This window comes from Lactuca sativa, chromosome 6 (assembly GCF_002870075.4).
Source record: "Lactuca sativa cultivar Salinas chromosome 6, Lsat_Salinas_v11, whole genome shotgun sequence".
Taxonomy (NCBI): Eukaryota; Viridiplantae; Streptophyta; class Magnoliopsida; order Asterales; family Asteraceae; genus Lactuca; species Lactuca sativa.
The window spans coordinates 104,314,040-104,386,128 of record NC_056628.2 but is presented as its reverse complement, the minus strand read 5'-3'; the positions used below and the strand labels follow the sequence as shown (position 1 = coordinate 104,386,128).

General features: G+C 40.4%; 4 protein-coding genes and 1 non-coding gene across 10 annotated transcripts; 4 read left to right on the top strand and 1 right to left on the bottom strand.

Moving 5' to 3' along the window:
• Positions 1-28,078: 28,078 nt before the first annotated feature.
• LOC111875875 (small nucleolar RNA R71) lies at positions 28,079-28,185 on the top strand. The gene has a single exon (XR_002844824.1). It is a non-coding gene; the product is annotated as a small nucleolar RNA R71 (small nucleolar RNA).
• Positions 28,186-29,335: 1,150 nt separating this feature from the next.
• On the top strand, positions 29,336-29,712 carry LOC128126710 (50S ribosomal protein L16, chloroplastic). The gene has a single exon (XM_052764691.1). It carries the CDS (start codon positions 29,345-29,347, stop codon positions 29,702-29,704), a length of 360 nt encoding a protein of 119 aa, XP_052620651.1. The 5' UTR covers positions 29,336-29,344; the 3' UTR covers positions 29,705-29,712.
• A 108-nt stretch (positions 29,713-29,820) lies between these two features.
• LOC128126709 (50S ribosomal protein L14, chloroplastic-like) lies at positions 29,821-30,415 on the top strand. The gene has a single exon (XM_052764690.1). It carries the CDS (start codon positions 29,821-29,823, stop codon positions 30,187-30,189), a length of 369 nt encoding a protein of 122 aa, XP_052620650.1. The 3' UTR covers positions 30,190-30,415.
• Positions 30,416-30,567: 152 nt separating this feature from the next.
• Positions 30,568-31,928, top strand: LOC128126708 (30S ribosomal protein S11, chloroplastic). The gene has a single exon (XM_052764689.1). It carries the CDS (start codon positions 31,477-31,479, stop codon positions 31,885-31,887), a length of 411 nt encoding a protein of 136 aa, XP_052620649.1. The 5' UTR covers positions 30,568-31,476; the 3' UTR covers positions 31,888-31,928.
• A 5,948-nt stretch (positions 31,929-37,876) lies between these two features.
• Positions 37,877-45,928, bottom strand: LOC111875871 (uncharacterized). Of its 6 annotated transcripts, none has more exons than XM_042895852.2 (17): positions 45,590-45,928; positions 45,238-45,513; positions 45,052-45,149; positions 44,810-44,963; positions 44,613-44,723; positions 43,643-44,476; positions 43,367-43,528; positions 43,188-43,287; positions 43,002-43,096; positions 42,723-42,926; positions 42,559-42,615; positions 42,424-42,495; positions 42,127-42,225; positions 41,751-41,882; positions 41,277-41,450; positions 40,764-40,947; positions 37,877-38,159 (listed from the first exon to the last, which is right to left on the bottom strand). In XM_042895852.2, exons 1-16 carry the CDS (start codon positions 45,692-45,694, stop codon positions 40,792-40,794), a joined length of 2,829 nt encoding a protein of 942 aa, XP_042751786.1. In that variant the 5' UTR covers positions 45,695-45,928; the 3' UTR covers positions 37,877-38,159; positions 40,764-40,791. The 6 variants fall into 6 exon arrangements, with proteins under 6 accessions (XP_042751786.1, XP_042751787.1, XP_023728167.1 ...); XM_042895853.2 differs by lacking the exon at positions 37,877-38,159 and adding an exon at positions 39,995-40,466 and having other exon boundaries at positions 42,424-42,468; XM_023872399.3 differs by lacking the exon at positions 37,877-38,159 and adding an exon at positions 39,995-40,466 and having other exon boundaries at positions 45,590-45,927.
• Positions 45,929-72,089: the final 26,161 nt, after the last annotated feature.

Genomic DNA, 72,089 nt, shown 5'->3' with positions numbered 1-72,089 from the left:
AAAGTCTTTACCATTAAAAAGAAAGATGAAACAACTCTAATAAAACGAACATATCTAGTTGACATCTCTCTTACTATTCCCGTTCCCATGAAAAGCTCACATGGACCCAAGAAACTTTGGGTTCCTAAATCTGCTTAACTTTTGCAGGTTATCAGTGACGAGCAGTTTGACGAAGAATGGTACATCGACAGTGGCTGCTCGCGTCACATGACAGGGAGGAAAGAGGAGCTCAGGGAATACAGATCTCTTACAAATGGTGGCAACGTTAAGTTTGGAAATAACTCTTTCGGCACCATAAAGGGATATGGGATGATAACGAATGGTGATTTTACCATAAGGAAGGTGGCCTATGTGGAAGGACTTCAACACAACCTCATCAGTGTATCTCAGCTTGTTGGAGGTACAGGTCTCAAGGTTTCATTCGATGATGAAGGTTCTGAAATCATAGAGAAAAAGACAAAGAAAGTGATTCTGAAGTCAGAGCGAAAGGGTGAAATGTTTCCTCTGAACATGAAACCCATCAAAGGAAACCCAGCCATATGTCTGCTATCAAAAGCTCAATCCGACGAAAGCTGATTGTGGCATAGAAGACTCTCTCATCTCAATTTCAAAGATATCAACCGACTTGTCACTGGAGGTCATGTTAGGGGTCTTCCATTACTCAAATTTGACAGAGAGCATTTATGTTCTGCATGCGAAATGGGAAAGCAGAGTCGTCAAAGTCACCCATCCGTAATTAATACAAAAGTTGTTGAACCACTCGAATTGCTTCACATCGATTTGTGTGGTCCTTCATCTATCGAAAGCATCGGTGGTAGCAAGTACATTCTTGTTATCATTGATGACTTCTCACGATTTACCTGGGTGTTCTTTCTAAAGCTCAAATCTGAAGCAACTCAAAAGCTGAAAGTGTTTATCAAGCAAATTGAAGTCCAGCTCAAGAAGGTCGTTCGAAACATCAGGAGCGACAATGGTCTCGAATTCAAGAACAGGGAGTTTGAAGAGTTTCTTGCAGAAAAGGGAATTAGTCACAATTTCTCAGCTCCTTACACACCACAACAGAACGGAATAGTCGAAAGACGAAACCGATCCTTGTGTGAAGCTGCCCGAACTATGCTAAGTTTCGCTTCCTTACCTCTTTATTTTTGGGCTGACGCTATTTCTACTGCTTGTTATACACAGAACAGGTCCTATCTCAACAAGCGATTCACACTCACACCTTATGAGATAATAAATAACAGAAAACCCAATGTGAAATTTTTCCACGTGTTTGGCTCAAGGTGTTTCATCTTTAACTCTAAAGAACACCGCAACAAGTTTGATGTCAAAGCCGACGAGGGAATCTTTCTGGGTTACTCACTCACATCCAAGGCGTACAGGGTCCTAAACAAACGTTCAAGAAGGATTGAAGAGACATACTATGTGACCTTCGACGATGGCTATGTCAAGAAGCTACAGGCCATAGATGACACTGCCAGGGAAATCTTTCCTCAAACTGGCCAAGTCACAGTCTCAATCGCCAATTTGTACGAGAATTTTCTGGAACTCTTTGACGAACCGGAAAAAGCTTCTCTCTCAGAAGCAGGTGCAGCTGACAACAAAATAGATCATATGAAGCAGATTGTCGAAGATGCTGCAAGAAGAATGCATGAAGGAGAATCGCCCACTGATGAATCTCCAACCAACAATGCTTCAGTCGAGGGGGAGCCAAGTACTCAAGTCGAGGGGGAGCCAAGCTCTACTTCTTCAACCGAAGGTGCCTCTCCAACCGAAGATGTCCCTCCAAACGAAGGTGCTTCAACGCCTGAAAATCCAGCACCACAAGAAACCCCTGAACCTCATGTTTCTCAAGACTCATTAATCGAGGGGGAGCATGATGATATGACGCTTAATTACGATAGCCAATCTGAGCCAGAAGAGATGATCAACGCTGAACTAGATCCAACGTTCGATCCGAATTACCCTCCTCTTACAAAATGGACCAGAGATCATCCTATCTCTCAAGTAGTTGGTGATGTATCTGAAAAGGTTCTGACCCGATCTCAACTGAAGGCAAAACAGACATCCTTATTTTCAAAGGTTGAGTTTTGTATGTTTAACTCATTCGTATCAAAAGTTGAACCGAAGACAGTGAACACTGCCCTCGATCACTCTGATTGGGTTCAAACAATGCAAGACGAACTGAACGAGTTTGAAAGGAACAAAGTCTGGCGCCTCATTCCAACTCCTCCGGATGCTTCGGTTGTTGGTCTCAAATGGGTCTTTAGGAACAAAATGGATAAGGAAGGTAATGTTATAAGGAACAAGGCTCGCCTGGTGGTCAAAGGATACCGTCAGGAGGAAGGGATAGATTATGAAGAGACGTTCGCTCCAGTAGCTAGGCTAGAACCTGTTCGAATATTTCTGGCCTATGCTGCTCACAAAAACTTTGAGGTTTTTCAAATGGACGTTAAATGTGCATTTCTCAATGGAGAACTCGAAGAAACTGTGTATGTGGAACAACCTCCTGGGTTCGTGAACGAAAAGTATCCAAATCATTGCTATATTCTGGATAAAGCTGTGTACGGCCTCAAACAAGCTCCGAGAGCCTGGTATGAAACGCTTACAAAATTTTTAAAGATGTCTAAATTCAAACAAGGTTCGGTTGACCCAACCTTCTTTCGCAAAAAGGAAGGTAACCACCTTATGATAGTTCAAATTTATGTCGATGACATCATCTTTGGCTCTACAAATCCCAGCTTAACAGCTGAATTCAGAAAGTTGATGGAGACTAAGTTTGAAATGAGCTCAATGGGTCCTATTATTTTTTCCTTGGTTTAAATATAAGACAGGGACCCGAAGGCATCTTTATCAATCAGGAAGCTTACACGAAGACTCTCCTAGCGAAGTTTGGAATGATGGGAGACTCAAAAGTCAAAGTCCCAATGGCATTCGGCACCAAACTTACCCCTTCACTAGATAAACCGGCTGTCGATATCACCCTCTATCGTCAAATGATAGGCTCATTGATGTATCTAACTGCTAGCCGGCCTGATATCATGTTTTCTGTGTGTTATTGTGCTCGATTTCAGGCTAACCCACGCGAACCTCACATGCTGGCAGTGAAGAACATCCTACGCTATCTCAAGCGAACCGCCTCCTTAGGTCTATGGTATCCATCCAATTCAGGCTTCTTCGTTCAAGCCTATTCTGATGCTGACCTTGGAGGATGTGGACTCGACCGTAAAAGCACAACTGGTGGCTGTCAATTTCTCGATGGGAAATTGGTCAGCTGGCAATCCAAGAAACAAACATGTGTGTCTCTGTCTACTGCCGAAGCGGAATACATTGTCGCTGCATCCTGCACATCCCAAGTGATTTGGATCCAGAGTCAACTTCGAGACTATGGACTCAATATGAAGAAGATCCCTCTATATTGTGACTCTGAAAGTGCAATTAGGATCTGTCATAACCCAGTGCAACACTCTAAAACCAAACACATAGCACTAAGATATCACTTCATCAAAGATCATGTGGAAGATGGAAATGTCGAAGTTCACTTCGTAAGAACCACTGATCAACTGGCTGACGTCTTTACCAAAGCTCTTCTAGAAGCGTCGTTCAATAAAATATTGCAAGGGCTAGGAATGATGGAATCAGAGTCAGTACCTCACACTACCTCTCAACCTCAAACGTAAGAAGCGAAACCAACCGAACGTTCGGGTTCGGTTCAACCATCTCACTCGCTCATTACTTCAAAGGTAGTTTTTCTGTGCTGTATATTTCTTGTGCAAAATTTGTTTTTCTTTGTGTAAAAAGTTTTTTCCAAATTGCATATCTAAACTCCTTGGTTTCTTAAAAATTTTCCAAAACCGAAACCTCCAGAAGGTTCGGGTTCGGTTTTTCAAAATTTTCCTGAACCGAAACCAACCGAAGGTTCGGGTTCAGTTTTTCAAAATTTTCCTGAACCGAAACCAACCGAACGCTCGGGTTCGGTTTTTCAACTTTTTCCCAACCGAAACCAACCGAACGTTCGGGTTCGGTTTTTCAATTTTTCCAAAGTTTTTTTTATTTATCGTATTTTTTTTCTTTTCACTCTTTTATATTTTTTTTTAAGTCTTATTTTTTTATCTTTTTAAATATCAAAACTCCAAAAATATTTTTTTCTTTTCGTGTGCTCATTTGTTTATGGGAATATATTTGATGGCTTACTTAAGTGTCCCTAGAAGCATGCTGCTGTATGTGTCCCAAGCCTCATAAGATTTTGAATAATAGCCTTCATGACCTGGTAAACACAAACCTTGTCTTCCCAATAAGGCTAACTCATTTATTCTAATCGTGAGCTACCTCACTCTCTTCTCACATGAGTTCAGAGTCTCCTGCTTGGTCCTTATTTTCGCAGCAGAGGTACTATGTTTTCTTTCACCATCCCCACTACACTTCTCCATTACATTCGTCTCATCACTGTAACCCTTGAGACTCTCAGAAACTACCACTGAGGTTTATGGTTACACAACATCTGTGTTTATGATCTTAGTTTCGTGCCACTACGAGCTAAGTGAAACCCAAAATTCAACACCAACAAATTGACGGTGACCAATTAACTTGATCAAGTTTTCACCAATGAATTCACGAATGCACCTTCATGGAATCTCAATTTTTTTTCCTTTTGCATGATCCCAATGAAATTGTTACACACCATAACATTTCTTCCCAAGGGATCCAGTTTTAAAATTTTATCTGAGATTTCATTTTAATCAAAGCCAGTACAAAATCAACTCCAACCTACTTGTTCAACAGACTACACTGGTCTCACAAGTACTTTGTTCACATTCGTTCTTATATCAAGAATTGAATTGTTGAATCAAAGCGAAACCACCCTTAATTAGCCTAATTAAAAGAAGCCTTTCAACATTTCTTAATAAATGTTTGATCGACATTCAACGGGATTCCACACTAACACTTTGAGGTCTCTCTTGACCTTGAAGGAAGAGATTCGTGCCCGGGATCATCAGTTTCGTGTCATTATTGACATCACAGAATATCCTACAAATAGTTGCTTTATTTCCTTTTCTTTTACACTCTTTGCACGAAAATCCAAAATTTTCAAAAATTCCGTTACTAATTATTTTACAGGCTGGATTATTATTGGATGGTTAATAATGGAGCTGTGGTCAAAAACAATCCACGTGGCAATTTAATTCAAAAAATGGCGTTTAAAAAGGGATAAGACGAAAGGTTGCTAACTCAGCGGGAGATTAAAAGGATTGAATTTCAAACGACAGTAAAAAGTGGGCGCGTGTGAAGGTAAAACAGCCGCGCTTTTACTGACATTTATGGACGCGTGTGCGATTATCAAGCGTCATCTCTCTGGCATTAAACGCGCGTGTGGAAATGGAAACGGTTTCTCTCTCTGAAACGGCGCTTGTTGGGTAGCGTGATCCTAGGAATCTGACACTCTCTCTCCTGCATGATCATCGCATAAAAGATATCAAACGATTTTTCTCTCTCCAATTCCTCACTATAAAAGGGCGTCTACAACAATATTTACCTTTTTACTGCTTCCGGATTTTCTAAAGAGAAAAAAACCTCCAAAGTACTTCACTGTTCATCTTCTTCTCCAAACCTGCAACAATGGCTGAATCTTCTTCCGTCCATGCTACTTCTCAGATTCTTCCAATCCGTCCTCAGCAATGCCTGGTGATTGATCTCAATCCACTGGCGTATGATTCCTATATGTCGCCGATCATCGAATGTCTTAAGTACTCCCAGCTTGCTCCTGCACTGTCACGAATTGAAACGGTGCCAATGGTGGCCTTATCTCAGGTCTACGCGACGGCTTACTACGACAAGGCCGTCGACAGGGTATTCTTCGAAGTGGCAGAACACAAGACATCGATTTCTCGCCCCCGTTTCTGCACTATGTTAGGGTTTGCTGCTGACCCGTCGCGAGTTCATCCGGAGACGATTCCGGTTGGGATGTTGTACAACATGTTTTACAACATGGGCTACACGGAAGTTCTCACCTCCGTCGCCAAGTTCAAGAAGGCCTGCCTACCGCCCCAGTGGAATGGGTTATTTACAGTTCTCTTCAAGGGGCTGTCAGAGAGGAGCTCAGGATCTGACGGTGCAAGTCGTCTTTTCCTCTCGATAATGTATGGGGTATTCAATGGGATAAACTTGGACTATGGGTTTGTCCTTTGGCAACAACTGATTCAGAGCCTCTCTTCCTCTTCCCGACACTCTGAGGTGTCGTTGGCCCGGTTCTGGATTCTGATCACAAGATGGGCCATGGACAAGTTTAACGTTCCAACAGCCGACGGTGCACCGATGTCGTCTATTGGTACGTTTCATACCAAGAAGATCATCATATCCGATGCATCAAAATTCTCATTCATTGGCTCTATCCCGGAGTCGATGTATGCCGATGTGCCCGCTGATAGCAGACTGATCAGAACGATCAAAGAGTTTCGCCCAACTGGTCCGAGGGAACTGACACCGGACATGCTGCGATCAATTCATGATGCCGAAAAACCGGTGGCCAGGGGCAAAAAGGGTGCCAAAGGGAAGCAAGTGTCCAAAGCTCCAAAGGGACCTTCTCCCAAGAAGCGCAAACAACCGACGACTGCTTCATCCCCACAGCCGAAACGGAGGAAGACCCAACCGAAGCGAAAGCTCGTTATTCCCTCCTCATCAAGCGAATCCGAAGGTGGGAGTTCGGACTCTGAGGGGTCACAAGGAGACGAATCTCCTCAACGAGGCAACACACCCCCTCGGTCCCCAACCCCGGAGATGGAACTTCATCAATCCCCGGTTCCTTCACCTCCACCCACAATACCTATTTCCATTCCCACCATAAACCCCACTATTCCCCCAACCTCTATCCCCATACCTCCACCCATATTCACCACATCAACCGAAACACCACCTGTCACCGAAACCCCTCCTGTAACCGAACCTCCACAAACCGAAACCCATACACCACCACCACCCGAAACTACCCCCCACCCACTCAACCTGAACCAACCAAACCCATAACACCCCCAGCTTCACCACCACCTCAATCTCCAGAAGACGCCTCCGATGGCGACGATCAATACCTTGGTGGTGATCACATGAATTTTGACTCGGTCTACTATAGTCCGTTTCAAGTTCAGAGTGATGAGGAGGATGATGCTCCAATGACACGGAAGCATCTTCGTGAGCTTAACGAGAAGGTTGATCAACTTCTCGCATCCTCTTCCAATCAGCAGTCATCTTTATCTGAAGTTGCCCTTCAGAAGATAGTTGATGCCTTCTCCAGGGCTCAACATGATTCAGTGGCCTCAGCAACTGCTGCAATAGACGCCTCCACCCGAGCCTGTGAGGCTGCGACCGAAAAAGTCGATAAACTATTCTCCGACGCTACTGTCCTGTTAACATCTTTGCAGGAAAGCGCCGACGCCACAAAAACAACTCTGGAACCGATTGTTCAGCAATTGGCCAAGTTCGTCTCGACGGAGTTGACTTCGTTCGCTACCCTCAGACAAAATATCAGCGACGACAACTCAGCACTCCGTGCCTCCATTGATGCCCGCCTGGCAAAGCTACAAGAGGATCTTGCAGCTGAGAACTCTCTAATGGACGTTTTGGCGAGTATAACAACCGCCCTAAAGGTCAAGAGCACACAACTTTCCAACTCTCAAGAACAATTGGAAGCTCTTCGATCCGAGAGGGAAGTCATAAAGACGTGTGTTTCGGATGCCCACGCAGCTCTATCCAACATCCTGGAAGCACACGACCCCATCCTTAATCATTCGGTGAGGCGCACCCTCGCTGAAAAACTCTCTCCGGCCATGGACTTATTAAGCAAAATTGAAGGCCTACCGAGTTTCGTGTCCATTCCGAAACAAGGGGGAGATGAGAAGAAAGGATCGAAACCACCTCCTTCCTTCAAAGCTACTCACACCACCGAACCACCCCCAACTGGTCATGCCTCGGGTTCGGGTGTGAAGAACAAGGGCAAAAACATAGCAGAGGGAGGAGATGAAGATGAAGATGAAGACAAGGAGACCATTGCTGACTTGTTAAAAAGAAAGAACAGTCGCAATGCTGAAGATGATGCCAGTCGTGTGGCGCGTGAGGCTGAAGAAGCCGAACGAAAGCAAAAAGAAGCCCACGATCTCCTTGAGAGCCGAAAGTTGCTCTTCCCTGCCTGGACCAGGGATCGTTTGATAAAAGAGGCCATAGAGACTCCAAGCATACTATGGCTCGAGCCGGTGATATCGTTCGACTGCAACAACTCGGTCGATTCGCAGTTTGATATACCGCTGACTCGAAAGGCGTTCATCTTCCACGCCTTCTCTAACATTTTTGAAGTCCCGCATCCGAACAATGAGCTTGACAGGGAGCTCATTGACTTCTATCTGGAGGCCGCTCGCCCTCAATACCTCACATGGAGCGCCCAGAAGATTGTTAATGTTCGAGTGCTGAAGCCTTATGCCGTGGGGAGATTTACAAATGTCAAGTTCAAGCTTATCCGAGGATCTGCAAGAACTGCTCACATCATCACCCTGGCGGATCTGCCGAATCTAAATCCTCATGACTGGATAGTCTTGTACAATATCCTGCTGACAAATGAAGCCGAATATGGTCCCATCTTAGACCATGTCAAAAGGATGTTGGCTTGCTACATCATGGAGGTTGCCCAAATGGATCAGGAGGTCGCCACTGTTTTCAAAAAGAAACCGAAAGTAGCACCAGTGGGATCGGCCAGTGATCTAAACACAATGCAAATGGGTAAGATAGATCCGAGGCGAAACTCAGTGATGTTCACCAGAGCCGAAGGACAGAAATGTCTCTTCGCTTTAGCTGACAAACACCTTTACACCACAACTTGCTTGGAGCACGTCTTATCAATCGTCAAGCGGTGTAAAGACAATTCGGCTGATGACATCAAGTACTTCAATGATATGATCAATTGGTACATCCGGTTTAGACAGACCATCCTCTCCATAACCAAGTGTCTGTTTAGCACCGTGAAGAAGAAGGTACCAGCTTCAGCTGCCGGCCCAAGTAAGAAGTGAAGGTCTCGCTCCAAATTGACGCAAAGGGGGAGATTGTTGGGCTGAAGATAGTTTTGATATTGCGTCTTTTGGGCTCGTTAGTTTAGCCTTGTATTCTCCGGTTTGGGCTTGTCCAACCGTGAGCCTTTTATGTATAGTATTTAAGTTAATGCTTGCATGCATATTAGGTTAAGATTGCAGAGTTTTTACGATATAGCGATTGATCAAGAGTATTTTCCTGTAATCGTTCTTGTAATCTTCTAATCCTTTACAGTTGATGTTCTTAATCGAGCTCTTCTAAGGATTTTATTTAATCATTCGACACGTTTGATTCAAGCTGTTTTGTTCTCATTATTGCGTTTTTACTGTTTCTTATTCATATACTTGTTCAAGATCTAATCGATCTTCATAGATTAAAAGTTGTTTTAATCCCATCACTATCTCACGCAGAAATAGTAGAACCACCTCCCGAGATAGTCCAACACTCATCTAGTGAAACCCTATCTCCCTGACCCTGAGGGTTTCCATTGGGAATATCTCAAGATTCATTGTGCAGGTTCATTTTGCACGAGCTTGAGATAGACACTCTACAGCAGACAGATAACCGTAGACACACAACCCATTCGATGACCTAGAAAGCCTCTAAAAGCCAATTGACAGGAAAACGCGAAACCAAGGACAACTTGAGCTTCCTAAGAACCAACCTGAAGGACTACACTACCAGTATGGGAGAGAACGTTAGGAACTTCGGAATGGTGATCACGCCAGTGGTGATCTTGCCATAGAAGTACACTATGTTCCAAGTACTGAAAAGCTCTACCCTTCCGAGAGCTTAGGACCATCTGAGAATCCTTGCAGAGATTTGGTCCAACCTTCGTCAGACCACTACTACTTCCGGATATTCCACAAGTTTCACACCCGATCGATCCACTTCTTAGACTTGATATGTGTTTACCCGACTTCGCTCTTCGTATCCCACTCATCTTGATAGAAACCATTGAGAACCTTAACCTCGTAGATACACCAGTCGGAACCCACTAACTACACGAGACAGAAATCCGCATCCCGTAGGTGAAGGTTTGTTGGAATGACAAGCACAGACCAGAGTTCACTTGGGAATGCGAGGACAAACCGAATAGGAAGTACCCTCCTTCCTCTACCATTCATACCTACTTCCTTGCCTAGACCTGAATTTCGGGACAAAATTCCCTCTAACGGGCGGATGATGTGACAACCCAAAGTTTATTCCGTTACATTACCCCGTTTCCGTTAACGGAATATTCCAGGTTATAAAAGATCTGTTAATTTGAGGTCGTAAAATAAATAAGTGTTTTATTTATTTATATTCTATTTTGTTATTCGTCGTAATAAAATAAAGTAAAAGCATGTAAATTACATTTCCATATTAATTTGGAAAAAGTTAAATTTTATTGCGACCACTAAATCGGGTGCGACCAAAAGCCCCGTTTAACGGCAGTATTGGGTAGATTTCCACTGAGCTTCAACTCCAACCTCTATATAAGGGAGAGTAAACTCCATTTCCATCTTTTTACTCTCTCTCTAAACTCTCTCTCTTCAACTTTTTTTCCCAAGCCAAAAATCGTCCATTTCGAGCCCCAAACGAGTAGGTAACTATCCTAACCTGTTGTATAGCCTATCTAGCATGCAAATTCGTGTTTAAATCATAAAATAGGGACAAAATGATGTGTTTACGGCCCAAGAACACTCTTGGACCGTAAACACCATTTATTGGGGTTTTTAAGCCCCAAAACCCCTCCAAATTGTCCCTAAGGCTTAGATATGACTTGTAGGCTTATGGAATCGGACTTAGAACACCTTGAACTAGCATTTTGGGGAGTAAACATGAGTTTACTGCCCAAGATTGTGCTTGGTCCGTAAACTCCCCTTCATGGGGAGTAAACTCAAGATTATGTGCTAGAAATGCCCCAAACACCCCTATGGCCTTGGAAAAATAGCTGGAATGCAATACCATTGTTGTAAGGGCCTTAAACTTAAATAAAACTAAGGGAGTAGGATTTCACGGCCGTGAACTCCCATAGAGGTGGTTCATGGGTCGTAAACTCCCATTTAGTTCCCAAACTCCTTCATTTGACTTGGAAAAATGCATGGGATTTTATCCTCTACCATTTAAGCCCTTAAAACACCGGAAGATATGTACATAGGAGCTTACGGCTGTAAACTCCCTAGTTTGCGGCCGTAAACTCCCATTTGGTCCATATAAGTGCCTTAAATCCAATCAAACACATTAGATTTGAACCTAGCAAAATTCCACAATTGCTATAAGGCCTTTAAGCATCCTAGAACACCCTCACCATGAGTTTATGGCCGTAAACTTATGGGGAGTTGTCCCAGGTCCGTAAACACTATGTATAGAGTTTACTCTTGGAGAGTAAACTCCATTCCTAAGTCATTCAAGCCCTTAAATGTTACCCGGGACACCCCAAACACTTAACCAAAGTGTTTTCCGCTCTTTAGGGTGCGTATACTTGTTAAATTAGTATTAAATGTACTAATTGTATGTGAACATATGTTATCATATGTTAAATAGTTCACTAAGTGTGTTCAAGTCCTTACTTGACACCGAGCACCCAACCGGCACCTTCGTCGGATCCACTTACACCAGGTGAGTTCATACCCCTGAATGAACCTTTTAAATGTTTTTACATGTTTTATAGGGGGGAATACAAGTTAAACATGCCATTTATCATATCAATCACATGTGATTGATAACCCGCATGCACAAGGATTTACCACACTGTAAACTATTTTACCAAGTAGGATACTATAAATGGTTTTCCAAAAGGTTTTCACTCGTTCAAAACTCTTACTTATACTGTTTTATCAAAGTTCATTTTAAACTGGTTTATGAAAGGTTTCCAAAGAATCTCTAAAGGTTTTCAAACTTTTTTTACCAAAGAATACCAAGTTGTGATTTTCTTAAGTATAAAGCTTTTTCCAAGGTTTTCATCAAAGTTCTCTTTCATGTTGTATACTCTTACTTGTTAGATACCGCTGCTTCAATTTTACTTAGTTTAAACTTCTACTTGATAACGCTTTCACTTCGTGATGCGTTTATACTTGTTATCGCCTCTATTTCGCTTATACTTATAGTCGTTTATACCTATTAGACGCTCTTACTTCACTTGTTGTCTCTTCTACTTCGTGATACACTTATATTCGGTTATTCCACACTATACGCTTATATTCCACACTGTATGCTTATACTTCACAATTCGGTTATTCCACACGATTTGGTTATACTTCACAATATTTTTCCACTTGTTACACACTCAAACGTAGTTAGATGTATGTATGTGCTTGTATAGATGCATATAAATAATGATTGAAGGACTTAAGAAGGCTTGTCCGCCCTATTTCCTTTTCTTCATTGAGATGTGGTCTGGTGGGATCGGATGTCCATCCGAAGGTAGTTTGATTCATTAGTTATATATTATGTATATGAGCATAGCCATATAGGTTTACTCTAGTCAGTTCAGTTATGAGTCTCTACCTCTAGTTCAGCACATATATTGGAAATCCACTACCCACTATTTGGGATGCATCTTCGGGACACGGCCTTCTCTGTCGTCTAGTTGGTAACCAGAGTCTCCTGTAGGGAGAGCGGACATTGTGTGTATAGATCTATACGGGATTGACACCCCTGCACTCTGACTGCTAGCTATAGTCCACGGCCTACCAAGCTAAGGGTTGACAAATGTCACATTTTATAGACGCTTGTAGGGCGTCAGGTACTCTAGTGTCGGTTAGTATGGTTACGAGTATCCCTGGTTACCTTATAATTCATGGCCTTAAGGTAACTGTATTTCACTAGCAATTTACACTGTACGCTGGAAACCCACTCTCAGAGTCACACTGTTTTTAGACCTTGCTAGCTGTATCCTTCATTTGATACTATCTGCAGTCTGTATTCTCTGTTTTAGACCTTACTAGTTGTATCTTTTATTTGATATTGTCTTGGGTCTGTATCCTCTGTTTTTAGACCTTGCTAGACATACCTTTCATTTGGTACCGTCTGGGGTCTGTGTCTCTCTTTGTTAGACTGATCCAGGCGTGTCGTTTGTTCGATACTCTCCTGGAGTCTATGATTCCTTTTGCCTTAGTCAGCAGTCCTCACTGCTGAGGCATATGTGATTTTCCCTGATTCCTCTTGCTTTCTTCAATAATCAAATTCTGTATTTTGATAATGATAGCGATTAAGGGAAAACTACTTTTTACCACATAACTCCGTCCAGTCTTGGTAGAAGACTACTTTTATTAAAGAAAATATAGGATTTTCTGGAAAAGACACTAATGTAATGGATACTCTGAAACTACCACTTTTATTAAGTTATTTGGATAAAATGCCACTAAATACTTATGAACTCACCAGCATTTGTAAAAAATGTTGATGCTCGCTTTTCAAATAACTTGTATTCTCAGGTCAGCATTAGACAGGTACATCCCTGGAGCTGTTGATGAAGATAGCTTAGTATCATGTTGTACTTACTATATTTACTTGTATTACTTTGATGTATGGTAATGTAAACCATGTAAAACTATTACTATTAATGCAATGTTTTGTTGTACTTTGATTACTATAATGCATGTGTTGTGATACTTGACATGACGTCATCCACCCCAGAACGTTTCTGCCGTTCCGGTTTTGGGGTGTGACACAACTCAACTAGTTCCGATGCTACTCTAGGAGGAGACAATGATGAGTATGACTTTACATACTTTAGTCCCTATCGGCTTCAATCTGATGAAGACAATGATGCTCCTGTCAACCGCCAACAGTTGCAGGGCATTCATGAAAAGTTGGATCAGTTACTTGAAGACAACAAAGCTTGTGTTGGGGTAGTTCTTAAAGGGTTTGTGGAAACTGCCATAGAACAATATGCAACGGCTAGGGACAAATCAACTGATGCAATCAACGAATCAGCTTCTACTTGCAGAAAAGCCTCTACCGATGTTACTGAATTTGTTCAAACTACGCAGCTCTTTTTGGATTCTCTTAAAGAGCACGCTGATACGAATGCTGCCAAACTCCGTGAATCCGTTGAAACTCTTTCAAACTCTCTACAAGAAGAACAACAGAAGTGTGCTGATGTTCGTTCCTCCATCCAAGCCGAAAATACTTCCCTTGTAAGTTCAGTTTCCTCTCGGCTGGACTCACTTCATGCTGATATTGCCAAAGAGACTGCTTTAAAAGAAGAAATTGCTCGTCAAGCCTCTTCCATTGAAGTTAAAAAATTTCAACTGGCTCAAGCCGAGAAGGAGATTACCTTATTAAAAACCAAGAAAGTTGTCTTACGAAGCTGTGCAAGTGATGTCGCGGACATGTTGACCAATCTCCTTGGTGCTCATGATCCAATTCTAACTATCACCATCCGGAATCATCTTGCTGGCAAATTGCTTCCTGCCCTTGCCAGGCTTCATGAGATGAAAGTTGTTTTGGAGCCTTTCATTACTCCAAAACAAGGGGGAGAAGGTGACCAACAGAAACTGATGAAAACAACTGAAACTCTTAAACTGAATATTCCAGTCTCTAAAGAACTAAAGGTTAATGTAGCTTCAGGTTCTGGTCCAACAGATAAGCAGAAAAAGGTTGTCAATGACAGTGATAGTGATGCAGAAGAGACTATTGTTGAAGCCCTCAAACGCAAGAAAAGAGATAAAGAATTGGATGACAATCTGAAAATAACAAAAGATGCAGAGGAAACAGATAGGCGTAACAAAGAAGAAGAAGATGTCCTGAAGTGTAAGAAGGCTCTGTTTCCTGAGTGGACTAGAGAGGTGCTAATCAGTCAAGCAATAGAATCACCAAGTGTTTATTGGTTAGAACCGATTGCTTCTTTCGACTGTGATAATTCAAAGGACTCACAGTTCGATATGCCAATTACAAGGAAAGCATTTACATTCCATTGTTTTGAGTCAACTGTTGAGGTTCCTTTTCCTAGTCCTAAGGTTAACTGAGAGCTTATCGACTTTTACCTAAAGTATGGCCAACCTCAATACTTGACATGGAGTGCACAGAAAATTATAACAGTCAAGGTATTGAAACCGACACCAACTGGAAGGTTTGTGACCGTGCACTTCAAGATTAATCGAGGGTCTGTAAATTCGGTTTCAATGATTTCTTTAGCAGATCTCCCCAATCTCAATCCTCATCATTGGATATTGCTATACAACATTTTGCTCTCTGATCCGAAGGAGTATGAGCCGATTCTAGAGCACTTAAAAAGAATGTTAGCCTCCTACATCTATGAAGTTGCAACGATGGATCAGGAGATAGCGAAACTGATGAACAAGAAGCCGACGGTCAAGCTCACTCAAAAGCTAGGGGATGTGAACACTATGAAGATAGGGCAAATTGATTCGACACATCTGACTGTGATGTTTACTAAAGGTGAAGCTCACAGGTTTTTTTTTGCTCTGGTAGATAAGCACCTATTTTCTACAGACTGCTTGGAGCACATTATCAACTTGATACATCGGTGCAAGCAGAACTCGAATGCTGACAAGAAAAATTTCACTGATATGCTTCGTTGGTACATTACCTTTCGGTACCATCTTTTGGCTATCATCCCGAGGATATTCAAGACAGTGAAGAAGTCTTCGGTTGTTAAACAAAGTTAAAGTCTCGGTCCCAAAGACGCAAAGGGGGAGATTGTTAGGGCTTATTGTGTTGCATCTTGGGCTTTTTGCTTTATATCCGGATTGGGCCTGTCCATCCGTGATTCTCTTGTAGGGTTAGACTATATATATGCATGCATGTGTACATTATAGAACAACTTTTATTACGTTTGAGTATTGTAACCCTAAAACACCTCTACATTTGAAGTTCTTAGTCGAGCTCTTCTGAGGTGTTGAAGCATTAATCATTCAACATATTCAAACCTTATTCGTGTCTATATTTATGTACTTATTTTTTTGCATGCATAGAATCAATCGATCCTGAAAGAACTACGTTCTAACACATTTTATATTCAAAAAAATATATAATGCATCAGGATATCAAGTTTGATGGTAAACATAGCATTATATAACCCAACATATCCATCTCATCAACTTATTTAATGACTAGGTGTCCAGGTTAGCAATGAAATTGGTAAAATGTATGTTACAGAGAGAAAATCGCCAAATCATCACCAAATTTTAGTTTGGAACTTATTCGTAAATTAGGATAAAGTAATGAGACTTTAATGTAACCAGGTAAGTAATGAAACTGGAAAAAATGGGTTAAATCGTCATTTTTACCAGTAATTCATGTTGTTTCGTAAACAAATTTAGTTTGGGACTTTTTCATAAATTAGGGTAAAATTTTAGGACCTTTCGAATATTTCCCTATTGAGAATTACTGTTTCTAGGAAATAATAATAATGAGAATAAAACTAGTAAATTATCATATTGTATGATTAGTTAAGTTATGTACAAAGATTTGGTCACTTTGAGTAATCATATACTTGTAATGTAACTAACTAGTTAAAGATAAAGTAATGAGCAATTCAATTTTGTCCCTTTCACTCATCATGGAGAACATGCATGGGATTGCTTTTTAATTGTTTATTCTTTATTCTCATACTTGTAAGAAAGTGTCTTGCTTTTGCTTTTGCTTTTGCTTTTGCTTTATGCTTTATGCTTTATGGTCTTGCTTTTTTGTGCATACTTTGATAAGCAAGCATGATAAGCTATTTTTCAGAAGACCTTCATTCGTCCTTTCTCTCTCAAATAGCCTAAAGATTGAAGGCTATTTTGGTGGTTCAAAGATTTTTTGGTGCAAGGTCTTAGTCCATAAAGTTGTTTATCCTTAATCACTTATTTGGTATAAGTCTTAAAACTTGAGAACAACTTTATAACAAATGTTTGCGAGCATATTTTGATGGTTCAAAGCTTGTTTGGTGGATACATTATAGAGAACTTCTACTTGGAGTTTTAAAACCATCTTCATCAACTTCCTAATTGCCAAATGGAACCAAAGTCTGCAAATGTTGTTATACATTCTTCTTCTTTGGTTATGTTTAATCTTTCTATGTTCTTGACAAATGATCATTGGTAGGTATAAAATGGTTTAAGTTTATTCAAACAAAAATGGTTATGTTGTTAATTACGTCAATTTTGAGATTAAAATTGAACTATCTTTAATAAAATCCAACAATTGGTATCAGAGCCATTTTTGCAAGTTTGGTTAGATTTTTTATTAAGTTGATAAAATCTTTGTGTTTTGGAAAACATGGATGGTTTTCTCTTTGCAAGAAAATTTTATACATATTTTCTTTAACAACTTCACAATTGTTATTTTTTTGGTGACAAAAGTTTATATGCATTTTTGTCACAAAAGTTGTTTTAGAAAAACAAAGAGTTGTTTTATATAATTTGAATATATATATATATATATATATATATATATATATATATATATATATATATATATATATATATGATGTGCATAAACTAGAATTGGACCCTTGTGTTGTTGTTTGTGTTGATTTGTTTAATACGATTGTAATTATTTATTTATTAATATGGTATATAATGTAACATCCATAAAATTCATGAAAAATTTAAACTTCTAAACAACCCAAAAATCATCAATGTTTACAAGTAGTTTTCAAAAGAGGTTTAATATCAGAGTGTTCCCAAAAATCATAAAATAAAACTCGAGGAGGTGCACGATCACACCTTCACCTTCCTGCGATCCTCTGAGATTCTTGAAACATATTCCAAAACTATAAGCCCAAAGCTTAGTGAGTTCCTCCATAATACCAATACATATACAAATAGCACATATACAATAACAGCATGTAATGGGTCCACAACTAACAGACTAGATTGCCCATGAGCCTACAACATAAGTATGGATTGCCCTTGGCCCACAGCTTATGTATGGCTTGCTCCCTGAGCCCACAGTAGAAGTCTGGCTAGCTCCCTTAGGCCCATAGCTTATGTATGGCTTGCTCCCTGACCTGATCAGTCCTCAGACTGAATACCACTAAGCCCTCAGTACGAGTCTGGCATGCCCTTTCTGACCCTCATCTCGTATATGGAATGCCCATGAGCCCTCAGTATGAGTTTGGCATGCCCTACCCGACCTTCATCTCATATCTGCTTTGCTCCAAGGTTTGTTGGCTATAGCACAGAGCAATAAAACCTCAACCCATCCCACACAATATGTCGACATATAACATCTAATATTATATACAGATAAATAGACAATATCACATGTAGATCTACAGATCTACCTGACTAGCATATCAAGACTAGCATGCATATCTATTCCATACTCAACATATCAACAATATCAGTTTATCAAACCAATGGGTCGACATTGGTGCTTTCGACCCAAAAGTATAGTGAGGAAAACTCACCTCATAAGCTGAACAGAACTAATAAGGCCCGACTCCGAATCACAGCCCTCTACTTAAGGCCTACATCCATCAATTGACCAAATTCCATCAAAATTTCAAAATACCCAAAATACCCTCAATATTCAAACTTAGTCAAACATGGTCAAACTTAAAGTCAACTAGTAAAAATCAATAAACCCACTGAGTCAACCCAACCGAGTTAACTCAACATGGGCTGATCCATGCGGGTACGCGGGGCGTACTTTGGAGGTACGCTCAGCGTACACGAGGCTTCACATAGAACCACCATCGGGGTGGCTGAACGGGTATGCGAGGTGTACACCAAGGTACATGGGGCGTACCCTCGCAAACTCGAATTCTTCATTTCGTGCTTAATGGCTTCAGCACTTAGGATCCCATTTTAGATCCAAGGTCTAGAGGCATACTAGGGTTATAAAGTTTCCAACTTTATGACTCTACACGTCCATAAAGTCCTTAACACAAGGTCTTAATCCATTAAGACCTACTACGAGATGCACGGAGCCAAACTAGCTAAAGAGACCTCATTTTTATGGCTTAGGACCCTTCCTAGGGTCTGAAAGGACAGCTCAAAACGTCTTAAAACCAAACATGCATGAGATGGGACTTTTGACACAAGAAGGACAACATAAGGTTACCAAAATGAGATCCAAGCAAATAAGGCATCAAGGTGAATACTTTTTACCTTCTAGAGCTGCTCAAGAAGGTAATGATCCAAGATCCACAAGCTTGCTTCAACTTCAAAGCTCCTTGATGCAACTCCTCCTTCCTTAAGAACAACAAGAACACACGTTTTAGGTCAAACACACTCTTAAGGGACTAGGGTTTGCAAAAAACGACTCAAAGGATATGGAAGCTGAAAAGATAGGGAGAAATGAGCCATAATGATGCTTATATACCACCCAAGCCCTAAAAATTAGGTTTTTCTCCTGACAAGGGTACGCCTTGCGTACATAAGTGTATGCCTTACGTACTAGGGCACACCCTAGTACACTTAGCGTACCCTCATGTATGCTTACCATACTCGTCCTGCTCAAATTACCAAATTGCCGCAAGGCTTCAAGGCTCATTCTCATGGACTTAGGGACTACAATGGCATATGATAAAACCATAGGGATGAGTTTAGAAGTACTTGAACCTCGGGATGTTACAACTCTCCCCCACTTGAACTAGACTTCATCCTCAAAGTCTGTTGTAGTGAACAAATCTTGATAATGCTCCCCCATCTCAGCCTCCAGCTTCCAGGTCCACTCGGAGTCCCTCTGATGCTGCCATCATACCTTTACCAAAGGTACTTCCTTGTTACGCAAACCTTTACTTTCCTTTCCAGAATAGTTGCTGGCCTCTCAACATAGTTCAGGGGCTCATCAACCTGAATATCATCCAAGGAAACCATCGCATCCTCATCCAATACAGACTTTCGTAGCTGCAAAACATGGAAAGTGCTATGAAATTGACTGAGCTCCTCAGGAAGGTCCAATCTATAAGAAACCTTGCCAAACCTGGCGACTCGAAACGGCCCAATATACCGGGGTCCCAACTTCCCCCTCTTCCTAAAGCCGATCACACATTTCCAAGGTGAGACCTTCAGTAGCACCATGTCGTCGACCTGAAACTCCAACTCGAATCGGTGCTGGTCAGCATAGCTCTTCTGCTGACTCTGAGCAGTCTACAATCTTTACCTGATCTGCTGAATCATCTTCGTATTTTGAAGGACCACCTTGGTCAGCCCCATAACTCTGTGACCAACCTCACCCCAACCAACCGGGGTATGACATCTCCACTCATACAAGAGCTCAAAAGGCAGAGCACCAATGTTGGAGTGATAACTGTTGTTGTATGAGAACTCCACAAGAGGTAGGTAGGAGTCCCAGCTCCCACCAAAATCGATGACACAGGCCTGCAACATATCCTAGAGGGTCTATATCGTCTGCTCACTACGGCCATCGGTATGCAGATGATAAGTTGTGTTGAAGTGCAACCTCGTGCCCAGTTCCTCATGGAACTTCTACCAAAAACGGGAGGTGAACCGAACATCACGGTGTGAAACAATGGAGACCGAAACCCCATGGAGAGAAACGATCTCGTAGATATACACATTAGCCAACTTCTCGTCCGAAGAAATCTCCCGAATCACTAGGAAGTGGGCACTCTCGGTCAATCGATCCACGATGTCCCAAATAGCATCAAAACCCTTTGCCTTCTTCGGCAACTTGGTGTTGAAATCTATCGAAATCTGCTCCCATTTCCACATGGGAACCTCCAGTAGCTGTATCTTTCCATGTGGCCTCTGATGCTCAGCCTTGACCATCCTACAAGTCATGCACCTCTCCACGTACCAAGCGATCTCCCTTTTCATACACAGTCACCAATAACTCAATCTCAGCTTCTCATACATCTTTTGGCCCCCGTATGAATAGAAAAACGAGACTTATGAGCCTCCTCCAATACAATCTGTTTGACCCCACCACACATCGGAACCCAGACCTGACCACATTGAGTCAACAACCCACCACCATCCGGAACAAATCTGGCAATTTTACCCATGATCCTCTTTTTCTTCCTACTCTCTTCCCAAACACCCTCGGCATGAGCCTCCCAAATCAATCCGAAAAGTAGGGAATCCATTGATATCCTAATACACGATACCCCATGATGTGTGTAAACACAACTAGTTTTAAACCTACTTTTATATTATAAAATGAACACACGAAGGCAGTGGACCTATCAATTGTGGTAAAGCTAAATAAGTAGGGTATCGAACACAGGGAACGGTAAATTAAAACTAAAAACTAATTTTATCTAAATTAATTAATAAGTAGGGGTTTTCTCTAGTTTTACAAGACTGGAAAACCTACTAACTATCACTTAAACTAAAAGCTAGAAAAGCAAAGAATTAACTAGATTCAATAATGGAAAGGGATTATGTTTAGTTCAAATCAATTGATCCTATGGTTGATATTATGGTAATAGTGCAATGGATTAACTCTTTTGTTGGCCACCGACTCAAGTGATTAACTTCGCGTTCGCTACACTAACCCTTAGTGAACAAACTAACTTAAACAGTGATCAGTTGTCTATTTTAATTAAATTCACTAGATTAATTATTCGGGTTAATTTAGACTTGCAATAGTTAACTAATTTGGTCCTTTAGTTAACTTCTTGTTGATGGTCATCACACAAGCTCACACATGAATTTACCTAATTTTCTTATTAATTCTAGTTTCATATTCATTAATCCTAGACATATGATAAAGTGGTCACATAAACATATGAGGTTGATAATCAAAAGATGTTCATACTATTTAATTACTTTCCTATTAACAGAAAATTAATTATCATTCACACACAAGGTTCTTTAGCAAGCTAAAACTAACAAAAATCACCAACATTGAATTAATCCTACCAATAATCAAACCATAGTCTCAATTTTGTATCCCCAAACAGAAGTTTATGAGTTTTAGCTCATGATTGAGGTAATAAACAGCAAATGACCGAATTCTAATTGCCTAGCCATAATGGAAAACAAAAGATTAAGTAGAATGATGAGAATTTGCCTCAAATCTCCTTCGGAATTGCATTCTAGGTTGTATCTTCCTTCTCTAGAATTCTTCTGACTCTTCAATCGCAGCTAATCTCTCCAGAATGGTTCCAGAATTCCTAATGTCGATATGAGAAGTTATATTTATAGATGCGAAACGACTCATCGAGTCCACTGCCGACTCGCCAAGTCCATCTCTTAATCCCCGTATATGATAAGTCTCTGAGTCTTTATCTTCTCGAATCTTCGATCGAACTCGCCGAGTAGACGACCCTACTCGCCGAGTAGGTGTTGTTTTTGGTGGTTTTCTTCTTTGTTCAATTCCCGAGCTCCCAACCACTTCTCCTGCTTCCTTCTGCTTCCGAGCTTCACTTTTGTACTGAAAACACAATTCAAACATTATTAAGTACCTTTTGTCCATGATATGCGATAAATTAGCTAATAAACGATAAAAATCTATACTTATTATGAGGCTAAATATGCAAATATCAAAATACCCCACACTTGAATTTTGCTTGCCCCCAAGCAAAACTGAATTTTAACACATTAGAATCACATATGACAACTCCAATCTAACCCAGCCATTATGCCAAGACCGCAACGCATGCATTTGTGTCTAAAAATTTTCCTAATAACCCCCCATACTCCAAATACTCACAATCCTCATGAACATTCGCCCACTTATCCCGAACAACGCTCATTTAATGCATCCCTCCGAATCAATCCGCAGAAAACCTCCTATCCTCAAGGTATTTTTAGTTGAGCAACCCAAGCATACATAATCTAGAATTACAATTTATGATACCACTATGGAGCTCTTTTGAATTCTTCACTTCCTTGATAATTTGATCTTTGGTTTCTTTGAATTCACCACCTTTGTTGTTTGATTTTTGGTATCTTCAATTTTTGAATTCCTTGGAATTTTGATCTTTTGATCTTCACTTTAATTGCTCCAAAATTCTTCAAACTTTTCTTGCAATTCTCTCTTTTTTTTTTAAATCACCTCACTTTTTTTTAAACAGGGGCGCTCAACCTCAACCTTTATTGGCTAACGATAATAATTTTCCTGGATACATTTCTGGTACACGATGCTAAACATATTGCATCCTTCGCGCTAAGCAAGGTCGTGTTTTTGTCCCATGATTTCACTGGAATAAGGAAGCCACAAATGCACTAGAACGTATATAGGCTCAACTAAACATTTGGGTCTTCATGCAATCGTCAACATAACTCTAACATGGAATCCTAATTACTCAAAACCAAAATTTTCTAAATTAATCCCTAAGTCACATTTTTTTGTATGCAGCAATTTTAAAAATTAACCTAAATTACGACATTAGGATTCTATATTTACTAAGATGACATCAACCCCTACCCCACACTTAATTTATGCAATGTCCTCATTGCATATTATGCATCATAAAGAACAATAAAATAAAAAGGGAATTGGAACAAACTCCCCTGGGATAGCAGTCGCTAGGTCGATATCTCTATTCTTCAACTCCATCTTCAATTGACTTTAGACATGGAAATGGCTCATCCACGTCTTGGGCATCAAATCACATGTAGACAGCTCCAAATAGGCATGAAAAATAGTATAAGGTCTTCAGGAATTGATCGGGAAAAATAAATGATCAAGTGGTATATTCAACAGCATCGAATCAGCAGTCTTTTTGGTATAAAGTGAGTGACTCGTCGAGTCATATAAACGACTCGTCGAGTATAGTCGCGGAAAGCTTCGAAAGTGCGATAATACAAAGCGACTCGTCGAGTCATTTAAGTGCAATCGGCGAGTAGACCGCTGGGTGGAAAAATTCACATTCTGCATTTGGTCCAGCTTTTGATAAATCTTCAAAACTTTTCATAACCTCTAGACTCATTCACTCATGTCCCTCCGGACCGGACTCGACACCTTAACTCTAAACTCCACCCTTTCTTGACTCTTTTCCACTCTTTATATTTTTTTCTTTCTCTCTCAAACTCTAGACCCTTTATGCAAGCATTCCTAATCCAAAATCTGAATGTCATCAAGGCAAATTAAACATCAAGCATAAAAATAAAAGTCTTATGAAAAATCCCAAAACACACTGATGTGTGTAAAACGAACTAGTTTTAATCCTACTTTTAATTAATAAATTTAGCAAACAAAGGTAGTGAACCTGTCTTTTAGTGGTATATTTGGATAAGCAGGGTGTCGAACTCAGGGAACGGAAATTAATCTGATAACTAATTTTAACTAAACAAGTAATAAAAGTAAAGGGTTTTTTCTCTAGTTTTACAAGACTAGAAACTTAAACATTGCACTTAAAACAATTAACTAACTAAACAATTAAAGCAAATGACAAATTCACCAAATTTATTAAAGGGGTTTCTGTTTAGGTTCAACTAATTCACTCCTATGATTATTTAAATGATACATTAATTATTATTGGTTACCAACTATAGTGGTTAGGTTCATGTTCATTACTTCTAACCCTTATACAATTAATCAATTCAAGAAGTGGCCAATTGTTTAAACTAATTAATTCCCTAGTTCAATTGTTTGGATTAAATAAGATTTGTAATTGGTTAATCAAGTTGGTGTTTCAGTTAACCTCTTGTTTGTTGGTTTCTCAAACAAGCTCACACATTAATTTACCCATTCTCTAATTAATCTTAATTTCATATTCATTACTCTTAAGCATATGATCAAGTGTTCACATAACATATGAGGTTAATAATTAAGAGATGTTCATGGAGCTTAATTACCTTCCAATTAACAGAAAATAGTTGTCATTAATGCATAAGGTTCTTTAACAAACTTAATTTAATAAAATCACCAAATAACAATCAATCAAAAAGTATATTCTAAGCCATAGGAGCAAATTAGTCTTCCCCAACAGAAACAAAACGAATTTAGTTCATAGTCATGATAAAAACAAACTCAAAAACAAATTTAACTAAGCTAAACATACTTAATTCCTAAAGCTAAGTGGAATGATTAACCTAGTTGCCTTGATTCTTCCAAGGATTAAAGATTAGGGTTCCTTAGCTCCTCCAAGGGTTCTGCAATCACAGATGAAGCTCCAAAAACGTCAAAAGTCCCCCCCCCCCCAATCGGATAATAGTTTGGTATTTATAATTATCACAAAACAGGGTGTACTCAGCGAGTAGCAGACTCAACTCGCCGAGTAGGTGCTAGCTATCCGTCTCAAATCAGGAGTCTTGACTTATCTTCTGGAATATATAAGTGTACTCGTCGAGTAGGCTCGAGAACTCACCGAGTAAGAAAGCTTTTGTCCCTCATTCTTCATTCTTTGCTCTCTAATTGCTTCCCCTTGTTCCCTTTCCCAAGCATGTCTTTTGGACTGAAAACAAAATTTAAACATTATTAAGTACCTTTTTTCCATATTATACACATAATTAGTTAAAAATGAATAAAAATGTATGCTAAATAATTAACTAATTATGCACATATCACACACCAAACAAAAACAAAAACAAAATAAATTGGTCAACAAAGGATAAATAAAAGAAAACTAATCCTCCTCCTCATCATCATCTCCATGCACAGCTCCACTCCCACCAGCTCCACTCCTTCTCTCATTGATGTTCTCGTCCCAGGATGGTACATAAAGGAAGTTACCACCATCCATATGCGGAATATGGAAGTGGTCAAAAAGCCGAATGTTGGACTCGTTGCTAAAATTGAGACTCCTTGCCATTTGATCTTGCATTCTCCTCATCTCAACATTATACCAGTCCATTGGCACTTCATCATTGTCCACTGGAATCACCGGCGGTTCCTCCTCCACGTCCCGCTCTCGCCTCGATCTAACCTTCCTTCCCGGTGCCTCGGGACCAACCACCGGATCATCATGCGGGATAGCATAATGACCACCGCCATAATCCTCAATAATTCTTGCCCTCCGAAAAAGAATGGGATTAAAGGGAGGGGCAGGAATCATCGTCATCAAATTCCATGCACCACGGGTCATCAACCCATATGAGTTGGCTAGCCGGGTGACGAACATGCCACCATTAATTTTGGAGGTTTTGCGATCCTTGACTGCATCCTCCGATAAATAAGAAGCCAAACACCACGGAATGTTGCAAAATGTGTTGGGTGTGATGATGCTCCAAAGATAAAAGACATCAAGGTTGGACACCTTGTCGTCGTCCTTCCTTTGGTTAATGGTGGTGGGGATAAGGCGGTGAATGAGACGGTGTGTGTGTGTGACCTAATACTTCCTTCTTGGTCCGACTTCGGAATGTATAACTTGTTGGCGATTGTGTTCCACCAACCCGTACTCGTAACACCATCGGGGAACACCTTATGAGAGTGTTCCAAGAAAGCGCGAAAAATAGCAGTAGTAACCAATGGTCGATCGTAAATCCCCAATCGGCATGCCAAATCAATGACCGAACATTGATGGAATTCGCCCCCAAGTAAAAAACTAAAACTCGCGGGATGGTAGAAATCATCTCCTCCTCGGAAAGACACCGTGGAGAAAAATTCCCAGCAAAGTTCCCGATACACCGGTTCTTGAATTCTAAAAACCCGGCTCCATCCATCACAAATCATTGTCTCCCCCTCATACGTAAATTCCTTCAAAAGGTAGGGCGCCAACTCTTCTTCATATCGGACATTCTGCAACCAATCCCAATCAACCCTGTTAGGTACATACACCTCCTTCTTCCCCAAAATAATTGGAATTTCAGGGTCTTCTTCCATATCAAGTACCACAAAGTCCACGGGGAATATGAATTTATCCACCTTAATGAGGAGATCTTCGCAAACACCTCTTGGATGAATAGTCGTCTTGTCCGCCAAATGGATCTTCATATTCACAGGCCTTGGCTCCGGTAAATGCAGCTTCTTGAAGAAAGAGAAGGGCGTTAAATTGATACTTGCACCCGAATCGGTCAACGCTTGAGTGGCAAGTACATTTCCAAATTGGCAAGGAATTATTATGCTCCCCGGATCGCCCTTCTTTTCTGGTAGCTCACTCAATACTATCTCCGCGACTTCAGCTAAATCTTTTCTAGCAACAAAGAGACCCTTTAGCAAGTTAAAGTACTTGGGTGTTTGAAGCATTGTTTCCACAAATGGAATGTTGACTTGAAGGGCTTGAACATGCTCCATGAAAGCTTTATACGCTCTAACCTTTTCACCGGGCATGGCTCTGATTGGGAATGGCAAAGGGGGATTGTAGGGCTTTGAGGGAATAACAGTTTTGTCATCAGCGCAAGGACTCGTCGAGTCCATTAGAGGGACTCGGCGAGTCTGGTCGGGTTTAGCTAGAGCCGACTCTTCTGCCTTTTCTGTATTCACCTTGGAGATCTTCTGTGCAAGTGTGAAAATTTCTTCATAGCTGGAAGTCACAACGTTCACATTCTCCATTCTCGAATTATTCTCGGTGTTACTTGGAAGTTGACCTGGTCTTCTCTCGTTCACTTGATGTGCAAGTTGTCCTAGCTGTTTCTCAATATTGAGAATAGATGTCTACTAATTCCTTAGCATATTTCTGGTCTCTTGTATTGTAGCATCATGATCATTATGTCTTTTCTCGGACGCGGCTATAAATCTAGTGAACATCTCTTCTAAATCGGCTTTCTTTTCCATAACCGGTTCTTTCTTTTGATAAAATCCCCTCTCCTTCTGCTTGTATTTCTCCTGCTTAGCCTTCTTGTATTCTTCATACGGGAGCCATTCCTTCTTCGGTTTCCGCCAATTCTCGTCGTATCAATCGCCGCTTGAGTAGAACACTTGAGCATTCTTTTTTCTATTTTCATCCAAGTCACAATCCTTCGTGAGATGAGTCCCTCTACAGTTCTCGTATCCAACTCGAATAGCATGGATTGTTTGATCCATTTTTGTCATTCTTCTATCTAAACTATCGAGCTTAGCCATCATCGCCGCCATGCCATCATTGGCCGAGTTCACTACCCCCCGACTTACTTCATTTCTTGGATTGTGGTATTCTCTAGAATGCTTAGAGAATTCTTCAATTAATTCCTTGATTACCGGGGGTGCCTTCTTTGTGAGTGGGCCTTGCGAGTCGAGCAATTGTCGTGTGGTGACATTGACTCCATCATAGAAGATGGAGACCTCTTGTTGGCTATTGAGGTCATGGTGTGGGCAATTTCTAAGAAGACCTTTGTACCTTTCCCAAGCCTCATAAAGAGACTCTCCGGGTTGTTTCTCGAAGTTGGCAATAGCTTTCTTCAACTTAGCTATTTTGGAAGGCGGGCAAAAGTGGTCTATGAACTCTTCTTTCATCTTAGCCCATGTGGTGACCGACCCGGGAGGAAGTGACTCGAACCAATCCTTTGCAGCACCCTTGAATGTGACTGGAAGCATGCGAAGTAGCTGGGTCTCGCGTGGCACATTTGGTACATCGAAGTAGTCAGCCACATCATTTACTTCATCCAAGTGCTTGTAGGCGTCTTCGTGGTCTTTTCCATAGAAGGGAATCTCCTTGAGTTGCATGAGGATATGACCCTTTAGCTCGAAAGTAGCGGTAGCGGGAATTGCGGGCTGCACAAGTCTCGGACCAGTGTCATCGCGCATCCTCTTCTTCCATTCCCCCATGGGGACTTCGTCGATATTAGCCATGATAGCTAACTCGTCCTCAAAATCGGATTCGTGCTCGTACGTAGGTTCTTCTTCTTCCTCGGTCTCGTACTCGATGTCTTCTTTAATTGGGTCTTCGATTGTCAAAGAGGCGCTGGATGCTCCTGATTTGCTGCTCTTCTTCTTGCTGAAAACGGACTTGAGGTTCTTTAGTAGCGAATTCTTTGAAGAAGCAGATTCTCCAACGGCTTTTCCTTTGCTCCTCCTTAATGCGGATTCCGGGTCTTCGAGAGGAGGGACCAGAGGTGTATCAGATCCTCGGGTCATGAAACAACTGCAAACAAAAAAAAACGCGTAAAAGAATAAAAAAATAAATAAAAATTCAAACTATGAACAGCGATGAACTCGCCAAGTCGGCACGATTGCACTCGGCGAGTTGAAGGCAAAAACAGAAAAAATTTCTAATTACTTTTAAAAACAGATTTTTATTAAAACTTATACTAATTACTAAATTACCTAAGAATTAACTTTGTGTAACATAAATCCCACACAAAGGATCGATTAAACTAGAATTTAGTGCTAATTTATAACCGTTCCCCGGCAACGGCGCCAAAAAACTTGATATGTGTAAACTCAACTAGTTTTAAACCTACTTTTATATTATAAAATGAACACACGAAGGCAGTGGACCTATCAATTGTGGTAAAGCTAAATAAGTAGGGTATCGAACACAGGGAACGGTAAATTAAAACTAAACACTAATTTTATCTAAAATAATTAATAAGTAGGGGTTTTCTCTAGTCAACATAGAGGAAGAATGAAGGGAATATCTTATCGAGGTAATGCTATTTGTTTTGGTAAATACGCTCTTCAGGCACTTGAACCCGCTTGGATCACCTCTAGACAAATAGAAGCAGGTCGACGAGCAATGACACGAAATGCACGTCGCGGTGGAAAAATATGGGTCCGTATATTTCCAGATAAACCAGTTACAGTAAGACCCGCAGAAACACGTATGGGTTCAGGTAAAGGCTCTCCCGAATATTGGGTAGCTGTTGTTAAACCAGGTCGAATACTTTATGAAATGGGTGGAGTAACAGAAAATATAGCCAGAAGGGCTATTTCAATAGCAGCGTCCAAAATGCCTATACGAGCTCAATTCATCATTTCGGGATAAAAAAGAAATAGGCCTTGGGTAAAAAAAATAGCGGGTGCGGGTTTCTTTTTTTGGACAAACAATATTTCTTTTTTTCTTCGACCTTTGTATTGTAAAAAACAGATAAAAAAAATGATATGATTCAACCTCAGACCCATTTGAATGTAGCAGATAACAGCGGGGCTCGAGAATTGATGTGTATTCGAATCATAGGAGCTAGCAATCGCCGATATGCTCATACTGGTGACGTTATTGTTGCTGTGATCAAAGACGCAGTTCCAAACATGCCTCTAGAAAGATCAGAAGTGGTCAGAGCTGTAATTGTCCGTACTTGTAAAGAACTTAAACGTGACAACGGTATGATAATACGATATGATGACAATGCCGCAGTTGTGATTGATCAAGAAGGAAATCCAAAAGGAACGCGAGTTTTTGGTGCGATTGCCCGAGAATTGAGACAGTTCAATTTTACTAAAATAGTTTCATTAGCCCCTGAGGTATTATAGGTATTATAAAATCAGAGCACGATATGGTTATAGTAGGGTATTTAAAAAAAAAGAAATATATTAAGATTCATTTAGTAGATTTTGTCTCACGTATATACCTTTCAAAATTAATATTCATAAACAAATACGTAAAAAAAAAAAGAAAAACATGTTGATTATATCCAAATTTGGAGGCACCAATAATTTTAATTAATCATGGGTAGTGATACTATTGCTGACATAATAACCTCTATACGAAATGCCGATATGTATAGAAAAAGCGTGGTTCGAGTAGCATCTACTAATATCAGCCAAAGTATTGTTAAAATACTTTTACGAGAGGGTTTTATCGAAAACGTGAGAAAACATCGAGAAAACAACAAATCTTTTTTGGTTTTAACCCTACGACATAGACGGAATAGGAAAAGGACTTATAGAAATCTTTTAAATTTAAAACGGATCAGTCGGCCGGGTCTACGAATCTATTCTAACTATCAAAGAATTCCTAGAATTTTAGGTGGGATGGGGATTGTAATTCTTTCTACCTCTCAGGGTATAATGACAGACCGAGAGGCTCGACTAGAAAGAATAGGCGGAGAAATTTTGTGTTATATATGGTAATCCTTCTAATATCCGAATTCAATACGAAACTTCTTATTTGTGAAAAAGAAAAGAGAAGGGGTGGGTTGTCTAATAGGGTTCTTCCTCCACTAGTTGATACTTCAAGGGGGTTTTACCTGTAATGAAGAACAAAAATGGATTCATGAAGGTTTAATTACTGAATCGCTTCCCAACGGCATGTTCCGGGTTCGTTTAGATAATGAAGATATGATTCTAGGTTATGTTTCAGGAAAGATCCGACGTAGTTTTATACGGATACTGCCAGGAGATAGAGTCAAAATTGAAGTAAGTCGTTATGATTCAACCAGAGGTCGTATAATTTATCGACTCCGAAACAAAGATTCGAAAGATTAGGTGTTTTTTCAACTTCACTATTTATTTTGTAGGAATACGATTCAAAATAGAAAATTTCAAGAAACTTATTTTCTTCCAAAAAGTGGATTCAAAATTAAAGTAAGGAGTGGGAAATATGAAAATAAGAGCTTCTGTTCGTAAAATTTGTGAAAAATGTCGACTAATCCGTCGTCGGGGACGAATTAGAGTAATTTGTTCCAACCCAAGACATAAACAAAGACAAGGATAATCAGCCTTGTTAAAGACCCGATATAAAAATAAGAAGGGGATCTGTTTTGACATGAAATGGATATATCCATATATCTCTGACTCAAATTTATGAGATGATAAAATATGGCAAAAGCTATACCGAAAAAAGGTTCACGTGGACGTATTGGTTCACGTAAGAGTACACGTAAAATACCAAAGGGGGTTATTCATATTCAAGCAAGTTTCAATAATACCATTGTGACTGTTACAGATGTACGGGGGCGAGTGGTTTCTTGGTCCTCTGCCGGTACTTCTGGCTTCCGAGGTACAAAAAGAGGGACGCCATTTGCTGCTCAAACCGCAGCAGGACATGCTATTCGTGCAGTAGTAGATCAAGGTATGCAACGAGCAGAAGTCATGATTAAAGGTCCCGGTCTCGGAAGAGACGCAGCATTACGAGCTATTCGCAGAAGTGGTATACTATTAACTTTCGTACGGGATGTAACCCCTATGCCACATAATGGCTGTAGACCCCCGAAAAAAAGACGTGTGTAGAAATAAAAATTGAAGATATTTCAATAGCAAGAGAAACAAAGGAAGAGAAACAAGAGAAATAAATGATTCAATGGTCTGATCAAATAATATTATTATGGTTCGAGAGAAAATAACAGTATCTACTCGGACACTACAGTGGAAGTGTGTTGAATCAGCAGCAGACAGTAAGCGTCTTCTTTATGGGCGCTTTATTCTGTCTCCGCTTATGAAAGGTCATTTATCTTCACAAAGAAAACCAAAAGGGACTCATCCCATCGATGGATTATAAATATCATATTACTTAGAAGCAATACCGATCAATATGATCTTGGATCATGGAATAGTCATCTTGAGAATATTCATCTTGACAAAAAATTATCGACATAATAAAATATATATTACAAGCACTAAGGGCTATAGCTCAGTTGGTAGAGCACCTCGTTTACACGCGCGCCGATGTTTTTCAGGGGAGTCCATCATGGAATCAAAAAAATTGATCTTATTGACAAATCGATGTCTTACTCCATTCCATAACTTTGAGGGAAGAAGAGAACAATAGCCTGACAAGGGTTCGGTCCGTTTAGGTGCCCAGTTAGGTGCCAAACAGACCCCATCATTGATTTGATATATTGATAAGGTGAATACCCAGTCTATTCAATGCTAGGCTGAGCATAAGGGCCTCAAAAAAATCTCTTTTCGTCCTATGAACTTTAAGGTGTACGAAGTTTCATATTTGATTTTTAAATAGAGCGATAGAGACTTCATTTCACTTAGGTTAATCTAGGCCAGAGGCAGACCTACGTCAAGATAACCCCCCTTGAAAAACTTTGGTAGTGTTCTGTTTGGCACCTAACTGGGCACCTAAACGGACCGAACCCTTGTCAGGCTATTGTTCTCTTCTTCCCTCAAAGTTATGGAATGGAGTAAGACATCGATTTGTCAATAAGATCAATTTTTTTGATTCCATGATGGACTCCCCTGAAAAACATCGGCGCGCGTGTAAACGAGGTGCTCTACCAACTGAGCTATAGCCCTTTACAAGACTAGAAAACTTACTAACTATCACTTAAACTAAAAGCTAGAAAAGCAAAGAATTAACTAGATTCAATAATGAAAAGGGCTTCTGTTTAGTTCAACTCAATTGATCCTATGGTTGATATTATGGTAATAGTGCAATGGATTAACTCTTTTGTTGGCCACCGACTCAAGTGATTAGCTTCGCGTTCGCTACACTAACCCTTAGTGAACAAACTAACTCAAACAGTGATCAGTTGTCTAATTTAATTAAATTCACTAGATTAATTATTCGGGTTAATTTAGACTTGCAATAGTTAACTAATTTGGTCCTTTAGTTAACTTCTTGTTGATGGTCATCACACAAGCTCACACATGAATGTACCTAATTTTCTTATTAATTCTAGTTTCATATTCATTAATCCTAGACATATGATAAAGTGGTCACATAAACATATGAGGTTGATAATCAAAAGATGTTCATACTATTTAATTACTTTCCTATTAACAGAAAATTAATTATCATTCACACACAAGGTTCTTTAGCAAGCTAAAACTAACAAAAATCACCAACATTGAATTAATCCTACCAATAATCAAACCATAGTCTCAATTTTGTATCCCCAAACAGAAGTTTATGAGTTTTAGCTCATGATTGAGGTAATAAACAGCAAATGACCGAATTCTAATTGCCTAGCCATAATGGAAAACAAAAGATTAAGTAGAATGATGAGAATTTGCCTCAAATCTCCTTCGGAATTGCATTCTAGGTTGTATCTTCCTTCTCTAGAATTCTTCTGACTCTTCAATCGCAGCTAATCTCTCCAGAAGGGTTCCAGAATTCCTAATGTCGATATGAGAAGTTATATTTATAGATGTGAAACGACTCGTCGAGTCCATTGCCAACTCACCGAGTCCATCTCTTAATCCCCGTATACGATAAGTCTCTGAGTCTTTATCTTCTCGAATCTTCAATCGGACTCGCCGAGTAGACGGCCCTACTCGCCGAGTAGGTGTTGTTTTTGGTGGTTTTCTTCTTTGTTCAATTCCCGAGCTCCCAACCGCTTCTCCTACTTCCGAGCTTCACTTTTGTACTGAAAACACAATTCAAACATTATTAAGTACCTTTTGTCCATGATATGCGATAAATTAGCTAATAAATGATAAAAATCTATACTTATTATGAGGCTAAATATGCAAATATCACCCCATCTGAAGACCCAGCCGACTTGCAGATCAAGGCATTTGTCACCACTTTTGCTTTACCCAGATGGTAAAGGATCTCGCAGTCATAGTCGTTGACTATATCCAGCCACCTGTGCTGCCTCATGTTTAGGTTCGGTTGGTCCATAATATGCCTCAAACTCTAGTGATCCGTGTAGATAATACAACAGACCCCATACAAATAATGCCTCCAAATCTTGAGGACAAAGACCACTGCCCCCAACTCCAGATCATGTGTGGGATATCGTGTCTCGTGCGGCTTTAGCTGTCATGAAGCATAAGCTATCACCCATCCTATATGCATGAGGACGCCCCCAAACCAGTGAGGGATGCATCACAGAAGACCACAAGATCCTCAATTCCCTCTGGGAGGATCAAAACTGGGGCCTCACATAATCTCTGCCGAAGGGTCCCAAATGTTGACTGGTGCTTAGGGCCCCATCGGAAATCCACCCCCTTCCTCGTCAAACAAGTGAGGGGTACTTCAATCTTGGAGCAATCTTGAATGGATCTCCGATAGTACCCTGCAAACCCTAAGAAACTCCTGATATCTGAGGGAGATTTCAGAACCTCTCATTGCATCACAGCCTCGATCTTCACCGGATCGACCAATATCCGATCCTGGTTAACGAGGTGTCCAAGGAACTGAACCTCTCGTAACAAAAAATCGCACTTCGAGAACTTAGCATTAAGCCGTTCTCGCCTCAAAACCCCCAGAAGCCCACAAAGATGCTCCTCATGCTGCTCTCTGGTCATGGAATATACCAAGATATCATCAATTAACATAATAATTGAACGATCAAGCATTAGCCTGCGTAATCGATTCATCAAATCCATAAATACCGCAGGCGCATTGGTGAGCCCAAATGGCATCACCATGAACTCGTAATGCCCATAATGAGTCCGGATCGCGGTCTTTTCCACGTCCTCCTCTCTAACCCTGACCTGATGATACCCGGACCTCAGATCTACCTTGGAGAACCAAGATGCACCCTGAAACTGATCAAAGAGGTCATCAATCTGTGGAAGGGGATAACGGTTCTTCACCGTTAACTTATTCAACTCTCGGTAATCAATGCACATCCTGTGTGAACCATCCTTCTTCTTGACGAAAAAATCGGCACTCCCAACAGAGAACTGCTCGGTCTGATGAACTGCTTGCCAAGCAGATCCTGAAGCTAAAATGACAACCCATACATCTCAGGCGGTGCCAAGCAGTATGGCACCTTGGCAATCTGGGCCGCACCTGGCATAAGGTAAATCTTAAACTCTACATGCCTCTTAGGAGGCACACCGGGTAACTCCTCCTGAAACACATCGACAAACTCCCTAACAACCATGACCTCTGAAACTGAAACCTAATCCCCAACACGCATATCCACCACATAAACCAAATAACCCGCACACCTGTGCTAAATATACTGTCGAGCTCTGGCTGTAGAATAAAACCCTGAACCCATCCTTGTGTAATCTCCATAGATAACCAATTCTCCCCTACTTAAGGTTCGAACTACCACACGTTAACCCTCACAATCAATCATAGCACTGAACCGGCTCAGCTAGTCCATACCCACAATCACGCAGACATCCCCCATGGGGATAGGGATCAAATTGATCGGATAAGGAACCCCGGAGATCTCCAAAATACAACCATGATATACCGATGATGCAGAAACCCCGTGTTTTTTGGCGATAGAAACTCTCAACAGACACTCTAACTCCCCAATGGGCATATCAAACTCCCTACTGAACGATCGAGACACAAAAGACCTACTCGCACCCGAGTCAAATAACACTAGAGTAGGCAAAGAGTTCACTAGGAACGTACCTAATAGAGGTACATAGATAAGCATAACATAAAACATAATCAACAGAACAAGGGATAGAAACATATCAGTCACAACATCGAGAGCTGCTCTGGCCTCCTCGGCAGTGAGCTGTAAAGCACGACCTCGAGCCCTCAGGGGCTCCACCCTGCCCTGACTCCCATCAATGATCCTTAAAGTAGCCGGCATTGGAGCCTGCACCGGCCTAGCATCAAGCGAGGTATAATTGGCATTCACATGGCCAACCCGATCTCAATGATAACAAATCATGGAACTGAGTGTTGGGGCCTGTTGGCAGAAATCCCTCACCATATGGCCCTACCGGCCAAAATTGTGGCACCCAGAAGATGATCGGTAAGTACCTTCATGCACCTTGCCGCACTTCCCACAAGTACGGCCCTTCCAGCCCCCAAATCTGACATCAGCGGTCTTAAACCGCTTTGGTGTAGGATTCGACTACTCTGGGGCCGACCTCTACTCCCTCTTCTACAAATCAATCTCAATCTCAACCGCCTAGCAACCTCCTACATCTCCAACAAAGAACCATAACGTTGGGTGGAAACAAATGTATTATCTCCATCTTGAGCATGCTCAAGTATCGCGTCATCTAGGCTTGCTCAGATGCAGCAAACTCAAGACAAAACATAGCCCTCTCTGTGAACATCTTGGTGATCTCAGTCACCGTCTCAGTACCCTACCTCAAATCTAGGTACTCCTGGGCCAACCTTTCACGCTCCACCAGCGGCACATATCTGGAGCTGAACATCTCTGAGAATTTCTCCCGGGACATAACATCCCTCTGCTCAGCAGAAAATGAACTAGTATCAAGCCTCCACCAATCCTTCGCTCCGCTCCTCAAAAGGTTCAGAGTGCACCTGACCTTCTGGTTAGCTGGGCAAGAACAAGTGAAGAAACACCCCTCCACATCAGATTGCCACCTCATGGTAATGATCAGGTCATGCACCCTATCAAAATTCGGGGGCTTCGTATTGTCGATGTCCCGATACTGAAAAACCCGACCCGATCCAACCCCTGCAGCCACAACGGATGTAGTGGTTGTAGCAGCAGTAGTCTTAGACAAAGCAACGTAGCGCTCATCAAAATACTCAATCATAACGGTATTAATAGACCCAAACATCTCTGGAAACTGAGCTCATAAACGAGCAACAACCTCCTCCTGCATGATCTTCCTGATCCTGTCATCGAACGCACCTGACCCACCCTGACTTCCAGCTCCTGATCCCGAACCGGACCCGACCTCAAATCGACGCGTAGTCACCATTCTGAAAATAAACCAAGAGGATATCAAATAACACACCTATCATATCAGGGGTACCAACTCCCAACAAAGCCCTAAGGGTTGTGACTTCCTTGTTACGCATACGGGTCATCTTCTTTTAGTAGTACGGGCCCATACTACCTTTCATACCTACCCGTATTTGTCTCACTTGATCATCACATTAACCCTAACAACACACACTAGCATAATCATACACTCAATCCTCACTCCCTAGAGGAAAGGTTAAACATCTCAAAACTGGTTGGCTGACCCCACACAACTCATTCATGAAACTTCCACCAACCTTGCAGTACTTGTGTATGTTAGTCATACATAACACTAGACCCTATAAACAGTCAAATATCTGATCCTACCCTAAGCCCTTAATCAAACAAGAACAGGAAATAAGGCTAAACCAAACATTCTCAGGCTATAAAATCTTAGTTATTCCTAACTGCGATGCATGTACTAAACAACTACAATAATGATGTCAATTCTATTATAGAAGACCATAAAATTAGGCAGTTCTATCATGCAAAATCATGAAGATCCCTAGCCTATCGCTAGCATGCTATTCAAACATATCATAATATCAAATAATAGTATGGTATTTTGGGGTCTACGTACTGGCTTCGGCTGATCGTACACATCGCATCATCCTTGACTATTTTGAAAACCATTTTAAAAATCATTTAAAAATCTTTTTCCTTAGTTTGAGACTGGATTCACACGAGTGTTCCTCCAATTCACTCAAACTAAGGCTTTTATACCAACTTGTAACATCCATAAAATTCATGAACAATTTAAACTTGTAAAACAAACCAAAAATCATCATTGTTTACAAATAGTTTTCAGAACATGTTTAATATCAGAGTGTTCCCAAAAATCATAAAACAAAACTCAATGAGGTGCACGATCACGCCTTCGCCTTCCCGCGATCCTCTGGGTACCTGAAACATAAACCAAAACTGTAAGCCCAAAGTTTAGTGAGTTCCCCCAAAATACCAATACACAAACAAATAGCACATATACAATAACAACATGAAATGGGTCAGCTAACAGACTAGATTACCCATGAGCCCACAGCATAAGTCTGGATTGCCCTTGGCCCACAGCTTATGTATGGCTTGCTCCCTGAGCCCACAACATAAGTCTGGCTTACCCCCTTGGGCCCATAGCTTATGTTTGGCTTGCTTCCTGGCCTGATCAGTCCTCGGACTAAATACCACTAAGCACTCAGTACAAGTCTGGCATGCCCTTCCCAACCCTCAGGTAGTATCTGGAATGTTCATGAGCCCTCAGTATGAGTCTAGCATGCCCTTCCCGACCCTCAACTCATATCTGGTTTGCACCAAGATTTTTTTGCTACAACACGGAGTAGTACAACCTAAACCCAACCCGCATAATATGTCGACATATAACAGATAATATCATATACAGATAAACAGCCAATATCATAGGTAGTCCTACAGATCTACCATACTAGCATATCAAAACTAGCATGCATATATATTCCATACTGAACATATCAACAATATCAGGTTATCAAACCAATGGGGCAACCGTGGTGCCTTCGACCCGAAAGTACAGTGAGGAAAACTCACCTTACAAGCTGAACAGAACTGATAAGGTCCGACTCCGAATCTTAGCTCTCTACTCAATGCCTACATCCACCAAGTGACCAAATTCTATCAAAATCACAAAATACCCTCAATAGTCAAACTTGGTCAAACATGGTCAAACTCAAAATCAACTTGTCAAAATCAATAAACCTACTGAGTCAACCCAACCGAGTTAACTCAATATGGGCTGATCCATGTGAGTATGCGGGGCGTACTCTGTAGGTACGCTCAGCGTACACGAGGCTTCGTAGAGAACCACCATTGGGGTGGCCGACCGGGTACGCAGGGCGTACCCTCGCAAACTCAAATTCTTCATTTAGTGCTTGATGGCTTCAGCACTTAGGCTCCCACTTCAGATCCAAGGTCCAGAGGAATACTAGCGTCATTAATTTTCCAACTTTATGACTCCACATGTCCATAAGGTCCTTAACACAAGGTCTTAATCCATTAAGACCTTCTACAAGATGCATGGAGCCAAACTAGCTAAAGGAACCTCATTTTTATGGCTTAGAACCCTTCCTAGATTCTCTTCTTCATCTTTTGCTTTTGTTGTGCAAGTTTTTGGTCCATAAAGTTGCTTCTCTTTAAGAACTTATTTGGTATAAGTATTAAAGCTTATGTTTTTACATTATTCTCAGCTCAAGGACAAAAAATAAATAAAGTATATAAAAATGAAAAATAATGTTAAAAAAACCATGTAGTGTAATTATTTACAAACTATAAGGACCAAATTTGAACTTTAAATGATTGATTTTGCAAAAAAAAAATTAACAAAGTTAACTATAAAACTCATTAAGCGGGCTAAAGCGATAATTCTGCGAGAAAATTATGGTCATAGCAATAATAAAAATATGTTAAGACTTTTTCTAATTACACGTTAAAAACTTAAAACTTTTATGATATTAGTCCTATTTTCAACTTCAACTCATATGTTTTCATATTATTCTCAGCTCAAACTAGGCTTCATTTCGTGTGTTTCTAAGCTCAAACAATGTTAGTTATTATGTGTTACAAGTGAGCTAACCGATGAACTTAGCATCAGAGAATGCGATCTTGTTCGCAAAAAAAAAATCTCGTATGATTAATTTTGAAAAAAAAACGGCCAAAACTAGTTAGGTTAAAACCGAAGCCGATCTCAAAAAACAGGTTAAAAAACCAGACTGTTTTTAGTTAAGACCGATGTTTGTGCACCTCTATTTACGTGTCCAACAATCGATGTACAAAAAAACCCAATATATCCGTATCACAAAATCAAATTAGTTAATAACAAAAGTCCAAATCCAAATCCAGCAACAGCTGTTGGTATTAACGCCTTTCCCCCTCTAATGTCCATATAAAAACTTGCTGTTCACTTCACCCTCATGCTCTTTCATATAAATTAAGCTTCGAGAAAGAAATGGATTTCATTCCTTTCCAGCAGCAATAATTATTTTGTTCCTTGGCACTCACTCAATGGTATTGGTAGTTGCACAGCAACCTACATTCATCGCCACCATCAACAACTACCCATCCAACACACTCTTCTTCCACGCCCAACAGACAAACAACCCCTTACATCATATCTTCTTCTTCTTCTTCTTGTATTATAATATTTATAATATAATATTTTACATCATATCATCTTCTTTCTTGTACCTTCATACCAATAATAAAACACCATCATTGTTGAAGAAACGAGTAATTAAAAAAAAAAATTCTAAACCACTGTGATTTCATTTTGTTTTAGATTTGGTCTTTTCCCAATCACACCGTCTGATTATGGTCAGGGTATTTAAAGACTTGTAGAGTATTTTTTTTTATTAGTTAGGTGGCCTGATTTGATTGGACATGACCAATGACCAAATCCATAACAAAATGAAAACAGTTTCAAGACAAGAGTCTTAAAGCAACAAATTAGTGTGAATGTGAGATGTTTTGATTTAGGTTAGGTACCTGATGTTGATGATAGCTGATAACTGTGTCAGAGTGTCTTGGCCAACTTAAAATTAATGGAGTCGGAGCCAGGAGCAGTTATCAAGTTTCCAGTATCAGACATGTAAAAATTGTTGTAATTGATTCTCGTAACCAAATCCACCAAATGCGGAAATTGACCCACGTTCAGCTTGAAAGATAGAACCTGCATGCACCCAACTTCCTCATAACTCATAACTAAGCCACTTACTTCAATAAAACATTATATTATAATTATATATAGTATATAGCAAACTACTTTCTTTACTTTATTACAGGCAGCGTTGTACTTTCAAGAATCTACACAAACCAATTTTGGCTGCTATAAATAATTGAGGAAATTTTTCCAAGTATGAAAGTATAATGGTTGATATAGATAGATAGATAGATAGATTTTTCAAAGTACAATGGTTTACTTAATAAAAAAAAAGGGGGTATTATTGTATGTCAAGTAACAAGACAGAAAAAGGAAAAGAAGAATAATGATAAACATACCCTGAGAAGGAAGGCGATGCAGTCATCAAATTGTTTGTGAATGCGGTCGACTTCCTTGTCACATCTGGCCTTGATTGCAGAAACAGCTCCACCGCTACTCAAAGTCTGCTGCACCGAGTAGAAGTCTAGTGCTAGTCCAAGTATACTGTTGATCCGGCTCGCAATCAACACCCACTGTCAACCAACAAATATGAAATACCAATCTACTTTCATTCTTTATTAGTTAGTATTACTACCTCTTCCTAATAACTCTTGATTCTACTTTAACCCAATTCTAGAATCCAACTACAAACAGCTTTTCATTTCTATACATTGCCAGCTGCTATGACTTTGTAGATTTTTGATTTTTCAAAGTGAGGTGTCTTAAAATGAAGGTTCATAACACTATCACTATTTAGATTTAGAAAGTAGGTTGCTATTTCTTGTTACTATTAGAATAGAAAAATCATCTTGTTAAGTGGTTAAAAAACTGACCAGCTTGTCAGGAACTACAAAGCACTGGCGTTGAATTGACAGTAAGTATGCCTCGTGAACCTCAATCACTTCATCAAGAGATCCGGCAGCTGCCATTCCTTCACATAACTCACGCCATGCGCTATGGTATACCTATGTTCACATCAACCAAACCAAACCAACTTTATACACTTTCATTTCTTCATGTTACTTACACCATTCTACTTTTAAAAAAAATAATTACAGCAATGCCATCAAATTTCACTGTCCTCCTAACAAGAAAGAAGTGAAAGTACAATGCAGAATACCTTCAAATAATAGGAAAAAACTTTGCCCTAAATAATAATACCAAGGTAGGTGTAGACTGTAGACTACTGTAGAGGAGGTTATTAGTTACCCTGTCCATAACATATTGATGAAACGCATCAACGAAATGAAGAAGTTTTTGCTCCACCAACCATCTATGCTTGCGATTGACTGTTGTTGTGCCTCGTTCCTGGAAACATTAAAATGAAAAAAGTAAAACAATCATCCTATATGAATATGAAACTGCAACTTATAAAATATCAATGTCATGGTGACTGCCGTAGCAGTACCCACATTCAAGTATTTTGAAAAACATAAGTTTTAAAAACATTCAAGTATTTTGAACAAAGTATACTATTATACTACTATATCAAGTAGCAGTACCCACCTTCCACATCCATCTTCGAGCTTTATCCAGGACAAATTTTGCACGCTTAACCCTCAATAAGAAATTCATCACCTGCTTATTATTAGCGTATAAATAATCAAACTCACCAAATAGACAAAAGACAAAAGACACTACCTGATTGTATTTCTTTAGAGTTTCAGCATTAGCTATAAGTTCAAGCGGCCACGAGACCTACAATTAAAAAAGTACACACGACATGATCTTGATTATAGTCCCAATTCTTATTTTCTTTCTATCCAGTAGCAGTAGCATTAAAAAAGTAAGTATTAGTTAGTCACCTTATATGTGAAGTTAAGGGAGTCAAGGTCATTGATTCCAGAGACCTGTGCACGATGATTTTTACGGGGACTTGAGACAATAAATGATGATGATGATGTAGTAGTAGTAGTCTGTTGAGCATCACCATCACTTTTTGTTAATGATACAACTAAGGAATCCGGTGAGCTTAGTACTGTGGCATCAGCAGAGTTCCGTATTGAGTCCTGAAAACTCATTCATTCATTCAGTAACTGCAAGCATCAATATACACAATGATATCAACAACCATTAACCCATACCTGTAACACTGTGTTCAACTCAAAATCATCGTCCCATGATTCTCCTTTGTCCAGCTTATTGAAAACCACTGTCAAGAAATGCTGCAGAAGATCACCTGCTTCCAACAAACTTTTCAGAATTTAAATTCTCTTTTTAATATTATTAGCAGCAAACCAAATAAGCAATCAGCATTTACATAGCACTACCAGAGCCTAACAAATATACATCACGCAGCACTCCCAGCTCAGCCATCAATTTCCAGTCATATAGCAACTTTGACAATATCTGATTGCCAATATGATCTACCTGAAACATTATTAAAATATGTAAATACAACTGACAATTTACAATTTACAATTTACAATTTACATGCAGTCAAAGATACCTGCTTCTTGATATAAAACGTAAGGCATTCCCTCAAAATAACAACAGGAAGTGGAGTAGATTTTGGTTCAACAGTTTGAATCCAGCCAAGGACTTTTGACACAAGGGTGCTGTTTTTTTGGAATGGTAAAACCTCCGACATCATAAGCTCCTCCTGTTTCCACTTGTACGTCAAAAACAAAGTAAATATATATATATATATATATATATATATATATATATATATATATATATATATATAATTTACTAGATTAAAAAATATATATGTATGTGTTACCTTAAAGGACGGAAGGATAGTTGGAAATGGAAATAAAGATTCCACCACCTTTATGCCATGTTGAGAGCGAGAATCACCAAATGGAAAACCACAGGCATAATTTGTTCCTTTAGCTGTCATAAAGTCTTCACCCATTCCACCAAATATAGCTTTCCTCAATTTGTCATCGTTCAAAGGAGGGAGAATGTAGTTTTTAGATAGGTTTAATGAATTCCAATCGTGGGTATTTGCTTTTGCTTGAAGAACCTTTTGGCATACAGTTATAGTGGGATTTTCAGGACAAAAGGAGCTAAGAACCAAATCTAGATTCTGTTCTACTTTCATGTCATTGTTGAGTGCATCAACCAAAAACTTATGCCAAATCTTCTCCGAGTATGCTACTAATAATTTCTCCGTTGAAGTTGCAGAAACAATTTTATCATTTTTCCAAAAGATTTCAGACATGTGATCACCATGACCAATCAGAGCTGTTAATGACAAACAAAATATTTCTGACAAACTTAGCTGATGAGTCATGCACCCTTCTTTCTCGTGATGCCTATCAACAAGTGTTGATGTGATAGGAATATGCTGGATCAACTGCAACGACTTTCCAGCTGAAATTATTTCTTTTGCAATATCTTTCAAGAACAAAGGACAAACCACTAGATCATACTCATTTTGCCCCCTTGTTTTTGTTGCTACTTTTCCAGACATCTTTTTCTGTGTCAAGGGAAATAAATCACTCACATGAGCCGCACTTAGCTTCTTATGCTGTGTTGATCTTAACAGGTAACTCTTCTCCCAGAATTCAGCCTCATCTATAGCAATCGCTTTGTTTGCATAAAAGAACATCTGCAAAAATAAATAAATAATACAGTTGACTAGTTAGTTAGTGTTTGGCATGATGATGGAAACAGGACCATGGTTAAGACTTGCACCAGAAATCATTCGAATTGGTATAAACAGGTAGGGCTGAAATTGAAATTACCTCCTCAAAGGGATCATCTAGTATTCCCTCAAAAATCCAGGAATCAAGAACCTCAATATATGGCAATAAACATCCAACAAAGATATAGAGTAGCATCCTGTATGAATCTTCCTGTAAATAGCAGCAAAATGTATAGCTTTTTTAATCAACACTAACAACAGGAACTGAGTATCAAATGACCAATAAAGTGCCACAACCTCACCACCTTGCACAAGGCAAGCATCATTAAGCTTTTCATAAAGATGGTTGAGAATGTGAACGGCTGTTTCAGCAGATGAGAGAGGTGTATCACCTTCAATCGGGATGGCACCATGCACTATCTGCAATAAATATTCTGCTCCACCACAAAGCCTAAACATAAACATTGATTAAACATTAAACATGATGTTTTTGATGCATTCACCATTCATAAAAAATAAATCCCAAACACTTCACATACCTTGTTAAAGAATTTCCCAATCCCAAAATGGTCGGAGTAGTCCCAGTATTAGAGTTGTTCATCTTTAGTTCCTCTGTCAAAGCAATATCGCGTAATTTCTGCTCTAAGGAGAAATCACTAATAAGCAGAAGCATACAACAGAACACAACGCAATAATGCCTGAATGTGTTGTGTGTCGTTACTTACTCTAAGCCAAGCAGAAGCTGAGGAAGCAAATGCTCTCAAGGTAGGTGGAGGCGACCTCGAACTGCCAGACATATCTTCTATCTCACAGAGCCTAAGCTCTACCAATTTCAAGCATGTTGCTGAATAAACAAATTGATCTAACACCATACCAAGACTTGTCTGAGAGAGGTGCGCAACATATAACCCCTTTCTCGCACGATAACCCTGCCCGATCCCCTTCTCCCAGTAAAACAAACAGCTTGAAAACCCTTGAAGTATCTGTAACACACCTCTCACCTAAAACCCAAAAAATGCACTAATGATACTTACTGCTTGATAACCAAAATGCGCGGAAAATCAAAATCAAACATACCAGATCAAATTCGTTCGTACGAGAACCGGGTAAGGGGGAACCGAAATGCAACGAACTAGTGAATTCACTGTTGATCTTGTCGATGAAACTTTTAGAAACTTCCATTTTTTTCAGTCTATGGGCAACAAAATGCCAATACAAGCCCTAAAAGGTACTCTAATTCTGAATGGGAACCGATCGACGGCGATCCATAGATTTTTCCGGCTGCCGGATGTTCGCCGAGGTTAGCAGACCTAGGAGATCGGTTCAAAAAGCGCGAAGAAATTGAAAATCCACAATAAAGAATCGCAAGAACCATGCCCGAAGCCCGTTTAACAGCGGGTTGGATTACACATCAATTAATGCGACGTTTGATTTGTAAAATTAGACAAGGGAATATATTAAGTATTAAGGTAATTAATTTTTCCGTATGCATTTGGTTAATTATTTTTTTTTTTTATATATCTAGATAATAAATTTGTTGGAAGTGTTCATATATGACCATTATTACCTGCTATAGTAATTTAAATCCTAGATGTGAACGTAAAACAAGTTCGTTATCTAGATGTATAGAAAAGTTTTATCAAATATGAACAAAACAAAAAGTAAAAATTAAATTACACGAATGGTCCCTGTGGTTTGGGAGAATTTGTGTTTTTGATCCCTAACTTAATTTTTTTTAACTTGGATGGTATTTACTGTTTATTTTTATTGTGTGGTTGGTCTTGTCTTACCTAAAAAGACTATTGTGTCCTAATTAATTTATTTTTTAATTAATTTTATTATTTATGTATTTATTTTTTTACATATTTAAAAAAATTAATAGACCACACATATTTGTATCTCCTCGGATGATTGCTACGGTTTATTTTTAATTAATTTTTTTTAACTCGGATGATCCCTACTGTTTATTTTTGTTACGCGTTTGGTCTCTGTCTTACCTAAAAATACTATTTTTCCCTTATTAAATTTTTTTAATTAATTTTCTTATTTATGTATTTATTTTTTATATATTTAAAAAAAAAATAATATACCCCACATATCTATATCTCCTCACCGTAAACCTAAAACCACATTTAAGAAATTTAATTTGGGTCTTACTGGTCACCATCTCATCTCTCATCCTCCCTGAATTCTATTTCTTTTCTATCTTTAGTAATATCGACGTCTTCACCATCCTTCTTTTTGTCGTTTCAACTATGGTGAACCATCACGATAACCTACTGTCTCTTCATTTTTAGTGGGTTGTAGTATTAATTCGACGGAGTTGAAGGACCGAAAAAAGAAGTGATGATGAAGACGTCGATATCACTAAAGATGGAAAATAAATAGAAGTTGAGAAGGATGAGAGATGGGATGGTGAGGAGATACAGATGTGTGGGGTCTACTAATTTTTCTTAAATATATAAAGCATAAGTACATAAAAGAGAAAATTAATTAAAAATTAAATTAATAAGGGTACAATAGTCATTTTAGATAAGACAGATATCAAGCTCGTAACAAAATTAAACAGTATAGACCATTCGAGTTAAAAAAAAATAATTAAAAAATAAACAGTAGGAATCATCCGAGGAGATACAAATATCTGTGGTCTATTAAATTTTTTAAATATGTAAAAAATAAATACATATGTAACGCTCGTAGATCCGGGCTAGTCAATTTAGAGATAATAGGGGTCGAAAATGACTTTTCGGCAAAAGATTATCTAGAATAAATAATCTTAACCAAGTTGTAGTATATGTTACAAGGTTTCCGTACATATAAAGAACGCCAAAATCCGAGTTATAACGAAAAAGTTATGACCCGTCGAAGTTTCGCAACGGAACCGGCACGATACCGGCAAGCGTAAATAGTGAATTTACCATAGAGCGAGATTTAGCCTTAGCGATCTAAACGAAAGTTGTAGAGATTACCGGGAGTTGAATAAGGTAACGGTGAAGAACCGTTACCCACTTCCGAGGATAGATGATTTGTTTGATCAGCTTCAGGAAGCGTCTTGGTTCTCCAAGATCGATCTACGCTCCGGGTATCATCAGATGCGGGTTAGAGATGAGGATGTGCAGAAGACTGCTTTCAGGACCAGGTATGGTCATTATGAGTTTGTGGTGATGCCATTTGGGCTCACCAATTGTGACAACCCTATATTTTCCAAAAGCATTGTAACACTCGAAAGCTAAGTACAACGAAATTAACCTCGAAAATAAAGCGTTCAAGTATCAAGGTTGGGCTGCATCAAATATTAGATATCATGCCAAGGTTTCCAAAAACATAAAGAACGCTCAAAACCGAGTTATATTGAAGAAATTATAACCACTCATATATTTACGACACGACGTTAAAACATTATTTGACATAAAAAGAAAAATCTCAATAAAATACATTTTAGCCTTAAGTATCTAAACAAAAGTCGTAGCTCTCATTGAAAGGTGAGCGTGCATAAAAAGATCGCCCAAATTGGACCTCGTATGAAGAAGTTACGAATTTTCAAAGTTTCGTAACAGTAGTATAGGGCTAAAAACTCGGATTGAAGATCGAGTGTTATTTAGCTATCGCCACCTAAACGAAAGTTGAAGATCTCCTCAGTGGTAATAAAACAATAAAAAGACAAACGAAAACCGACGTCGAATAAAGAACCTATGAATTTTTAACGAACTTTAGAAGGCCCAGCCTATTAAAAATATATCATTAAAAATAAAGTCAAAACTAGCCGACGGAGTCTAAATGAAAGTTGTAGAGCATAATCTCACCTACGCGTGGATATAAAGAACGCGAAAAACGGAGCTCGTACGCGAAAGTTACGGAATTTAGAAGTCGGAAGCAGGGATTACGCCCCGCGTACTAGACCCAGAGTCGAGTCCCATCGGCCCGCCCAAGCTACGTTTAGCTAGCCAGGAGTCGTAAGCCATGACGCCATATTACGCCCAACGTAACGACGTACGCCCAGCGTACTCCAAAATTACGCCCGGCGTACTCACTCTTCCAGCACTATAAATAGATGGCATCAGCTGCGAGTTTAAGCACACATTCACAAATCTCCAGATACTCTCACACCCTTCCAAGCACAAGAAGCTGTCCCGACGACCTTGGTTTCCGCACTCGAGCCCCCGACGAAAGATTTACGCTGCAGAGACCCCCGAAGAACCCGACGACGCAACCATCCGCGGTCGATGTTCTGCTCAACTTTAGCCTCTCTCTTCAAAACATAACGAGTGAGTTCATACCCCTACTTTTCAATTCTTTTCACGTTTTAGGGGGGGAATACAAGTACATTACAAATCAAAGTATCATTTTTATAATATCGTTCTTATAGAGTTTTGATACAAAAATAACTTTATGTTTAAAGGGCTATTATATCACCAAGTTGTTATTACCAAATGGGAAATACTTTTGAGAAACTATAATGAGTGTAGTATTCAAGTGATTCATACGTTTTACATATACATCTCGACAAATGAAATGCTTTCAAAAGAAGTAAAGTCTTTATTATCGTAAATCTGTTTATACCTAGTAATGTGAGACAGCTTCACGTACGTTCGAGTATGCATTATTAAGTCCTGTATTATATACCATAATCCCTTGTAGGGGGAGCGTGATACTTGTGTATAGATCTATACGGGATTGACAATCCCACACCTAAGCTGTTAGCTACAGCTAGGCCGGCAGGCCTGGGGTGACAAATGTCATAACAGTTCCAACGCCTGAAGAACGTTGTTACAGGCCATCAGTGTCAATAGCATGGTTATAAAACTCATATAAAAGTATAAAAACAAGTTTGATTTACGAGATTCATATATGCATTTCAGTTTTCCACTTTATCGTTAACACAAATTTTATCACTATTATTCAAGTATGGAAAACACAAACACACTCCAACACGGGAAACTTTTCAAATCATTTATAGAAAATATTGGATTTTCTGAAAACCTCGTTCATCGGTTTACTATAAAAAAGGACATACTTTTCAATACAAAACGCTTATGAACTCACCAACTTAATTGTTGACACTTTTTCGAAACCACTTGTATTTCTCAGGGAATCAGTAATACAGGTAACCACCAGCTTTTGGAGAAAGGAACACTAAGGATGTTTTATTATGGAACATTTATCATCTCATTGTAATATTCTTTTGCTAATATGTATAACGCAACAACATACGTTTTCATTATATATGTGATGGTTGTGTTACTTTCTTTACAATATTCAATGGTTGTGATACTACGTGAAGTCATCCACCCCCGAATGTTTCCGCCATTCTGGTTTGGGGGTGTGACAGATTGGTATCAGAGCATTGTTTATAGTGAACTAAGTATATCGAACCACATACGATATACAAACTATAAATGCAAAGGGGACCAAAAACCCTCTGATGAAACATTTTCATGAACAAAATACTTTCTCTTAAAGATATACATTTTTACAAGCATGCATTAATCTCGTGTCATAACAAGTTTTACTAAAAAGTATTAAGGCAAGTTACGACACTACGATTGAGCCTCGGGGTATGTAATCAGATCGAGAATAAATATAGCCTGATCAACTATATTTATCCTGGATTTGACCAACGTACGTCGAGGAATGGTCATAGTGGACAACAAGCCAAGAACTTACCAAATACAAATTATTTTAGTTTCGCCAAATTGAAATATTATAGGAGTATTATTAAAAATAGTTGTACAAATTATAGTTAAAAATAGTAAGTCGTTAAATAGAATTTTCTTTTCTTATAAAAGTTCTCATACATCCATCCTAGTACAGACAAATGGCCGGATTCCATTTACCAGGAGATCCCTACTACCCAAACCAAGGCAACGGCGGTTGGATAGAAGAAGACCCGGAGGAAGACCCAGAGGAAGTCGAAGAAGAGGTCGAGGAAGAACCCGAAGGGGTTATCGAGGGAGAATTCGAAGTCGAAGTCGGAGAGGAATTCGAAGTCGACGAAGAGATCGAGGAGATTTCTAGCGGGACAGACTCCGAGCCAGAAGTGTACGACCCTCCCATCCCTCATCCTCCCGAAATCAGACCATATCAATCGGGACCCATTCCCATGTGGGGAAGTCACCTCTACTACTGGAGCCGCCAGCAAGGTGTACGCCCTCCTTTCGGCATGTGTCGAGATTTTTACAATGTCAGTGGGGGAAGCTCAGCTGATCGAGCACTTCCTGTTATTGTGAACGCTATAGCTACCCAGAACTACGAGACGGACAGGCAAGCAGCCAGAGTTCGCGAGGTCAATGCTGCTACCCAAGGTAACGCCGCTGACATCCGCCGTTTGGAAGGACTACATGAGAATACCCAAATCTACACGGGGACACTTCAGAACCAAATGATAACGGCTCTGGCAGATATAAGAGAGATGAAGGAACAACAAGCAGATCTTGAGAGGCGATTGATGGGATTCAAACGGTCGGATGCCGAATCTAGCTCCAAACGTCGCAAGTAGAACTTGTTCGAGCCCCAACAATTTTGTTATAGATTAGGATTTCGGATAAAAGTTTTTCCTTTATTTCCCTTGTTTTCCCTGTTGTATCCGTAATCGGAGATCTCTAGGAGGATCAAAATTTTTCCCGAACAAGATATGCAATGTAACACACCTCAGGTGTGACCTATATGTATAAATATGAAGTATTTCTTATTATATACCTCTCAAAAATTTCGAGTTTTAAATTTCTATGCCTACCTTGAAACCATAAACTAAAGTCAAAACAAATTACAAGATACAACTAACACACGATTGTCAAAACATTAGAAACTTATAGTATTCATTCTTATTTTTCTCTACCAGAACATGCCTCCTCGTAGATCAACACGCAGAAACTCAACTTCAACACCACCTCCACCACCTCCTCCAATTATGGACACCGTTATGTTCCAGACTGCTGTAACCGCTGCTGTAACTGCAGCAATGGCACAAATGAGCAACAACGGATCGGGGGGAGGAACAAACAGTTTTACAAATGGCCAAGGTCAAAGCCGTTCAGGGGTATGCACTTACAAAGACTTCACCAACGGAAAACCTATTCCCTTTTACGGGACTGGGGGAGTATTGGCTCTATCTCAATGGATAGAGAAAACCGAAGCTGTATTCGAAATCTGTGCGTGTCCTGAAGAAAGCAAAGTAAAGTTCGCTGCTTTTACTTTCTCTGAACGCGCCCTGACATGGTGGAACGGCCACGTCCAGACACTAACCCTGGTGGTGGCAAACTCCATGGGTTGGGAAAACCTGAAGAGAATGCTCCTTCGAGAATACTGCCCAAGAGGCGAGATTCAGAAGCTGGAACAGGAACTGTGGAACCTCTCGATGGTAGGTTCGGATATAGCAGGTTACACCAACAGGTTCAGTGACTTAATAACACTTTGCCCAGGAATGTTAACCCTAGAAAGCCAAAAGGTCGAGAGATACATCTGGGGACTATCACCCCAACTTCGAGGAAGTGTGCTAGCTTCCAGACCCTTGACCTTCGCCAGCGCCAAAGAACTAGCGCAATCTCTTGTTGATCATGGTGTCTGTCAAGGAGTCACGGCTATCATGGCTGAACCAACCAAAGGGAACAGCAACAATGAGATCAATGCCAACAACAACAACAAGAAGAAATTTTGGAACAAAAGGAAGGGGCAAACTTCGCAAGAACCTTCAAAGAAGCAAATGGTTGTGGTTCATGCTGCTACTACCCCCACCACAACTCCTGCTACCTCTGCGCCAACAAAACCATATGCGGGGATTCTGCCCAAGTGCAGCAAGTGCAACTACCATCACCATGGTATTTTTTGCGAGATGCACTGCAAGAACTGTGACAGGAAAGGGCACACAGCCCGTTTCTGTAAAGCACCGGCACGACCAATCACTCAAGTTTCTGGCACTGGAGCAAGCCGGGCGTGTTATGGGTGCGGAGAGATTGGACACTTCAGGAGGGATTGTCCCAAGGAAAGGAATATTGGCGGTGTGGGGAGAGTGTTGGCAGTAGGACAGAGAGAAGCAATAGCGGACCCCACGGTGGTTACGGGTACGTTTCTACTCAACAACACTTATGCATGCATACTTTTTGACTGCGGTGCGGAGAGAAGTTTTGTGAGTCATAAATTCAAACACCTACTTAATCAAAAACCCCAACCACTCAATAAAATATTCACTGTAGAAATGGCAAACGGTAAAACAGAACACGCAAACGATTTGTACGTAGGGTGCACACTAAATTTAAACGAGCGCTTGTTTCGAGTCGATCTTATGCCCATTTCCATAAGAAGTTTCGATGTCATCATCGGTATGGACTGGTTGAGCCTTCACCATGCCGATATCCTTTGCCACGAAAGGGCTGTACGCCTAAATCTGCCAAACGGCGAAACTCTTGTCATTTATGGCGACAAACCTAGTTCAAGTTTACAAATCATTTCCTGTATTAAAGCACAAAAGTATCTTCGTAAGGAATATCATGCCTTTCTAGCCCACGTAGTAGACAAGAAACGAGAATCGAAAAACATTAAAGATATTCCGGAAGTCTGCAACTTCCCGGATATTTTCCCAGAAGATCTTCCAGGAATCCCACCGGAACGTCAAGTCGAGTTCAGAATCGACTTAATCCCCGGAGCTACCCCTGTAGCAAAGTCACCTTACCGTTTAGCCCCAGCCGAGATGCAGGAACTATCCAGTCAATTAAACGAGCTGCTGAGCAAGGGATTCATCAGACCGAGCTTCTCACCATGGGGAGCGCCAGTCCTATTCGTGAAAAAGAAGGACGGATCCTTTCGCATGTGCATCGATTATCGGGAACTAAACAAACTTACGATCAAGAACCGATATCCATTACCGCGCATAGACGATCTATTCAACCAACTGCAGGGAGCAAGCTACTTCTCAAAGATCGATCTAAGGTCTGGTTATCACCAACTGCGAGTACTGGAAGGAGACATCCCCAAAACGGCTTTCCGAACACGTTATGGTCACTACGAATTTGTAGTAATGCCCTTCGGATTGACGAATGCTCCAGCAGTGTTCATGGACTTGATGAACCGAGTATGTCGTCCTTTCCTGGATAAATTTGTGATCGTCTTCATAGATGATATACTCATCTATTCAAGAAGCCAGGAAGAACACAGCAAACATCTCCGCCAAGTACTGGAAACATTAAGGGCAGAGAAACTTTACGCAAACTTTTCCAAATGTGAATTTTGGATTCGGGAAGTGGATTTCCTAGGACATGTTGTAAGCAAGGAAGGAATACACGTGGACCCTTCCAAGATAAAGGCAATAGATAGTTGGACTACTCCAAGAACCCCTACAGAAATCCGGCAATTTTTGGGACTCGCCGGGTATTACCGAAGATTCATACCGAACTTTTCCAGGATTGCCAAGCCACTTACCACCCTAACCCAGAAAAATGCGACCTTCGACTGGGGAGAAAAACAAGACAGCGCATTTCAGACACTAAAGCGAGCCTTATGTAGTGCGCCCATCCTAACCTTGCCAGAGGGAACGGAGGACTTCGTGGTCTATTGTGATGCATCAAACCAAGGACTTGGGTGTGTCTTAATGCAAAGAGGGAAGGTCATCGCCTACGCCTCAAGGCAACTAAAGACGCACGAAGCGAACTACACAACGCATGATCTTGAGCTAGGAGCAGTCGTCTTCGCTCTGAAGATATGGAGACACTATCTCTACGGCACAAAATGTACCATCTTCACTGATCATAAAAGCCTCCAACATATCCTCAATCAGAAGGAACTCAACATGAGACAGAGACGATGGGTAGAACTACTAAGTGATTACGAGTGCGAAATTCGATATCACCCTGGAAAAGCTAATGTAGTGGCTGATGCACTCAGTCGGAAGGAGTACTCAGGTCGCCGAGTAAAATCCCTAACTATGACGATCAAATCACACCTGTTCACGCAAATCAAGGAAGCCCAAATAGAAGCCTTGAAATCCGAAAATGTGATAGGAGAAGCCCTAAGGGGAATGGACAAAAACCTTGAGACTAAGAGCAACGGGATTTGTTATTTCATGGATCGAATTTGGATACCGAAGTTTGGTGGATTCAGAGAAATCGTTATGGACGAAGCCCATAAAACACGATACTCCATACATCCCGGCTCCGATAAGATGTATCTCGACCTCAAGAAGTTGTACTGGTGGCAAAACATGAAAGCCGAAATTGCTACCTACGTGAGCAAATGCCTGACATGTGCCAAAGTCAAGGTAGAATACCAGAAGCCCTCGGGTTTATTACAACAACCAGAAATACCCGAATGGAAGTGGGAGCGGATAACCATGGATTTCATAACAAAATTACCCAAAACAGCAAGCGGACTCGACACCATTTGGGTAATTGTCGACAGGTTAACTAAGTCAGCGCATTTCCTACCGATCAAAGAGACGGATAAATTGGAGAAGTTAACAAGGACATACCTCAGAGAAATTGTACGATTGCATGGTGTACCCATATCCATTATCTCGGACCGAGATAGTAGATTCACTTCAAGGTTCTGGCAGTCACTACAAAAAGCTTTGGGGACAAGACTAGACATGAGTACCGCTTATCACCCACAAACCGACGGCCAGAGCGAGAGAACTATACAAACCCTAGAAGACATGCCGAGAGCTTGCGTAATCGATTTTGGCAAAGCATGGGACACGCATCTACCATTGGTCGAGTTCTCGTACAACAATAGCTACCACACCAGTATCAAAGCTGCCCCATTCGAAGCCCTCTATGGCCGCAAATGCAGGTCACCGTTGTGCTGGGCCGAAGTGGGGGACACGCAACTAGCAAAAGGACAAGCAACTGACAACACGCTCACTGGACCAGAAATCATAAGGGAGACTACGGAGAAAATTGTTCAAATCCGAGAACGTCTAAAAGCATCAAGGGATAGACAAAAGAGTTATGCAGATAAGAGACGCAAACCCTTGGAATTCCAAGTTGGAGACCATGTCCTACTCAAAGTCTCACCTTGGAAAGGGTTAATACGCTTTGGAAGATGTGGAAAACTGAACCCTAGATACATCGGACCATTCGAGATCCTTGCCAGGATCGGTCCAGTGGCTTACAAACTTAGACTACCTCAGGAACTCCACAACGTACACCCTACCTTTCACATATCAAATCTAAAGAAGTGCTTATCCGACGAGACCCTTGTCGTCCCTCTAGATGAAATTGCAATAAATGAAAACCTCCAGTTTGTGGAGGAACCAGTAGAAATCATGGATCGGGAAATCTAAAGGACTAAACAAAGCTGAATACCCATTGTAAAGGTCCGCTGGAACGCCAAGCGAGGACCTGAATACACCTGGGAACGCGAAGATCAGATGAAACAAAAGTACCCGCATCTTTTTCCTAAAACTGTAAACACTATCTTAGATTAAATTTCGGGACGAAATTCCCTTAACAGGGGGATGATGTGACAACCCTATATTTTCCAAAAGCATTGTAACACTCGAAAGCTAAGTACAACGAAATTAACCTCGAAAATAAAGCGTTCAAGTATCAAGGTTGGGCTGCATCAAATATTAGATATCATGCCAAGGTTTCCAAAAACATAAAGAACGCTCAAAACCGAGTTATATTGAAGAAATTATAACCACTCATATATTTACAACACGACGTTAAAACATTATTTGACATAAAAAGAAAAATCTCAATAAAATACATTTTAGCCTTAAGTATCTAAACAAAAGTCGTAGCTCTCATTGAAAGGTGAGCGTGCATAAAAAGATCGCCCAAATTGGACCTCGTATGAAGAAGTTACGAATTTTCAAAGTTTCGTAACAGTAGTATAGGGCTAAAAACTCGGATTGAAGATCGAGTGTTATTTAGCTATCGCCACCTAAACGGAAGTTGAAGATCTCCTCAGTGGTAATAAAACAATAAAAAGACAAACGAAAACCGACGTCGAATAAAGAACCTATGAATTTTTAACGAACTTTAGAAGGCCCAGCCTATTAAAAATATATCATTAAAAATAAAGTCAAAACTAGCCGACGGAGTCTAAATGAAAGTTGTAGAGCATAATCTCACCTACGCGTGGATATAAAGAACGCGAAAAACGGAGCTCGTACGCGAAAGTTACGGAATTTAGAAGTCGGAAGCAGGGATTACGCCCCGCGTACTAGACCCAGAGTCGAGTCCCATCGGCCCGCCCAAGCTACGTTTAGCTAGCCAGGAGTCGTAAGCCATGACGCCATATTACGCCCAACGTAACGACGTACGCCCAGCGTACTCCAAAATTACGCCCGGCGTACTCACTCTTCCAGCACTATAAATAGATGGCATCAGCTGCGAGTTTAAGCACACATTCACAAATCTCCAGATACTCTCACACCCTTCCAAGCACAAGAAGCTGTCCCGACGACCTTGGTTTCCGCACTCGAGCCCCCGACGAAAGATTTACGCTGCAGAGACCCCCGAAGAACCCGACGACGCAACCATCCGCGGTCGAAGTTCTGCTCAACTTTAGCCTCTCTCTTCAAAACTTAACGAGTGAGTTCATACCCCTACTTTTCAATTCTTTTCACGTTTTAGGGGGGGAATACAAGTACATTACAAATCAAAGTATCATTTTTATAATATCGTTCTTATAGAGTTTTGATACAAAAATAACTTTATGTTTAAAGGGCTATTATATCACCAAGTTGTTATTACCAAATGGGAAATACTTTTGAGAAACTATAATGAGTGTAGTATTCAAGTGATTCATACGTTTTACATATACATCTCGACAAATGAAATGCTTTCAAAAGAAGTAAAGTCTTTATTATCGTAAATCTGTTTATACCTAGTAATGTGAGACAGCTTTACGTACGTTCGAGTATGCATTATTAAGTCCTGTATTATATACCATAATCCCTTGTAGGGGGAGCGTGATACTTGTGTATAGATCTATACGGGATTGACAATCCCACACCTAAGCTGTTAGCTACAGCTAGGCCGGCAGGCCTGGGGTGACAAATGTCATAACAGTTCCAACGCCTGAAGAACGTTGTTACAGGCCATCAGTGTCAATAGCATGGTTATAAAACTCATATAAAAGTATAAAAACAAGTTTGATTTACGAGATTCATATATGCATTTCAGTTTTCCACTTTATCGTTAACACAAATTTTATCACTATTATTCAAGTATGGAAAACACAAACGCACTCCAACACGGGAAACTTTTCAAATCATTTATAGAAAATATTGGATTTTCTGAAAACCTCGTTCATCGGTTTACTATCAAAAAGGACATACTTTTCAATACAAAACGCTTATGAACTCACCAACTTAATTGTTGACACTTTTTCGAAACCACTTGTATTTCTCAGGGAATCAGTAATACAGGTAACCACCAGCTTTTGGAGAAAGGAACACTAAGGATGTTTTATTATGGAACATTTATCATCTCATTGTAATATTCTTTTGCTAATATGTATAACGCAACAACATACGTTTTCATTATATATGTGATGGTTGTGTTACTTTCTTTACAATATTCAATGGTTGTGATACTACGTGAAGTCATCCACCCCCGAATGTTTCCGCCATTCTGGTTTGGGGGTGTGACACCAATGCTCCAGCCGCATTCATGGATCTCATGAATCGCGTGTGCAGACCGATGCTGGATCGGTCAGTGATAGTATTCATAGATGATATCTTGGTGTATTCCAAGACGCAGGAGCAGCACGAGGAGCACCTGAGGGAGGTGCTGGAAGTTTTGAGGAGGGAGAGACTTTTCGCAAAGTTCTCCAAGTGTGAGTTCTGGTTGCGTGAGGTGCAGTTCCTTGGTCACCTCGTCAACCAGAAGGGTATTTTGGTGGATCCGGCCAAGATAGAGGCCGTGATGCAGTGGGAGGTCCCGAAGTCTCCATCCGAGATTCGGAGCTTCCTAGGGTTGGCAGGATATTATCGGAGGTTCATTCAGGATTTCTCCAAGATAGCAGTGCCGCTCACCCGACTGACCAAGAAGTCGGTGGTATTTCGTTGGGGAACTGAGCAGCGGGTAGCGTTCGAGACCCTCAGACAGAGATTGTGCGAGGCTCCGATCCTTACCTTGCCAGAGGGAGTAGAGGACTTCGTAGTCTACTGTGATGCCTCAATCACAGGTATGGGAGCAGTGTTGATGCAGTGAGGTCATGTGATAGCTTACGCCTCGAGGCAGTTGAAGCCTCACGAGGCTAACTATCCTACCCATGATTTAGAGCTGGGGGCGGTTGTGTTTGCCCTCAAGATTTGGAGACATTATCTTTATGGGGTCCGTTGTACTATCTACATGGATCACAAGAGTTTGAGGTACCTTATGGATCAGCCGAGTCTGAACATGAGGCAGAGGAGATGGTTGGATGTGCTGAAGGATTATGATTGTGAGATCCTTTACCACCCAGGGAAGGCCAACGTGATGGCCGATGCCCTAAGCCGCAAAGTGTCGGCAGCCCCTATCAGGGATTTGTGTTTGAGGATGACAGTGATTACTCCATTATTGGAGTGGATCAAGGAGGCTCAGGTTGAGGGCCTCAAGGAGGAGAGGCAAAAGTGTGAGAGGATAGTGGGCCGAGTAGCTTCGTTTGATTATGACAGTCGGGGATTGCTGACGCTTCATGGGAGGGTGTGGGTACCGTATTGGGGTGGAGTACGGCAGGTGTTGATGGACGAGGCTCATAAGTCTCGATTTTCTATCCACCCAGGGGCGACGAAGATGTATAGAGATCTTCGACCCGATTATTGGTGGCCCTGCATGAAGCGGGATGTCGCTTGGTATGTTGAGAGATGCCTGACCTGCAGGAAGGTCAAGGCAGAGCACCAGAGGCCTCACGGCAAGATGCAGCCGTTAGACATTCCCGTGTGGAAATGGGAGGACATCACCATGGATTTTATCACCAAGCTTCCCAGGACCGCACGAGGAGTAGATTCGATATGGGTAGTAGTGGATCGGTTGACGAAGAGTGCTCATTTTATCCCGATCCAGGAGAGTATATCGGCAGAAAAGTTAGCCGATATCTATGTGCGTGAGATCATGGCACGTCATGGAGTGCCGGTATCGGTGGTGTCAGACCGAGATGTCCGTTTTACATCCAGATTCTGGAAGCGGTTTCACGACGAGATGGGTACTCGTCTTCATTTTAGCACCGCTTTCCACCCTCAGACGGACGGGCAGAGTGAGAGGACGATTCAGACTCTCGAGGACATGCTCCGGGCATGTGTTTTAGACTTCGGTGGCAGTTGGGATACGTATCTTCCGTTAGCGGAATTTTCGTATAACAACAGTTATCATGCGAGCATTGATCGACCTCCCTTTGAGATGCTTTATGGGAGGAAGTGTAGGACCCCGATTTGTTGGGGCGAGGTTGGTCAGCGAGCCGTTGGGAGCACAGAGGTGGTGCTCAAGACGACCGAGTTGATTCAGCAGGTCCGTAGTAGACTGCAGACTGCGCAGAGTCAGCAGAAGAGCTACGCCGACAGGAGGCGTTCAGACTTGGAGTTCCGGGTGGGCGATATGGTCCTTCTGAAGGTCTTACCCGGGAAGGGTGTCATCAGGTTTCGGAAGAGGGGAAAGCTGGGTCCCAGGTTCATTGGTCCTTTCAGGGTTTTGGCCCGTGTGACAACCCGAAATTTCCATTTGTACGAACATTATCTATTCAATAGAAGCTAGTCCAGTTTCAGTGATTTTCATACTTTTCCGAACAAGTTTGTGTACATTAGGGTTTACGTTTAAGGAGATATCAGGAGAGTGGATACTCCGGGGTTTGTGAAACTTGAACATTTAAAGATTCATAATGTTATAGTCCAATATCCAGAATAAAAATATTTTCTGCCAAAATATTTCAGGACTATAAATAGATTTCTGAATTAAATTAATTCATTATTCATAATTCTAAATAGAGAAAAGCCACTTTCTCTCTCACGGATCTTCGGGTTTTCATCCCAGATTGTGAGTCTACTTTCCTAGATGTGTTTCATTACTTGTTTTATGCTTTATAACATAATTTACTTGTCAAAAATGCAAGATCCGGGAGTTTACCGCCCAAGAACGTTCTTGGGGAGTAAACTCCAAAATGGAGCTTTAAGGCTACCTAGTCCCGATTCCTTGTTAGGCAAACTGTTTAGGACTTATTGTAGGATCTTTAGAGGCTAGAAATCATCCAAGATCATAAGTCTTTTGGAGTTTACGGCCCAAGAGTTCTTGGACCGTAAACACCATTTCCAAGGGCCAAAGTGAGCCCTAAACCACCCTTAAGGCTTAAGGCATTTACCCTCTAATGCTTGTAGCTATTTTGGACACCAAAACACTTCAAAATCATGGGGTTATAGGAGTTTACGGCCAAGGATATCTCTTGGGCCGTAAACCCCTTTTTTCTAGGGCAACATGTACCCTAAACAACCCTAAGGCCTTAAGACTATTACCCTTGAATACATAGGACTTGAATGAGGATTAAACTACATCAAAACCATCCCTTAAAGGGAGTTTACGGCCAAGGAACATCACTTGGGCCGTAAACTCCAAGTAAAGGCACAAATGTGTGCCTAATGTCCCCATTAGCCTTAGATAAAAACATAGAAGCTATCCTACATGTGCAAGTGCCTCAAATGAATTAAAACCAACACCCCATAGGAGTTTACGGCCGTAAACTCTAGGGGATATGGTCATTAGGCCGTAAACTCCTCTATGGAGCATTCTAGGGCCTTAAACTACTTCAAGGATTATTCCAACAAAGCTAGGCTTATTCTAGGATCAATATAGCACCTTAAAACACCCAAAACCACCAAGTGAGGAGTTCACGGCCATAAACTCATGGGTTTACGGCCGTAAACTCCAAAGGTGGGGTTTGTTGGGTGATAAACTCTTATACAAGGTCATTAGTGCATTAAACCCCTTTTTGCCTTGTCCCGTATGGTCTTAGATGCAACCCTTAGGACCTATAACATTCATACAAAGTGTTTTCATGTTCCTAAGTGTCCCAACTTATTTGTTAAGTTATTATTTGGCTAATTAGTTATATATATGCTTATTATATGATAACTAGGCTCGTGCGTGTAAACAAGTCTCCGTTTGCCACCTAGCACGGTATCCGACACTGCAATTCAAACAGCTCACCACAAGTGAGTTCATACCCCTTTAATCAACCTTTGAAATGATTTTAAATGTTTTAAATACTTTATGGGGGGATACAAGTTAAATACTTATAGTTATTGCTTCAGTCACATGTGATTGCATTAATCACATGTGATTAATAACTAGAAAACCAATGATTTATTCACTGTTCAAACTGTTTATTAAATTGTTTTACTTCAAAATGTTTTACAAACTCTTTTACTTCTCAAAATTATTTACAACTGTGATTCAAACAAATGTTCCTTATACTTAAATTGTTTTATCAAACTTATGCCTTCAAATTGTTTTAAAGATTGACATCAAGTCGATCTTTTCTTGAACTAATATTTATGTTTAAAATGTCTTATAAGAACTTATTTATGCTTTTATATTATAAATTGCATGCCCATATATGTATAGATATATAAGTAATGTTTAAAGGGCTTAGGAAGGCCATCCGCCCTATTTCCTTTTCCTCGATTTGGATGTGGTCTGGTGGGATTTCGGGTGACCATCCGAGGGCCGTTTCAATATTAGTTATATATCATGTATACATGTATAGACATAAAAGTACTTCCATATTCATACTTATCAGTACATCAATAGTTAGTTACCATCGGGGTAACACAGGATCATACTATTACAACTGCGGGACCAATGAGTCAGTTCATTCATGAGTCCATATGCAACTATACTAGGAAGAGAACATATACAACTATACTACAAGAACATATACAACTATACTACGAGAACATATACAACTATACTAGAAACATGAACATATACAACTATACTAAAACGAGAAACATTACATATTCATGAACACGTTAACAATTGTGATCCACTGTGTCGGAGCATGCCTTAATTGTCATGGCCCGAGTTGTAGCCAGAATTCTCTTGGAGGGAGAGCGTGAGTTTGCGTATAGATCTATACTGGATTGACTATCCTACACCTTGCTGCTAGGTACAGCCGGACCTGCAGGTCTGCGGGTGCCAAACGTCATTCCGTTATTACGACCATTCGTATGTCGTTGTTACCAGTCGATAGCATGGTGCAATTTATCACATTTTACCTTAATATAAATCCGGTTTAAGGTAGTTAGTACAACAGTAGTTCCTATTATACAAAACTACAGTACTACAATGATTTACCCATTACATATTTTAGTGATAACCTCACTTAAACATTAATGTACAAACTATATTTTTATTAAATGATAGTTACATTTGGTAAATTACTCACTTTTACAACAAACGAGCATACAAAACAGTTAGGCCTTGGTAGAAGGCTACTTTAATAGAAAATATAGGATTTTCTGAGAGATTCAAACTTTTACAAACACTTTCAAACACTTACCTACATTTTACAAACTTATACATTGAGACAGGTTCAAACATTTTTGACAACAAACATTAACACTAAAATACTTATGAACTCACCAGCTTAATGCTGATAAACTCTTTCAAAATAACTTGTATTCTCAGGTCATCAGTAGACAGGTACCAATGCCAGCTTTTGAGAAGATGGAGCGTATTCAAGACTCATCTTATTTTTTTGATTTACATTATTTTGGTGTCTATAACTATACAGAACACGCTTGTATTAAAATTATATATTTAATGCAATGGATGATGTTGTTTGCTTATTTACATTTACTGTGTTGTGATACTATACATGACGTCCTCCGCCCCAGAATGTTTCCGCCGTTCTTGGTTTTGGGGTGTGATAGATTGGTATCAGAGCATTGTTTATAGTGAATCAAGTATATCAACCCATAAAAGATATACTAAACTATAAACCCAATAGGGATTAAAACACTCTGACCAAGAGTCTATACTTTAAATATTAAAATATTTAATTAAGTATACTAGTCTGCATTCATACTAAAATCAGTGTCACAATGACAAGAACAAAAGTATTACGATTGTTAAATATCACAAGTGAGCTCGGGGATGTATGGTCAGTCCTGGGAATGGCATAGCCTGATCAACTATGCTGGTCCTAGGAGTGATTAGCATATGCCCTAGAATGGTTGTGATGTGTTAACAAGTCTAAAAACTTACCAACAATACCACAAGAAGATCAGTAGAACTTAAACTTAAAATAGTATAGGTGTATTTTGTACTACTAGTTAATTGTATACTATATCCTTATACCTCTCTTCTCGCGTAGATCTAAATGGCTGGATTCCATCATGGCGACCCGTACTTTCCAAATGAAGGCAATGCCGGGTGGATCGATGAAGAGCCCGAAGATGAGCATCCAATCCCTTTGGATGATCACCTCGCAGAAGGCTTTTCTGATGGATCCGACTCTGAGCCTGAAAGTCAACAACCTACCGCTTGTAGGTCAAGCCCCGAACAACAACCCTCGACCAGCTTTTCCAGGTCCTACTCCCTTGTGGGCAACCAACTTGAATCGCTGGAGTGATGAACAGGGTCAACCCTTACCATACTTTGGGGACTGAACCTTTTACAACGTCAGCGATGGTGGCTCTGCTGACCGAGCTCTGTCGGTCATTATCCGCAGAATAGCTCGAAATGTCGAGCAAGGTCGAGCAGCCATCGACCGGGTCATGGAGATTGATGCCAACTCAGGTGTCAACACAGTCCGCATCCGCCGTCTTGAAGAAGACATGGAACGGACCCGGAGAACCAACGAAACCCTGCAACAACAGCTGACTGCCTCCCGAGCTGAGGTCATGGAACTTCGAGCTCGTCAGAGGGCTCAGGATCGACACCTTCAGGAGATGTTTCGTCAAGTGTTCGACCTCAAGGCTCGCCCGAGGAATTCCCATCACCGTTAGATGATGTCTAGTACATCTCTGTCTTTTGATTTAGGAATAGCCTTGAACATCTGTGCTCTAAGTAGCACTTGTCTGTAAAATATTCCTAATTTTCGGTACTCTAATTAGGAATCTAAGAACTGTCAAACTTTCTGTATGGTATGATGTAGGACCTACTGTTAGGTCAATTTTCCCTGAACTTATTACATCGGTAATACCAGTATGATTGACATCTATCTAATATGTGGGAAAAATCTATACACTTGTGTTTTCCTACTAATATTCCTTGCTATGTTTTCAAACACCCATTTAACTGTTGGGCTATGGTTAGTTAGTCCATGTGTCACTCTCACGTTGCTTACAAATTGATTCTTACCAATTTTCTTATCTTTATAAACTTATAGCTGAAAGATGCCTCCTCGCAATCTCCCAGGAATAACCCTGCACCTCCACCGCCTCCACCGCCTCCGGTCATCGATATTGCAGCCCTGAATGCTGCCGTAGCTGCAGCAGTGGCAACTGCCATGGCTCAGTATCACTCATCCGATGCCAGCAGAGGTGGAACCCCTGTTGAATCTATCCCGATCGAAATCCCTGTGCGCTCGAGATAGTGCTCCTACAAGGATTTCACCAACTGCAAGCCGAAGCCTTTCTATGGCACCGGTGGAGTCATTGCCCTCTCGCAATGGTTCGAGAAGACTGAATCAGTCTTCAAAATCTGTTCATGCCCTGCTGCGTGCAAAGTTAAATATGCCGCATGCACCTTTGAGGGAAAAGCCCTAACGTGGTGGAACGGCCACGTTAAAGCCCTAACACTCGTCGTGGCTAACGACATGGGCTGGGAAACGATGAAGGACCTCATGACTGAGGAATACTGCCCGAGAGGCGAAGTCCAGAAGTTAGAACATGAACTCTGGAACCTGACCATGAAGGGCACCAATGTGATCGCTTACACGGCCCGATTTAGCGAACTGGTGGCCCTCTGCCCCAATATGGTTCCCACTGAGGGGAAAAATATCGAATGGTGCATATGGGGGCTAGTGCCTCCGTACCAGGGGAATGTCCTAGCATCAAACCCCGCTACCTTCGACAGTGCCAAGCGTTTGGCACAAAGACTCATTGACCATGGAGTCAAAACCCCTGCAACCACAACCACCCTAGCCATCTCGGAACCCTCCAAACCCGCTGACACTAAGCGGAAATTCTGGGATGAGAAGAAGAAACAGCGAGCTGTCAAAAGACAGCAAATCGTGGCAGTACATGCCGCGATAACCCCTACTGTTGCTACTGCTCCCGGGAAGCAGTATGCTGGAAGTTTGCCGAAGTGCAACAAATGCAACTTCCACCACAACGGCTCCTGCCGTGAAATGCAGTGTTCTAACTGCAACAGGAAAGGACACACCGTCCGTTTCTGTAAGTTCCCGGTACAACCTATCAACCAAGTCCCTGGCTCTGGCGCGAACCCAACTTGCTATGGATGTGGCGAAGTAGGCCACTATAAGAGGGACTGCCCCAAAGCAAAGAATACTGGTGGAGCAGGAAGGGTACTAGCTATAGGCCACGGGGAAGCAGTTGCTGACCCGACCGTGGTGACTGGTACGTTCCTCCTTGATAACTCCTATGCATGCATCCTGTTCGATAGTGGAGCGGAGCGAAGCTTCGTAAACCATAAATTTGCTCACATGCTTAAGCAACAACCACACGCACTTAATGAACATTTCACAGTAGAAATGGCCAATGGGAAAACTGAAAGTACTAATAGCATATACTTAGGTTGTACCCTAACTCTAGATAACCATTTATTCCCAATCGACCTTATGCCAGTCTCAATAAAAAGCTTCGACGTTATTATCGGCATTGATTGGTTAAGTCTTCAACGCGCTGACATCATGTGCTACGAGAAAGCAATCCATCTAAACCTCCCGTCTAACGAAACTCTTATAGTCTACGGCGACAAACCTGGTGCGAGTCTTCGCATTATATCCAGTATTCAAGCACATAAATATCTGCGCAAAGAATACCACGCATTCCTCGCTCACGTCGTCGACACGAACCTCGAAACGAAAGAACTAAAGAACATCCCATTAGTGAGCGACTTCCCCGACATTTTCCCAGAAGAGCTACCTAGATTACCTCCACAACGACAGGTCGAGTTCAGAATCGACTTAGTCCCAGGAGCTACCCCAGTAGCCAAGTCGCCCTACCGTTTAGCACCAGCTGAGATGCAGGAACTCTCTGGTCAACTTAACGAGCTGCTCAGCAAGGGCTTTATAAGACCAAGTTTCTCACCTTGGGGAGCACCGGTCTTGTTCGTTAAGAAGAAAGACGGATCATTCCGTATGTGTATCGACTACAAAGAACTCAACAAACTGACGGTCAAGAATCGTTACCCTCTGCCTCGCATAGATGATCTATTCGACCAACTGCAAGGGGCGAACTATTTTTCCAAGATTGATCTGAGATCCAGATATCACCAGTTACGAGTGCTAGAGGAGGATGTGCCGAATACAGCCTTCCGAACTCGTTACGGACATTACGAATTCGTGGTGATGCCATTCGGATTGACCAATGCGCCCGCAGTCTTCATGGATCTGATGAATAGAGTATGCCGACCTTACTTGGATCAGTTCGTCATCGTTTTCATTTTCGACATCCTGATCTACTCCCGAAGTAAGAAAGAGCATGGCGTTCACCTACGACAAGTTCTAGAGACATTACGAAAAGAGAAACTTTATGCGAAGTTCTCGAAATGTGAATTTTGGATCCGAAGAGTCGAATTCTTAGGACACGTGGTAAGCGAAGAGGGAATCCACGTGGACCCATCCAAAATTAAAGCCATTGAGAACTGGTCAGCACCTAAGACGCCTACCGAAATTCGCCAATTTCTAGGTCTCGCTGGCTACTACCGCAGATTCATTCAGAACTTCTCTCGGATAGCGAAACCTCTTACGACCCTGACCCATAAAGGCGTGGCCTTTGACTGGGAAGAGAAACAAGAAAGAGCGTTCCAAACGCTCAAACGAGCCTTGTGCACCGCGCCAATACTATCCCTTCCTGAAGGGATAGAAGACTTCGTAGTCTATTGCGATGCTTCAAATCAAGGACTCGGATGTGTTCTGATGCAGCGAGGTAAGGTCATCGTGTTGGATTAATGTCTAAGTCCATAACTATAATTGGTAAGACTTGACCCGACCCGGCATGGTCCATTTGGGTTGCATACCATCATGCACTTGGATAGACTATAATGACAGAAATAAGACACTTATGGTTATTAATATATTATAAGTTCTAGTATATTAATAATAAGAATAATAAGATTATTTAATTAGTATTGATCAAGAATTAATCTAGGATTAATTAAGTGATCAAAAGAAGACTAATTAAATATATGGGTTGATTGTGTAAATCATCCATACTTGTATAATGGGCTAATGCTCCATGGATAATCAAGTTGGGCTAAAACCCATAGGATGGTCCATGGATGCTCCATGGTGTATTTGTACCCATGGATCATGGAAATGAAAGGCCATGTCAATTAGGGTTTACATGGTGTAACCCTAACTATATAAGCATCTTATTCTTGACCAAAATCGGCGACTAGTGTGTGAAGTAAAAGGGCTAGCCGATTTCATGAGTTGTAAGAAATTCTCTCAAGTTATTCTAAGTGTTTTGATGATTGTGATTCCATTTGAGGTGTCACACTTGGGGCACTAGGCACTCAAGCTTCATGAAGACATTCTACACCAAAGAGGTATGTATTCTATCTTGCTATAGTCATTGTTTTGTATGCTAGATTAGGATTATACCTTGGATGTTCTTATTTGCATGTATAATAGAGAAAACATAGATCCAAGGTATTTAGGGTTGCATGTACACTTAGGAGTGTTAGAATGCTCAAAACCCAACAGTGGTATCAGAGCCTAGTCTTGCTTTCTCTTATACTTGATGCAAATTGTTGAAAAATGCTGAAAAACTCGATTTTCTGGCTTTCTGGGCACTGGATTAATGTCTAAGTCCATAACTATAATTGGTAAGACTTGACCCGACCCGGCATGGTCCATTTGGGTTGCATACCATCATGCACTTGGATAGACTATAATGACAGAAATAAGACACTTATGGTTATTAATATATTATAAGTTCTAGTATATTAATAATAAGAATAATAAGATTATTTAATTAGTATTGATCAAGAATTAATCTAGGATTAATTAAGTGATCAAAAGAAGACTAATTAAATATATGGGTTGATTGTGTAAATCATCCATACTTGTATAATGGGCTAATGCTCCATGGATAATCAAGTTGGGCTAAAACCCATAGGATGGTCCATGGATGCTCCATGGTGTATTTGTACCCATGGATCATGGAAATGAAAGGCCATGTCAATTAGGGTTTACATGGTGTAACCCTAACTATATAAGCATCTTATTCTTGACCAAAATCGGCGACTAGTGTGTGAAGTAAAAGGGCTAGCCGATTTCATGAGTTGTAAGAAATTCTCTCAAGTTATTCTAAGTGTTTTGATGATTGTGATTCCATTTGAGGTGTCACACTTGGGGCACTAGGCACTCAAGCTTCATGAAGACATTCTACACCAAAGAGGTATGTATTCTATCTTGCTATAGTCATTGTTTTGTATGCTAGATTAGGATTATACCTTGGATGTTCTTATTTGCATGTATAATAGAGAAAACATAGATCCAAGGTATTTAGGGTTGCATGTACACTTAGGAGTGTTAGAATGCTCAAAACCCAACAGTGGTATCAGAGCCTAGGCTTGCTTTCTCTTATACTTGATGCAAATTGCTGAAAAATGCTGAAAAACTCGATTTTCTGGCTTTCTGGGCACTGGACTCGCCGAGTCCACTGATGAACTCGCCGAGTAGGAGCCCCAGACAACATATATTCGAGGTTTTTGGCTAGAAATGGACTAGGAACATTACCCTAAGCTGTTTTTGAACTTATAAACTTGTTTTTGATGTGGTAATGTTCATGCTAATCCATTTTAAAAGATAATTGTCAATAGATTCATGTTTTGTATTAGTTTAAGGTTTAGACTAATTACATGAAAAAAGTTTGATTTGAATTATCTTGTTCTTATGAGTTGCTTATATTAATAGAAAAGTTAATTGAAATAGTTGTTTTCAATCCATTTTAATCTAAGAGTTGAGTATAAAATGTGTTTGTGTAACTTGTCCTCAAGTTACATGAAGAGTCACATTAAAGACTCATAAAATTCATAAAAGTTGGCAATGGTTACAAAATGAAGAGTCTTGTGTCATTGAATAATTTTTTATGACTCCATAACTTGTCCTCAAGTTATGGAAGTTCAAGAGTCACTTCATTAAAGAAAAATATGTAACCATAATTAAATCCATAAGTTATAAAATAAAGAAAAAGTTAGTTCTTTTATTAGTTTAAAGTCTTCCATAACTTGTCCTCAAGTTATGGAACTTGGAAGAGTTTTTGGATTAAAACTACTTTAAACACATAAGTTATGGAATTAATTAGTTTTGAATAGTTTCAAAACTTGCCCTCAAGTTTTGGAATTTGAAAAGTTTTCACTTATGAATACTTTAATTCCAAGTTAGCCCTTAGAATTTTAAAAGTTAAAATTCAACCCTTATACTTTATAATATTATAAGTTAATAATATATATATGTATAAGAGTAAAGTCAGTCTTACCGCTAGTACGCCTCATTCACGAAGCCGGTCTATAAGGTGGGTATAAGGTTGTTGCCTATAAAATGGCAACTTAATGGGTGTCCACTCTCACCCACCTCTTGCTTGACTGGTGGAGGGTCGTTAGCCGAACGGGTTTGACAGGACTTTAATCCTCCCTTCATTAAAAGTATTAATGATAAATACTAAGTAACTAAACTTTTAATAATACCCAATCTTAGTTACTTAGGAAAATGTGAATAAGGTGCTAATCCATGAAATTGCACTTTGCACTTTGTTTAAGTCGGTTAGTGGAGCGTGTGTGGTTAACCGGCACACTAACTTGGACTTAACAAGGTAGGTAAAGGGTGACTTAATGTTTATCATAGTATCGATGGAGCGTGTGTGGTTAACCGGCACATCGATTGAGGGGTAAACACTTAAGGGTACCAAGTAATTTGCATGGTTACTTCACACCTTGTTTTGTGATCCTCGGCATCCCGGTCACAAAACCTGAAGGGCACACTCGAGATTGAAACATGCCTTTGAACAGTTCAATGAATCTCAATGATCTAGGAGTTTCAAAACCAATTAAAACCTAATAATACATTTCGTTTATCTTGGTGGAAATTGGTGAATCGTCATTCACCTACCTTCAAATATTTTATAGCTTGGATTACGGCATACCTCTTCTAAGTTATAAAATAGTTTGTTGGGTCCTAGCCTTAATATTTCATATTGGGTGTTATATTAAGGACTTAAGATCAACTATCTTGAATATCTCCCAAAAGATGTCTGGTTTAGACATTTATGATCTTCCTAAATCTTTTGAAACAAGATTTCCTAATGAAGATGATGTCCCATAGATATCATACTTCTTTCTCCTCCTCCAACTATTCTCCCTAACCCACAAGTTCTTGAAAAGTTTAAGGTCACTCAAGCCCTATTGGCAAGGCAAGGTCTAGGTGTGAACACATCTTGGAGATGTAGTCACATATTGACAAGCCGGGAGAGTTGGGTGTCAAAGTCTTGAGAAAGTTGGTGGTTCAATCACTTTCTAAGTCACATAGTGAGTTCCTTTGGGACACCTATGAAACAGACTATGACAAGACCCTTAATGATCTTATCTATTTGATAAGATCAACTTCCTAAAACTTTATGGGCATTGACAATGATGACATTGGGTATCTAGTAAAGCATTCTCTTCCCAATGGAAAGGGATCGGCCATAGTCAACTCGGTTGACCAAATGGTAAAGAGAAAAGCTAAGTCTGTGATAGTCTCGTGTACCATTATCAAAGGGTCCATATGTTTATATTGCCAAAGGAAGGGGCATTGGTTGCGAAGCTGCCAAATTTACCTAAGGATGTTAAAGTCAATAAGTTTGACTCTACTTCAGGTAAAGTCCACTATCTAACTCTGTTAAGTTTCTATTCTGAGATTCTTGATACATGATGTGACTGGGTCACATGGTGATGTTTTAAGAATCAAAGAAAAAGTGAAGAAACTTAAAGAAAGAATATGCTGAATCTGATGGCGTAGATGGATTTCTATCGCATACTTTGAAGATCGGATTCCTGAGCTACTTCTTAGGAGTTATGAGATATTGCCTAGGAATAGATAACAACAAGTTTTCATATGAATTGTAAGGACAAGTTTTTACCGCAAAGTTTTAAAATAAAAGGAAATTTTTTGATTTTATTTATTTTAAAATATCCTTACAATGGCATTTGAGAAAAAATTGTTGCTTATATGATTCCATTAAGAGCAAGAGTGGAAATATGAAATTGATTCTTTCACTTGTGGTAATGTCTAGATTTACCAAATAAGGGAAGATTCTCATCACCCAAGTTTCAATTGGACCGGAACTTGGAATCATGCAAGTTGTAAAGCATGATGAATGAGAACTTTCAAGTTTTGGAAAAATTAAGACTAATTACTTGTTCACATGGATGTGTGAGTCAAGTAAAGGACTAAGGGATCGAGTACACATCATTGTGCACTGATTAAGTCTACC

What these genes read in the sequence shown, in the direction of transcription:
- LOC128126710 (XM_052764691.1), top strand. Translation starts at nt 29,345, where the DNA reads ATGAAGGGAATATCTTATCGAGGTAATGCTATTTGTTTTGGTAAATAC.
- LOC128126708 (XM_052764689.1), top strand. Translation starts at nt 31,477, where the DNA reads ATGGCAAAAGCTATACCGAAAAAAGGTTCACGTGGACGTATTGGTTCA.
- LOC111875871 (XM_042895852.2), bottom strand. Translation starts at nt 45,694, where the DNA reads ATGGAAGTTTCTAAAAGTTTCATCGACAAGATCAACAGTGAATTCACT. An exon ending in TAGATGATCCCTTTGAGGAG is followed by an intron (nt 44,477 to 44,612) that starts GTAATTTCAATT and finishes TTATTTTTGCAG; the next exon opens with ATGTTCTTTTATGCAAACAA. An exon ending in CTCGAAGATGGATGTGGAAG is followed by an intron (nt 42,226 to 42,423) that starts GTGGGTACTGCT and finishes TAATGTTTCCAG; the next exon opens with GAACGAGGCACAACAACAGT.
- LOC128126709 (XM_052764690.1), top strand. Translation starts at nt 29,821, where the DNA reads ATGATTCAACCTCAGACCCATTTGAATGTAGCAGATAACAGCGGGGCT.